Source organism: Melanostigma gelatinosum (assembly GCF_949748355.1).
Source record: "Melanostigma gelatinosum genome assembly, chromosome: 4".
In the NCBI taxonomy this organism is placed as follows: Eukaryota; Metazoa; Chordata; class Actinopteri; order Perciformes; family Zoarcidae; genus Melanostigma; species Melanostigma gelatinosum.
In genome coordinates, this window is record NC_136637.1 from 30007475 (window position 1) to 30079563 (window position 72089).

Consider the following 72089-nt stretch of genomic DNA (forward strand, 5'->3'; position numbering starts at 1 on the left):
GGTGAAGGGGGGGGGGGATGTGTGTCCATCTTGGCTTTTACTCTCCTTGTGAGGTCACAGAGCTGTCGGAGGCGTCGCTCTGTTCATTTTTGTTTCCTGACACGCTTCACGACACAAACGCAACATTTTTTACACCGTGACTCTGAGGGTCTCCTGTCTTCATCGCCGTGACTCTGAGGGTCTCCTGTCTTCATCACCATGACTCAGAGGGTCTCCTGTCTTCATCGCCGTGACTCAGAGGGTCTCCTGTCTTCATCACAGTGACTCAGAGGGTCTCCTGTCTTCATCACAGTGACTCAGAGGGTCTCCTGTCTTCATCACCATGACTCTGAGGGTCTCCTGTCTTCATCACAGTGACTCAGAGGGTCTCCTGTCTTCATCACCATGACTCATGTTTGTCAAACACACACCAGAGGATTGCTGGTTTTAGGCTAGTTTAAGGCTAACTCCACACTGCTACGTCTTCATTTTAAGATAAGATAAGATGATCCTTTATTAGTCCCTCAGTGGGGAAATTACAGGATTACAGCAGCGTTGCTCACAAGTAAATAAAATAAAAGATAAAAATCAAGTAATATCAAGTAATATAATAAACTAAAACAGTAGACAGTAAAACAGTAATAAAATAAGACAGTAAGAAGAATATTAAATAAATATCCAGTATATACAGAATATACAAACGGATCAGATAAATACTTAAACGTATTGGATATTGCACGGATTAGCTCTTGCACCAGGTGAATGAATTAAAGTTAAAGTGTTGAGAGTGTTCAGAGTGTTCGTGTTCAAAAGTGTTCAAGTGTTCGTAGTCTACCGCGCATTACAGCGCATATCTCACGCTACGTTTACGTCCAGTGTCGCGGTTTGAAACTTGTAGTCTGCACATGCTCAGTACAGACCCGGGATCTAGTGACCAGTGAATTAACTCTCAGAAACCTGATCCAGCATTTATCCAGATACTACTCCCGCGATCATTTTATTTTTATAATAAGATATATATTTCTTAAATATATTTATATTTTACATTAAAATATATTACATTTATATATATATATATTGAGACACCGTGTCCAACATTTTGGACAAACAATAGCCTGTTTCTATGAAAGACAACAACAGAACCCTGTGTGTATTTATTTACCTCAGACCCGTTAATCTGGTCGGCCCTAATCTCTCGTTAGGCGACACACTTCTGTCCCTGTGAAGTCGGGTGTCGCTGCCGGTGACCCGTTATCGAGGCAAAGACAAAGCATCTGTCCCCTTAATTAATATTCAATCACAAGCTCCGCCCCCAGAAACCAGCGAGAGTGACATCTGGTGTGTTGTGGGTCGAACTTATAATCGCATGTTTTATTCAAACATAAGCCGTTTGTACTTTGATTCATCTCAAAGACTCGACTGCACATTTATCTCTGAGCCGAGCAGCTTTCAGCAATCTTTCAAATCGGTGGACGAGCTGAGGGAAGGACTGTTTCAACACTTTGTGAAAGACATCCACTTGGTTTATTGTCGAGAGTTAGATGACGGGATTGTTAGCGTTCTCATGTCTACATCTTGTAGCCTTAGCTTAGCATAAAAACTATAAATGTCAAGCCTAGCTCTGTCCAAAGGTAACAAACTACCATGAAGAAAGGGAACATGTGCATCTAACAGCCTCCTCGACTGACACTAACAGAATGAAAACACATCGTTCGATTTAAACTGAAAACTCAAGTTCTTTGTTCTCAGTCACTTGCTGCACACCGTACAAAAGATGCAGTTTTCACATGAAAACAGTTCAAATGGTTATGAAAGGAAGCGTTTTGGTATTAAACATTTGCCTTGATTTGATCGGCTTCAGTAGTTCTGTTAACGTCACAAACAAATGTTAAAATCGATGAAACTGACAAAGAACCAGATGCACCTGAACGAGAGCTGCTCTTTTTTTATTACTTTTTCAATTTAATTGCAATAAACGGATAAAAATGATGCTGAAATGTCGACATAATGATGCTGATTTGTAAATAGTGTGAATTCATGTTTTGTTATTTCTCTCCGCAAGATGACAAACGAACAACTTTTAAAATACTTGTTTTCTGAATGTAGTTCTGTTCGATCGGTGCTATGCTAAGCTAACATTGTAGCAGCTCCATCAACACTCAAAATAACATCACCTTGGCGTAAAAACAGCAGAGTGGTTGTTTGTACCATGTGGTTTATACTCGTACATTTATACACATAGTTCCTGGTCTGACAGGAGAATCTCAGCGCCGATGGGCTTTAACGACACAGCGTCACACGAGCTACAATGTTAGCATAGCCTAGCTAGCACCGATCAACCCGACCTCCATTCAGACAACGAGCATTTTAACAGCTGTTTGCTTCTCGCCTTGAGGAGAGAACTGACAAAACATGAATTCAGACTTTTTCATAAATCGTTATGTCGTTGTTTCGTTATTTTGGCAGCATTTTTATCCGTTTATTGCAGTTTAATCACAGCAGAATTGTCTATTTTATGTTAATACAGCTGTCGTAAACCAACCGCCCGGCAGGAAACGTGCGTCTTCGCATTGACTTTGTATGTTATCGCATCGCACGAATAATCCGCTTTGTGTTCGCTGTGAACACGGCATCAAAGATACGTCTTTCGGAACGTCAAGCGTTGGTTTCTTCTTCAGTGACGTCCATCGTTTCTTGACCTGGCTTTGTGAAGATGCCAATTAAAAACCCCAAAAATCTCATTGTGTCTTCAAAGGAAGTTCATTTCTGCACGACTGGCTTGTGTTCGGCGTCTCTAAAAGCATTGTTGGCTCTCCCCTCGCATTCTTGCAGCTCTGACCACACAAGTAGGGAGGAGAGACGGAGGAGTCGTCAAATATTTGCTCGGTACATTTTTTCATGTTTGAGCGTGAATATCTGCAGCATCAGGAGGCAGATTAACGAAGGTCCGACGGTCTGTTCGGCTCTCTGAGTTTGATCAACAGTCACTGAATCGGTGAAGTTTGGAGCTCGTAGATGACGAAACCGACCGAGTCCGTCCACGTGATAGAAGCCCGTTTAATGAGAGGGGCTGCTGGTCACGCATAACTGAGTCTGGGGTCTCTCACAGGTGGAGAAAGGACATCTTTTACCCCTCCACCCATCACCCTCCCCCGTTTACACACACACATCTCTACCTTTTCTACTTGAGAAAGCAGCCATTGGTTTGGTAGATCCTTCTTCTTAAATCTCTCTTTGAACCAAGACTGCAGTTACAGATTAAATGGAAAATTCTGCCCACAAAAAAACCCAAAATTGGTTTAAAATTGACATGAAAATATGGTAGTTTCATAATGAAGCACACAGTTTGAATATTACACTTTAATTACCAATATAAGAGAGTGTAGTGAAGTCAGTGCTTCATGTCCTAAAGCTGCATTCTCTCTAGTGTCCACCAGGGGGCGACTCCTCTGGTTGTATAGAAGTCTATAGAAAATGACTCTACTTCTCTCTTGATATTTGCATCTCTGTAGTTTTGATGCGAGGAGTATTTTGCATTTGGTGATCAACACGTTGGCGACATTGAGTTTCGTGATCCATCCAGATGAGTTCAAACACTCGACGTTTAGCAGACGTCTGCAATCACACGGAGCTGGAGGGTCAAATTACAGCCGGCCGTTAAAATACATGGAAAATGAAGGAGGGCTGTAATTGTACCCAGATATACTTTACCTTTAGTTTAGTCTGTGTGTGTCCCTCTGTCTCTCTCTGTCTCTCTCTGTCTCTGTCTCTCTCTGTCTCTCGCTCTCTATCTCTCTGTCTCTCTCTATCTCTGTCTCTCTATCTCTGTCTCTCTCTCTCTCTCTGTCTCTCTCTCTCTATCTCTGTCTCTCTCTATTCTCTCTCTCTCTATCTCTGTCTCTCTCTATCTCTGTCTCTCTCTGTCTCTCGCTCTCTATCTCTCTCTCTCTCTATCTCTGTCTCTCTATCTCTGTCTCTCTGTCTCTCTCTCTCTATCTCTGTCTCTCTCTCTCTCTCTGTCTCTCTCTCTCTATCTCTGTCTCTCTATCTCTGTCTCTCTCTCTCTCTCTCTCTCTCTCTCCTCTCTCTCTCTCTCTCTCTCTCTCTCTCTCTCTCTCTCTCTCTCTCTCTCTCTCTCTCCTCTCTCTCTCTCTCTCTCTCTCTCTCTCTCTCTCTGTCCTCACTCACACAAGTTTCAGGGGATTTCATGAGTGAGCGGAGAGAAGGATTCTCCGGTTCAGGATCGTGTGATAATCCGGACCGGAGTCGGCAGTAGAGCTGCTTGTATTTTGTTACTGCCCTACTACTGCATACTACATACTACTGTATGTTTGCAAACAAGAAGAAAGAAGAAAATGATTCAGTTTGTTGTTCTTTGTTTTTGTGTTTGCGTCCTTCAGTTTGTGCAGAAAGAGACTGAAGAAGATGTTTATTTCAGTCATTATGATCCTGAAATGAGCAATTAGAGGAGGAGACAATGAAATCATCTTGCTTGGTTGGCTTCGGTATGGAGGTCGCAACCCCCCTAAAGACGCACACACACACACACACACACACCACACACACACACACACACACACACACACACACACACAGCAGAGGACGAGGATGACCACACACACACACACAGTGACAATGCAGAGCGACGCCATTGGCTAACAGACCACGCACTCCCGGCCAATAGCAGCACACAACTTTAAAATGTGCAGCCTCACTTTTTTTCCAATATAATCAACGTGGTTTTGTTTAACGAACCAAATCTAAGCATCCTCTCAGTGGAATGGGACTTTTAGTTTTTTCAAAATGCAAGAAATAGTCCGAATCAATCAGGGGCTTGTTATTGATCTCAGTGAGATCAGAGGAGGGTGTTTAAATCCTGTCATGTCAGTTTTACTTTCGGTTACATAACTTGAGAGAAGTCGGGGGAGGCGGGGGCGGGGGGGGGGGGGGCCCGCGGTGACCTCATCGTCTCTTGGCAGAGAGAGTCCACTTCTGAGGAACTTTCTGGGAAGTTGGATGTGTGTTTGAAACGTGAGAGCTTAGAGGAAATATCCTCATAACTAACGAGAAAAACCCTAAAAACGTTTCTTTAGTGTCGAGGAATTCTCCTGATCCTTAAAACATCCTTTATCTCCATGTTTTATCAATAAATACTCGACAGGTGAGTCACAACATGAACTGGTTGTAAAGGTCTTTAAATGCAGCTATTTTTATCATTGATTATTTGGTTATTAAGTTAAATGTACTGTGAGACATGGACAGTGTGTCGCCTGTGATCACAGAGGTCAATGGGGTTGAGCTCAGGTCTTTGTTCTCTTGGTCGGACACGGAGCTCTCTGGGTAAAAACAGAAACCATCTGGAGAAAGGTGAACACGCTTCGACCTGAACCAAAGCTGGAGGCTAAACTCTACTCAGCCCGTCTCACAGAGAGACCGGGACTTAGACTGGGATGCAACTCGTTGTTGGGCAACTCTTCATCTTTATTGGACAAATCAGTGAAGAGTGAAGATGTCGAACTCTGTTCAAATACAAGAATTAATGATCTAAAATCCCCATTTTATGTAAACTTTTATGGAGTGAAAACACGCTGAAAGGGTTAAAGTTGTGAGACGAAAACACGGCGTGGTAGAGACCTGTCAATCAGCGTGTAGCCCCGCCCTAAAGCATCCCCTGCTTTATGGTCTGTGTGACTCTAAATGGACCATAATGTACTAAATGAACATCATGCTGTATTGAAGAAGACTTGAAACTAGAGATTGAGACATAAACTCATGTTTACAATGTTTACTGAGGGAATAAATCAAGAGAGAAGTAGAGTCATTTTCTATAGACTTCTATACAACCAGAGGAGTCGCCCCCTGGTGGCCACTAGACAGAATGCAGCTTTAACACATGAAGCTTTGGCTTCACTCTGCAGACCCGGAGGTCGCTGCCTGGTTGTGACTCGGCTCCTCTCAGTGCCCTTTGGCCCTTTGGCTGCCATCGTACTGCAGGAATCTGCGGTCGGACTTGGCGCTGAGCTTTGCCGACTCTGCCCAGTCTGCGTTTAAATCCCGAGCCAAAGAATCCATTAACAACACAGTTTGTGTGTTTTTAACGAGAATTCAGCCGGCTCGTCAACAAGATGTGGTCCGGCGGAGAGATGTGACTTCACGAGTGGGTTAATGTGTGAACTGTACGCAGCGCAACGCGCTCACAAAGAGGTCAGACGAGTGTGACGGCTTTCTTTAAAGGGGGAAACAGATAATGCGGAGCAGAGCTTCAGAAGTTGGAGAAAGTAATGAAGAAATTCCTCTCCTCCCCCGCTGGTCCTCCCCTCCCCCTCCCCCGTTCTTCACCTCTTTGTAGATGCCCTCCTCCCCCTTTCTTGACTGGCCTCCTGTGCCTGGTTTGTCCTGATGTTATGGGGAGGGACGGGCAGTACTCCTGGGAGTCCCCCAAGCCTCAGCTTACGTGAAGGCGTGCTCTGACCGGAGTGTGATCTATATAAGGTAAAAGAACAGAGCCTCAGATCATAGAGGGGGGGGGGCATGCGGTTCATAAACAGGAGTCCACCTTTTGATGTGCACGTCCACTGATCCATGAAGAATCCTGCAGGAATCTCTCTCACACCCTGCTCCGCATACACAGCTACTCAAACTCGTCCACGTTTCATTCACACACACAATGTCCAGTGACATGTGGTCATCTCCATGGTGATGTGTGTTGGTCACGCTGTAGCGCTGTGATGTGTGGAACTAGCTGTAGCCAAATTTGCACATTATAAAAAAGAAAATCTGCCAAAAAGAGAATGCGAATAAGTGTTTGTGTCTATCCACGAAGGTTGTGTGAATATTAGGATCTGGTTCAGCGGAATAAGCATTAAGCATCAATTCTCCTGGAAATGTGTGTTAAAGCTGCATTCTCTCTAGTGGCCACCAGGGGGCGACTCCTCTGGTTGTATAGAAGTCTATAGAAAATGACTTTACTTCTCTCTTGATTTATTACCTCAGTAAACATTGTAAACATGAGTTTATGTCTCAATCTCTAGTTTCAAGTCTTCTTCAATACAGCATGATGTTCATTTAGTACATTATGGTCCATTTAGAGTCACACAGACCATAAAGCAGGGGATGCTTTAGGGCGGGGCTACATGCTGATTGACAGGTCTCTGCCAGAGAGTTGTCCGTCAGAACTTTAACTCTTTCAGTGTGTTTTATCATCATTTTGGCTCCACCCTCTTGTGTCACTTCTGATTTAAAAAAAAACAAGATGGCGACGGCCGAAATACCGAACTCAAGGCTTCTAAAGATCAGTGAACAAACCCAATTGTATTATTGTGGATTGACTATTGCAATTAACACGTGAGAACATATCATGAGCTGTTTATTTCTGGGCATATGCTACTCTCTGTGTTAGAGAAGCAACTGAGTCCAGCTGCACACACCTGGTTGTTACGAGACGCTCGTCATATTCGTTGACTAACCTTCAAATGTCTGACGAGGTCCGTGGTGTTGGCACGTTTTGTTGCGTTCCTCTTTGAGTATCGTCTTCTTCAGACACCCGGTAGAGCGACGCATTTAGAAATAGTCTTCGTGATCACCGATCAAACTATTTAGAGTGAATATTGTCGTGAACAACGAGCTGGTGGAGCCCCAAAACAGAGCTGAAAGAGGAGTCGGTGTATTCGGCCACATCCAGTCATCGGATGGATGCTAATGTTGCTCCATGTTTGCTTCATGTTGCCAACATGTTGGCAGCATCTACTCGACACGCTGATGATAATGTTGGTGTTTTTGTTATTTACTGCAGAGGTCGCGCTCACCGAATATTTTTCCATCTGAAGAGATATATTGGACTATAATCACACACTCTTTTCAATAGCATATGTCTTATTATGACGTTCATGATGGATTAAGACAGAGAAGGTCCAGCGCAGCCGGTCGTTCTGCTGCTGTGAAGCTTCTTTAAAGGTTTATCGTCTGAGCCTGACGGAGCGTGAGAAGAGACTTTCCACTGCAGACGAAGGGCTGCAGAACTCTTTCCCTTTCTTTCAGCGTGTTCCTCTAAACCTACATTTGATGAGCTGGAGCTCAGGAACATCTGACTCCAGATGAAACTCGACCCCGATGGGAATGTCCACCTCTGGAAACTCGATATGCTCGCTCTGTGAAGTACAATGCAGCTGCTGGGATCAGGCTCGCTGCCCCGCCGGGAGGCTTCTTGGTGACTTCTGATATTTAGGAAAGGCGAGGCAGCCGGGACGCCGGGGCCGCGGTCGGTTGTGTGAGGATTCAGTTTCCTCGAACACACCGGAGGCCTTAACGGATCCACATCCAGAGTCGCTGACTCAGCAGCTTCGTGGAAAACGTCCACAGCAGAAACACAGTGATCGCAGCCAAGAGTAACGAGAGCTTTCCTCTCCTGACGGGAGATTCAGTGACGGTCGGCCGTGTGTAGCGCGTTCAGCCGCTGGGACGCATGAGAAGTGTTTCCGTCACACGTTCCTCGAGGGGCCGACAGTCTTTACTTTCTCTTTCCTTCTTCTTTCTGAACAAGACAACTTAAAATACAATATCTGAACAAGTAAACCATGAAGGAACTGCTGGTTGTGTCTGTGTGTCACAGCCTGATGCCTCCTCTTCCTCTGAGCCATCGCGCTCCATCACAACACATCAGTGAGCCTCCCTGTTGTTCCCTGTTGTTTCCTTCATCACGTGAACACGCTCGAGTTCATTCTGACCCCCAATCGCACATACAAACACTCGCTGGAGCACCAAACGTGGACATTCAGACACGCTGTTGGTCCTTCGATTGAATCAAGTGATTTATATGAACATTCAACCTATTTCTGCACCGTCTGTAAACACTGACTCGCTTTTGGAGCCTCGAGTGGCTGTTTGAGGAACTGCAGTTTCTGGCGCTTTAGCGTCGGATTGGTTCTTCACGCTTTGGTTCTTCACGCTTTGGTTCCTCACGCTTTGGTTCTCACGCTTTGGTTCTTCACGCTTTGTCTGGTCCTCACGCTTTGGTTCCTCACGCTTTGGTTCCTCACGCTTTGGTTCCTCACGCTTTGGTTCCTCACGCTTTTGGTTCCTCACGCTTTGGTTCCTCACGCTTTGGTTCCTCACGCTTTGGTTCCTCACGCTTTGGTTCTTCACGCTTTGGTTCCTCACGCTTTGGTTCCTCACGCTTTGGTTCTTCACGCTTTGGTTCTTCACGCTTTGGTTCTTCACGCTTTGGTTCCTCACGCTTTGGTTCCTCACGCTTTGGTTCCTCACGCTTTGGTTCTTCACGCTTTGGTTCCTCACGCTTTGGTTCTTCACGCTTTGGTTCCTCACGCTTTGGTTCCTCACGCTTTGGTTCCTCACGCTTTGGTTCCTCACGCTTTGGTTCTTCACGCATTGGTTCTTCACGCTTTGGTTCCTCACGCTTTGGTTCCTCACGCTTTGGTTCCTCACGCTTTGGTTCTTCACGCTTTGGTTCCTCACGCTTTGGTTCTTCACGCTTTGGTTCCTCACGCTTTGGTTCCTCACGCTTTGGTTCCTCACGCTTTGGTTCCTCACGCTTTGGTTCCTCACGCTTTGGTTCCTCACGCTTTGGTTCCTCACGCTTTGGTTCCTCACGCTTTGGTTCCTCACAAAGTTCTCCTCCAGTTGGCTAGTTCAAGCGTTTCATACGTACAAGTACATGAACTTTGACCTCTGCATCAAACCCATAAATACAGAGATAAATCATCAAAACATATGAACCCGTCTATTGTTTTGATTTCTTCTTCTTTTTAATTTCCTGCAGACCAAGCCCAGGAAGTGCCGAGTCTGCATATATACAGTATATTTACATAGATATTTAATTTAATTGACAAAAGAGAATATAGTGTATTCTATCTGATAATAAAGTGTGCGTGTTATCAGTGCTTCTGGTATGTTGAAGTGCAGAAGATCAGGTTGAGGCTCACACACACACACACACACACACACACACACACACACACACACACACACCTATATGCTGCAGGAGGTTGTTTGTTCAGCTGCAGAGGAGCTCCTCCTCCTCCTCCTCCTCCTCCTCCTCAGATGTTGTATTTTATTTTAAATTTTCTCTCTTCGGGGGTCGAGACCTTGCCGAGCAGATGGAAGGACTCGTGTGTTTTTATGACTTGGCTGAAGCTCCACAGGTGCTTTTCAGGGAAGAGCCCAACAACTCGCCTGTTGTTGTCATCACGCCTCGACTCTTCCTGAAGAGCTTCCAGTGAGAGGACGAGCGACAGCACTCTGCTTCAGTCATCTCTGGATGCAGCGTGGCGCTCGCCGTTCCTGCTGATCTCACGTCGATATGAAAGTGAAGTTTTGAGGATTTGTAAAGTCGGCCTGCTGACTGCAATCTGCCGAGAGAAAACCAGATCCATGTGGTGGGGATTGGCCTCCATTAGGAACAGCTTGAGTCCCTCCACCGCCTCCGCTGCTCGCCGGTGGTCTGAAGTCTGCAGAGCTGAGAGCTGAGGGAGGGAAACGCTCCGCCATGCGTGTCTTCCATCATAAATACAGACGTGACCGTTTACGCTTCTCTCAGCTGTTCAACCCTCAGAGCAGCTTCGGGGCGTTTCTCTCTGTGGTTTTGATTTTCACTGTAATATAAACGTCCTGCGTCTCCATAGAAACAGAAGCATCATGTCTTTAATAACACAGTTATGATGTCATCAATCATTAAGAAAGAAAAAACACAAGTTGAATTTGAAATGAGAAAGTGAAGAATGAAATGTAGGTTAAAAATCACAATCTTAAGCTTCGTCTTTGTTTCTTTTTCTGATGGAAGTGTTTTGTCACACATGATGTGTTCAAAGACCGTCGTGTTTCACAGCTCCTGGCTGATAAACGATGTCGATTCCCGCCGGTGGGTTTTGGGGTTCAGAGGGTGAATGATTGGTGAACAACATGGTGCAGTGAATGACGGCGTCGGGCTCGTGAGGCAGTCCCGTCAGTGTTCTCGTGTTCTCCGGTGAGCAGGTCTGATGAAGTGCTGCAGCCTGGTTCCGGGTGGGTGCTTTGGTTTGAGTGGTCTGTTTTCCCACGTCACTCAAAGTGGACTTCCACACTGATCTGTAGCTGTTTTCACTTCCATCAGTCTGTCAGACGGAGTGCAGACTGACGTGTGTTTCCCTCCGTCAGACGAAGCCTCTGGAGGCCGAGGAGGCTTCTGGCCTGAGCGGCGTTAACGTCCCGTCTGAGTTCAGCGACGGCACGAATGAACAGAACGCCGCGTTTTTACTCGCTGCTCTTTGTTAACGCAGCTGAATAACAACTTCAGTTCACGTCCTGAACTGTCACTCACGTTTCCAACGCCGTCTTCCGGCAACACGTCACATGACACCACAAGGAACTGTCGCGTTCTTTCCATCATGTTGTCTCACACGTACAGTCAACAGGCAGCTCTATAGGGAACCTTCGTTGGCGGTGAGGATGTTTATCGTCAGTACTGGAGCACTTTGTCTCTGTCCGTCACTCAGACACAGAAACATGGACAATAGGCTCATAAATACAAGTTCTCTTTCTTCTGCATCGTGCTTTTAAAGGTGCTTGAATATGAAGGTGTGATGGAAACACAGGCTCAGTGAAGAGAGCCGGTCTGAGCCGGTGGAAGATGAATCTCTGACGCTGTTCTTTGTCTGCTTTTTCTTGGCTTTGTCAGCGTGGAAACGTTAAATTCTCTCTTCCTGTCTGGACACTTTTCTCTCACCTCCTTTTATGAAATCAGCCGTATTCCAGTAAACTCACGTGCTCCTCCTCCTCCTCCTCCTCCTCCTCCTCCTCCTCCTCCTGTTAACGCTTCCCTTCCTTTGAAACCAGGAGCTCTTTTTCCGTCTTTCTTTTTACCCGCCTTCTTTGAAGGCAAGACGAGAGCACAGAGCGAACAAAAGCAGGAGGTCAAAGGTCACACATTTTCATTTGTGAGACGAATAGGCCAGGTGTACCTGGAGGGTACGGAACCAGAGAGGGACACACCCCTTCGTGTGTGTGTGTGTGTGTGTGTGTGTGTGTGTGTGTGTGTGTGTGTGTGTGTGTGTGTGTGTGTGTGTGTGTGTGTGTGTGTGTGTGTGTGTGTGTGTGTGTGTGTGTGTGTGTGTGTGTGTGGAGAGAGCAGGGACTCGGGCCGGGCCCAGCAGGACTCTGTGAAATGAAGCCGCTGCTGATTTAAGGGGCAGAGGAATGTTCAGTGTTCTTAGGAGGATCAGCTGTTTCTCTTTCTTTTTTACAGTTATTTTGCCCAAAAGTCACCACAATGAGAAAAACCCAAATGACGTCGGGCGCTTTCTGGCTCTGAGTTTCGGTTTTTTTCAGCGTGATGCGTTCAGGGTGCTCCTGTAAAAAGAGCAGCTGGGGAGCTCCGTAGAGCTGAAGCATTCAGGGACGATTGAACGAGCGCGATGATGTCATACATTTGATTCGTCACAGATGTAGAGTAATAACCGTGAATGCAGCTTTAATGTGTTGTGGATCAGCAGACAGCTTCTTTCCTCCAGACGTTCCCGCGTCAAACTCTTTTAGTTTTACTGTGAACGTAAATCAGTTGTGCCTCGCTGCTCGTTGCTGAGCCATTAAACGCAGCACGCTGTTCATGCTCACAGCACATGTTTGTGAGCATGTCGCACGTTTAAACCGTCGCTGAACACAAACTCTGCTTCTATGGAACACGAGCCGCTCTGAAGTATTCAAAGCGTCAGACTGTGGAGCTGAATGTGAAACAGCTGATCTTCAGTGTCCCCCGTGGTTTCACATATTATCCCAAAATAATTAGTTTCGGAAGTGGATCGGAGGTTTTTGTTGCAGAATGTGTCACAAAGGGGAAGTTTAGAGGTTCGAGTCCTCCGTGAACCTGAACCTCTAAACCCGGCGGCGGGATTGAAAAGCATGTTTCCTTTAAACAACGTGCCGTCGTTCTGTCCTGTAACCAGAAGCTCATCTGTCCCACGGTCAGCAGCGCGTTGTGTTTATCGTCATAGCGATGGAAACGGTGACGTGTGTATATATGTGTGTGTGTGTGTGTGTGTGTGCGTGTGTGTGTGTGTGTGTATGTATGTATATATATGAATATATAAATATATATATCCTGAGAGAGCTCACATGAAAGGTGGATTCGTTAACGAATGAATGAAACGCTAATAATCAAGTTATTGTTTTGAGTCATTTTAAATGAAAGAAAAGTCAGATTCTAGCTTCTAACATGAGAATATTTCTGGATTTTCTTTCCTCCTCTGTGACCGTAAAGTGGATATCTGTGTGGATATGAATCATTTCACCATGACACTCTCTAGTTCGTCACACTTTCAGGACCAAAGCTTCACATTGTTCTTCCTCTGTTCTATAAAGAAGAACTTGACTTCTTAAATATTGAGGGCCGGAGCAGACGGAGTCCTCGTGGAGGTCACCTGCATTCCTCCCCCGCCGTGTGACCTCGTGACCTCGTGACCTCGTGACTCACATCTGCTGCCGTGTTCTCACAGACCGCCGGCAAAATTGCAGGTGTGAGAGCGAGAAGGCGGCTCGGCTCCTGTCTGGGCCGGAGCTCGGGCAAATTACAAGGCAGAGGGAGTCAGAGGGTGCAGCTTTCATCCTCCTCCTCCTCCTCCTCCTCCTCCTCCTCCTCCTCCTCCTCCTCCTCCTCCTCCTCCTCCTCCTAGAGGTTGATGAGTCGTGTCAGATATTATAATACTTGATCTCACCTTCTCGGGGAAGTTCACAGGGTGATTGTTGGTGGAATGAGAAAGAAGAATCTTTTTAGCATCGATCAGGTGACGTGTCGGACTCGTTCTACTTTATTCTCGTTTCTCTTCTCACCTGAGGCCGTGTGGCTCATTTGGTTCGGTGTCACTTGTGAAAGAAGCTGTTTTCTTTGGCTTTATTTGGGGTAACAGCTGACCGTGGATCCCCCTACGGGGCTTCTTCGCGCCTCATTACATGCATCAGCTGGAGTCAGACGTCGGCGTGACGCTGCGTCTTTAAAGCCAATCAGCGTTGAGATTCTCCTCCTGTCAGCTCTGAGGATAATATCAATCATTTAAAAAGATATAGTATCTGTCTGTGTTCACCAGAGCTCTATAATACCTCGTATTATACATTAATATGTGTATAAACCATGTGTATAACGATGACCCCGCTGCCGTATTTACGCCTCTGTGACGTGATGTTGCGTGTTGATGGAGCTGCTACAGTGTTAGCTTAGCATAGCACCGATGGAACAGAACTGCATTCAGAGAACAAGCATTTAAAAGCTGTTTGTTTGTCGTCTTGCGGAGAAAACTAACAAAACATGAATTCAGACTCTTTACAAATCAGCAGCGTCATGTAGACATTTCAGCATCATTTTTATTTCTTTATTGCATTTAAATCACAGCTAAATGTGTTTATTGTGGGTTGAAACAGCTGCAGTGAACACAGATCCTGGTGATGTCATGAACTCGGACACGCCGGCGTTTAGCTTCCTGTCTGAGGCTTCAACAACACCAACAAAGCAGCATGTTGCTTTGTTGTGAAGTCACAGATTCTATTGCTGCAGAAACAGCAGAAAGTGAAGTCTGGCTCACAGTGTGTGCGTGCGTGCGTGCGTGCGTGCGTGTGTGTGTGCGTGCGTGTGTGCGTGTGCGTGTGCGTGCGTGTGTGTGTGTGCGTGCGTGCCTGCGTGCGTGCGTGTGTTATTGCTGTCAGATGGGCTTCAGTGTGCTGCTGCTAACAGGAGGGCCAACAGTTCATCTCTCAGCAGGAGGACGAGCAGCAGCTCTGCTTCCTCACCGGGTCGGTGTTTACAGAGGACTGTGACTCACGGATCACAGGAAACACATGAAGAAGAGTTCAATCACTGAGTCGGCGCTGTCGCACACACTTCACTCATGAAAACAGTCAGTTAGTTTTTAGATGCGAGTAAATATTTATCAGCCAAATGAAATAGTTTATATTCAGCCTTAGTTTCTTCATACTGGACTTGTTTCTCTACAGGGTTTGTATGAAGGTGATGAAGTCGTTCATGAATGTGAGATATGAGTTTATAATTAATAACAGTCCCTCCTCTCTAGTGGAGGTTGTTTTATGGAGTTTGCAGGTTTCACTCGTCGTGTGAACAGGAAGCAGGTTGTCTGCTGGTCGGTTGTTTAGAGTATTGTTGTACTTCCTGTCATAAAAAGTGTTGTTTAATAATTAACATATTTTGTGTTTCCCACAAATCAAAGTTTGAACAGATTAAAACACGTCTTTCACTGTGACCCAAACAGGAAGTGAAGGTCTTTGTCTGCGTCATCGTTTTTAAACTCTGCTCGTCCAGACTGAAATGATATCATTATATCATTATATTGATATTTCAAAATAAAATGCCATCAGTGGAGTTTACTAACGTCTCCGTTTTAACGGTAGAGCGGACGACAGACGTATTTTAGCAAAAGTTACCCGTTTAAAACAAAACAAACTAAATAATGAAGTCTGACTTCATCATGTGACCGTGCTGTTATTCATTTATTCATTTATTCATCTAAAAGATCAAAGAGTGACGCTGTGAGCAGAGATTCTCATCTTAATGTTTTCACCTTTACTTCCAGTTAACTGTGTGTGTGTGTGTGTGTGTGTGTGTGTGTGTGTGTGTGTGTGTGTGTGTGTGTGTGTGTGTGTGTGTGTGTGTGTGTGTGTGTGTGTGTGTGTGTGTGTGTGTGTGTGTGTGTGTGAGGCAGAGACAAAGGAAGAGTTGTTTTTGTTGTTTCTGCGGAGGTGTTTAATGACTCAACGTACACGTGATAACTGATTCTCTGTGTTTATCTTATTTATTGATTTATTGCACATTCAGAGGATGAAACATCTGTTTTGATCCGATTCTTCCTCGAAACATAAACGTTTAGAATTAGATGTTCTGTTGCTTAACAACAATAATTGTCCAGAATACCCGACACTTCTTACAGTGTAATTATTCTTTTCTTGATCTGAAAAACATTTATGGAATTCACACTGAAGCCTACGAGTGTTTATGAGTCTCTGTGGACCTCTGAACTGATTCATGACTCATTAACTCCACCAAGTCCTTCTCAGTGTAACGTGAGCAGCTTCTCAGTAACCTGGGGGGGGGGGGGGGGTCCTGGTGGATGTTCAGAGGAACGTCTCGGCGTCGGGTTGCATTAATCCCTGTTGTCTGGCTGCAGGTGATAGCGCTGCTTCAGTAAACGGGCTATTGTCCTGCTAACAGCTGATCGCCCTGATTTTGGTTCTCAGGAATCTCCTTCGTCTCCACACGAGATCGTTTATCAGGAAAGACGTGGAAGACTCGCCTTCTGTCAGACGAGAGGAAATAAAACATTTATTTCATACTTTGTCTGTTTACGTCTGTAGATTTCTACTAAATTCACCAAACGTTACCATTACATAACGCCTCATTTACATATTTAAACATCACATTGCAGAAAACTTGTAACACAATAAATACTCCTCTTAATGTGAGTGATGAAGTGGTGAATATTCACCTGTAGAGTCTCTTAATGTGAGTGATGAAGTGGTGAATATTCACCTGTAGAGTCTTCTTGATGTGAGTGATGAAGTGGTGAATATTCACCTGTAGAGTCTCTTAATGTGAGTGATGAAGTGGTGAATATTCACCTGTAGAGTCTTCTTAATGTGAGTGATGAAGTGGTGAATATTCACCTGTAGAGTCTTCTTGATGTGAGTGATGAAGTGGTGAATATTCACCTGTAGTCTTCTTAATGTGAGTGATGAAGTGGTGAATATTCACCTGTAGAGTCTTCTTGATGTGAGTGATGAAGTGGTGAATATTCACCTGTAGAGTCTCTTAATGTGAGTGATGAAGTGGTGAATATTCACCTGTAGAGTCTCTTAATGTGAGTGATGAAGTGGTGAATATTCACCTGTAGTCTTCTTAATGTGAGTGATGAAGTGGTGAATATTCACCTGTAGAGTCTTCTTGATGTGAGTGATGAAGTGGTGAATATTCACCTGTAGAGTCTCTTAATGTGAGTGATGAAGTGGTGAATATTCACCTGTAGAGTCTCTAAATGTGAGTGATGAAGTGGTGAATATTCACCTGTAGAGTCTTCTTGATGTGAGTGATGAAGTGGTGAATATTCACCTGTAGAGTCTCTTAATGTGAGTGATGAAGTGGTGAATATTCACCTGTAGAGTCTTCTTAATGTGAGTGATGAAGTGGTGAATATTCACCTGTAGAGTCTCTAAATGTGAGTGATGAAGTGGTGAATATTCACCTGTAGAGTCTTCTTGATGTGAGTGATGAAGTGGTGAATATTCACCTGTAGAGTCTTCTTGATGTGAGTGATGAAGTGGTGAAGTTTCACCTGTAGAGTCTCTAAATGTGAGTGATGAAGTGGTGAATATTCACCTGTAGAGTCTTCTTGATGTGAGTGATGAAGTGGTGAATATTCACCTGTAGAGTCTTCTTGATGTGAGTGATGAAGTGGTGAATATTCACCTGTAGAGTCTTCTTAATGTGAGTGATGAAGTGGTGAATATTCACCTGTAGAGTCTTCTTAATGTGAGTGATGAAGTGGTGAATATTCACCTGTAGAGTCTCTTAATGTGAGATATCATGAATGTAAAAACCTTTGACTGTAATATGTCAACAACATGAAACAAGGATTATGAACCTGCTTTACATTTCTTCACATTTATGTTCTGGAAATGGATGAAAATGATCACACATGTAATAGAAACGCCCCCCCCCCCCCCCCCCCCCCCTCACAGCGGTGTCTAACCTGGACGTGGAGAGTAAGCTGACGACACACTTCCGATCCCCGTGGCTCCAGCAGAGGAACATCTTACGACCCTCCACTCGACCAGCATGTGTCGTAGACCTCCACAGGCAGGCCAGCCTCAGCCTGTGGGCCCCGCACCGAGGTGAGAACACACACACACACACACACACACACAACAATGATTGTGTTTTTTTACTTTCCTTTAAAATAAACGGACACCTCTGGGATCCTTGCTTTCCACCATGAAGGTCTGTTATTGTGGTGAAGTTGTGACCTCTAGTGGAGAAGTGATGCTACTGCACCGAGCAGAGACAGAACCAGATGACATCATCTAAACATGCTTCTTTATCCAAAACAGCTGCAGGCAGTCCTATTGTTGTGAAGCTTTGTGCTTTGTGTTGATTTAATTTAAAGGAATTGAATTGGTCAAATGATCAGAAACACATTAAAGAGACAGTCCTGGTGTTCTGTAGTGTGTGTGTGAGGTTCTCCTCCACAGTCAGGGTTCTCCTGCAGTAGATGAGTTGATAGAACAGACAGCAGAACCAGCACGGGAGCAAAGTGATGTTCTGCTGTGGACGTATGTTCACTCCTCACAGAATGTCTCTCAGTTGAAGTGAAGCTGTATTCAGAATGTCTTCAGCTCTTCAGCTTGCTGTCACACAGACCTTTCTGAGGGAATGAAGCTGTTATCTATGATCTACAAACACACCAGACTCATTCACTCACACTGATTCTACCTCTCAGGACAGGAGCTGCTGCTCTGCTGCTGAGCTTGTGTTGTTGAGACGTTCGTGTTTTCGTTCAGAATCACTGCTGTAGTGATGGAGTCTGGTGTCTTTGAAGAACACACACTGTGTTGTGTTGTCTGTGTTCATCTCTTCACTCCTGCTCTGGGTTCCTCCGCTCTGCGTTGAAAGAGGTTCTCTGTGTGGATGTTCTCTGGAGACGGACGGTCCTTTAAGTGGACGTAGGAGGCCTTTTGTTTGTGACATGGTTCTTGTTTCAGATCACCAGAGGAGAGGATCGGGCAGCAGAGAGCGGAGAGTAACCATCTCCACCTCAGCGGAGCCCCCGATGCCCGAGTACCCCCCCACACCCACCGGCCAGCAACCGAGAGGAACCAATCAGACGGTGAGACGACTCGCGTGGTGTTGAATCTGTTAAGAAGTCAGGGAACCAATCAATACCTGGAAATGGTCGACAGGTCCCTTTGAACTGTCCGTTCGTTATTATATCAATATTTCCCAAACATGTTATTGAATTTACATTTTATTTATTACTTTTATTAATTATTTTTTTGGTTTGAGTGGATATTCACTCGTTTTTTTCCTCCTTAATTTTTACCATTTTTTGTCCTTTATTTGGGATCAAAACAAATACATATAAATATATGAAATAATATATTAAATATTATTGCATATATTTATATGCAATAATATTGTAGATATATTATATTTGAGATAAGTGAACATAAAATAAACTAATTTAAACGAATGAATGCCGTTGCAGTGGAATATAAATGTTCCTCACGAGTTTCCTCAAATTTAATTTCATATTTGAAAGACTTCCTGAATGACGTCATAGCTCTGGATATGACGTCATAGCTCTGGATATGACGTCATATCCAGAGCTATGACGTCATATCCAGAGCTATGACGTCAGGCTATGACAACCTATAGGTTGTCTGACACTTTTGATGCATAGAGTCAGAGTGGCCCCGGGACACTTTGTACTTGAAAAGTTGGGCCCGAGGTCAAAAAGGTTAAGAACCCCTGCTTTATATCGTCTCAAATATTCGTTTTTCAAGTTTTTTTGTGTGATTTATTGTCAATGCAAACATTACATTACAGTCTTTGTCTTTTTCAAATGTCATTTTGAAGTAAAATTGCAGATTTTTGTGTCCTCCAAGCAGCCGGAGAGGCTTGTTAGCGATGCATCGACACAGTTAGCACAAACACAGGTAACGTGCTTCTGTGTCCAGCCCCCAATTTACCTTCATGTTTCATCACCGCCACAGTAAATGTTGCATAAATCATCTGCGATAAGTTCACCCCGGTGGTGTTGTCCCTTCTCTTCTGTCCATGTGTCTGTTTATGTTAAATATCTCCGCGTTCATTCGGTTTTTGTTGTTTTGTTTATTCCCTGGACCTCAGTTTGAATCCACCCGCTCCTCCTCCACTACCGAATGTTGCCGCTTCTCTCCCTGGAGCAGAAAGGTAGTGGTCCCTCCTCCCTCCTCCCTCCTCCCTCTCACACTTTATGAACCCCTCCTTCTTTGTTTGACTCCTCACTAATGTGCATAAACAGGTCTCCTTTGAAATGCATGCTCCTCTCAGAACGGGAGCTTCACGTGAAACTGAATCACGTTACGTCACGTGAAGCTCCGGGAGTGTGTGTGTGTGTGCGTGTGCGTGTGTGTGCGCGTGCGCATGTGCGTGTGTGTGTGTGTGTGTGAGGGCCACAGCAGCCAAGAGGTCTAATGATCGGGGATCGACTCCCGTTATTACCCATGATCCCTCTGCGGTTTCCTTGCTTGCACCGTTCTCTTAAGAGATCTCAGTTTTTTGGTGATGCCCGCTGTGAAGGCGATCACTGCCACTCGTTTCCTTTCCTTCATCCTTCCTCCGTCTTTCTGCTCTTGAAACAAGTCAGCTGTAAGTGTTTCCTTTTTCTTTCGCTGTTTGGGAGAAGTTTCCAGGGAAACCAGTTTCTTTTGTGGCCTTTAGTTTTGGTGTCAGGGTCTCATTGGTCTGCTGGGAACAGAGAGCACAAAAGGCTGCAGAGCTGGGTTTTACATGTGGGGGGGGGAGAGGTGGTGGGAACCAGTTCAGCCTGAGAATCACTCCCAGTTTCACATGTGCCTCTCTGTAGGAACCTCAAGGTAAGAGCTGCAGCACAGACTTCATGGAGGCTTTAGGTCTGATGGAGGATCAGAGGAAGTGTCTTTCATGTCGCTTCAGGTGTCACAGGTTTTCAGCTCCTCGTCCTCAGAGCAGCATGTTGTGACTGGAAATGTTTGTCTCGTTGTCTCTCTTTCCTCACAGTGAGTATTGATCACAACACGCGCGGGAAAACTTTCTTTATTTGGTCTGAAGCTCGGATGCAGCCGGCGATGGGAACTTTTTGTTTTTGCATTCTTTGAATGTGCTTTTCCATTTTCCATCTCTCTCTAAACTTTGGCATGCTTTTTATCTTTTTATTTGCAATACCTCCAAAGTGAAACTCAGCTTCTTGAGGAGCTTGTGTATTGATTTGCCTCCTCAGCAGATTAATAAAACATAATTAAAAACACAGATCTTCTCTCTGAAGCTGAGTTCCCTCACGTAGCGCCGCCTCACCCGCTAACAAGCTAACCGTGCTAAACATCCATCTGTTGCAGGGCGCGCCCTCTGACCCCGACACCGACGAGGTGGCTCTGGGTCACCGGCCCAAGTTCCCCGTCCCTAACACCCCCACCACCCTGGACAAGCAGACTAACTGGTCCAGAGCGCTGCCGCTGCCCACCCCAGAGGAACGAATGAAAACCAGTTCCCAAGTCATCAACTCCTGCGTCATCCCCATTAATGTGACCGGTAAATCCAAAGCACTGTTTTATTCAATCTGTTGACTGCGACGCCTCCGTGAGCTCTTCTGAACGGCGAGTCACGGTTGAAGTGTTGCTCCAGAGCTCGTTGACATAGTTGTGTTGTTCAACAGCACTAAGAACTGGTGATTTTATTTATGCTAAGCTAAGTTTAGCCGATCGGTTCCTGGCTTTAGTGGTGAGTCGTGGTGTGAATCTTGTCATCGAACTGTTGGCAGGAAAAGAAATAACCACGTTTTCCCAAAATGTCTAACTTTCCCTTTTTAAAATGATGATTCTGATTTGAACTGGCTCCGCCCAATGACCCGAGATCAACATGTAACATGTTCATGAATGAGCTTTAGAGGTGCTGGTCAGAGCCAGGCTAGCTGTTTCCCTCTGTTTCCAGCATTTATGCTAAGCTAAGCTAACCGTCATCTTGCCATTGCTCCATATTAAGAGAGAGGTATCGATCTAACAAGCTAACTCTTAGCAAGAACGCTAACGAGCTTGTTTCCCAAAAAATGTCAAACCATTCTTTTAACATTTCTCCCTTAAAATGAGCGTCTGTGTATCAGTTACTGTCCACGTTCATTAGAATCGAATGTCAGGAGGCGCAATATTTGTTTCAAGACATAAATGTGAATTAAATGAATGAAATCAAATATTGTGGCGCTGCAGAGACGTCCTGGTCTGCAGACTGAAGATTCAAATCCCTGCAAAAACCACACAAACTCCATCTAAACGTGCCCTGATTTACAAGAATTATTTTTTAAATTCTGCTTCTACTCATAATAACCTTCAAGATCATCAACGTCGCCAAGTCATGCTTTGTGCCCGTTAACTTTCTCCCCCTCGTGCTCCAGCGCTTTGTGCCGCTGACGCTGCGACACGAATGCCAATTAGTTCTGTCCGAACTCGTGAAAAGGGCGACGCTGTAACTTACTGTCGCTGAGTCAAAAGAAGAGCTGTCCGTCTCCACGGCGGGCGGGTCAGACACGGGGGGCAAAGTGCAGAATGGGGCTGAAAAGGCCTGACTTGCTGTCACATGGTCGTCATAACGGAGGGTGAGGGAGGAGGAAGCACAAAAAGTTGCATTTTATTTGATGTTCTCATAGTTCAGACGTAACGTCGAGGAGTTGAAAGACTCCGGCGTCCTCCACTCCCGGCTGCTGTCTCTGCAGAACGTCGTCTACTTCAGAGTTACAGCGGAGAGTTAAAAGAAGGAGTCGCAGCTCATCACAGATTCCTCAGCCGTCCCGTCTCTGTGTGCAGGCGTCGGCTTCGACAGAGACGCCAGTGTGCGCTGCTCGCTCGTCCACTCGCAGTCTGTGCTTCAGAGGAGGAGGAAGCTGAGGAGGAGGAGGACCGTCGCCGGCGTTCCACGACAGGTGCAGCGATGTCTGGGTATGTAGCTCCTCACGGGAACAAAGATGTTTCACAAGTTTGAATTCACAGCTGCTGCTGTTAACAGAAAACATATCAAAGTATGTTATTGATGTGTTAAAGTTGAACTGAAACAAAAAGCTTCTAAATCACACGTCGTCGTTGTAGAGATAATTATGATGATTTTAAAACAAAGAGCTTCATTGCTGGCTTTTATTTTGTGTTCCTCTGCTGTAGAAGACGAGCAGAATGATGGTTCTTTAATGTACGTCTACATGAATATGAGAGACGAGTGAGGCATCTCGTCAGCGTTATTTTTGGGGCATTTCATGCTTTTATTAGCCAAACGACAGAAGAGAGAGATGACAGGACATGAGAGGAGGGAGAGATGAGGAAGGACATCAAACAAAAGTTCTCTCTTTATCTGGCAATGTGGTCGACACTTAAATACAGAAATACAAGTTATGGAACTCTGGATGAGATGAGATGAGAGAGAACTTTCTTAATTCTTATTCAAGAGTTTGATCAAAGATCACAATAGAAGAATAACAAAAAAGAATAAAAATGCAAACATTTAACAATAGAGTAGTAAATATAACCCTAACACCAGTGCAAAATAGAATAGCAATAAGAGGAGATATAGCAATAAAAAAACAAGATTTAAACTAATGTCAATAACATGAAATAAATGAACACTAAATGAATTTTGCACATCTGTCTCCTCCCAGACTCGGATGACTCTCCTGGTTCCAGAGAGCGGACGGTGATCGTTCACATCACTCCTTCCACCGAGGAGCTGGACGCCCACCTCGGCACCAGAGACTCCGGCTGCCAGACCGAAGACTTTCTGATCTCAGGAGCTCCGTCTCGGAGAAGGATCCGGTCCCAGAGAGGCCAGGCCGTCTCCCTCTCCCTCTCCCACTCTGCGGGCAACATCCTGTTCCTGTCGGACGACGGCGACGCCATGTTCTCCGCCTCTGTCGACGCACGCCTGCGCTCCCGGAGTCTGCCCAGAGACGGGAGCCGGATAATGGACGACGGGCACAGCGACGACGACGAGGAGCTCTCCCCCTTCGACGCTGAGGACTTCCTTCCCCGACCCGGGGAGCTGATCTTGAAGGACGGAGAGGAGAGCGTGGATGACCGCGTCGCGTCCGACCGCCAGATGGGCCTGAAGTACAAGCAGCTCTCGGAGAGTCCGGAGCGCAGCTGGATGGAGAGGACCAGGTCCCGGCTGCCCAGGAAGGCTGACATGGGCAGCTGCGAGATCTCGTCCAGCTCGGACACCTTCAGCAGCCCCGTCCATTCCGTCTCCGCCGCGGGAGTCCAGCTGGACCACAAGGAGGACCACCAGTCCTCGAGCGGGAACTGGAGCGGGAGCAGCTCCACCTGCCCCTCGCAGACCTCGGAGACGATCCCCCCGGCGGCCTCCCCGCCGCTGACGGGCTCCTCGCACTGCGACTCCGAGCTCTCGCTGAACGCCGGCGCTCACAGCCAAGACGACCACGCCGGCTTCCTGCTGGACCACTACCACGGTCTCAGGACCCAGCGGGCGGGCTCCTTCTCCTCCACGGCTATGGACATATTAGAGGAGGCCGGGGTCAGCGCTCCCATGGAGGTGGAGTGGAGTTACCCCGACGCGGAGACTCTGCGCCCTCGGGACTTCAGCCCCGACCCCAGCCGCGAGGTGGAGAGCAGCCTGGGCTGCCCCAGCTTCACCAGCATGGCCACCTGCGAGAGCAGCCTCTCCGACAAGCCGCCGTCGGAGAAGGCGGACGCCGTGTCGCACTACTCTGTGGACACAGAGGGTTACTACACCTCAATGCACTTTGACTGCGGCATCAACGGAAGCAGGAGCTTTTCTTACGGCTGCGCGGCACCCGGCTCCGAGTCGGACTTCGACGGTCACGTGACTCCGGGGAGGCGCTGCCTCTCTTTGAGAAAACCAAAGGCGAAGCCGAGTCCGCCGAAGAGGAGCTCGTCCCTGAGAAAGATATGCAGCGAGGGACACATCCCTGACAACAAAGAACCAAAGATGTCTTCCAAGGAGAGGAAACTTCAGCTGGTTTTGTCCAATTCCTCGCTCGTCGGGGAGCCTCTGGTGGTCTGGGGTTTCGAGGGCTCGGCCAACCTGCCTGACTTAGGGGTCTTCAGCGCCACGGATTCGCACTCGTTTAAGGACGAGGGCGTCGTGCAGTCAGACTACGCCGATCTGTGGCTCCTGAACGATTTAAAATCCAGCGATCCTTACCGGTCTCTGTCGAACTCCAGCACGGCAACGGGCACAACCGTCATCGAGTGCGCCAAGTCGCAGGAGAGCTCCGAGTCTCAGACGTCGCAGCCCGGCTCCAGAGCCACCACCCCTTCCCTCCCGTCGCCGGAGGGAGACTTCAAGCTGACGTCTCCGGAGAAGCTGGCGGGCCTGACCAGCCCGTCCAGTGGATACTCCAGCCAGTCGGAGACCCCGACCTCGTCGTTCCCCTCCGCCGCCTTCTTCCCAGGACCGCTGTCGCCGTCCAGCGGCAAGAGGAAGCCCAAAGTCCCCGAGAGGAAGTCGTCTCTTACGACGCAGTCGCTGCAGTCGCTCCCCTCCTCGCGGAGGGACCTGGAGCTGCCCATGATCCCTCCCTCCCACCTCGACTTAAGTGCCCTTCATGGCGTCGAAGACAAGTCCTCGGCCTACAGGACCCAGATTCAAATCCTTCACCAAAACAAACACAAACCCGCCCATCCCATGTTCATCACACCCACAGCGCTGAACTCAGTCCAGCTCCGATCCATCGGTACGGAAGTCAAAGGACGCCACGAGGACGAAACCACGTCCACATGTCCCGCTGAGAACTCAACCAACACACTTCTCTGCAGTACGTCCGCGGAGCTCAGAGGCCCCTCGCGTCTACATCGCCCGCCCTCCGAGGGCTCGTGTGAATCCTTGTTCACCTCAAACGAAGAGCTCGCGGAGAAAGAGTGTCGGAGTGAGACGAGGAGCGTGATGGACCGAGAGGAGGAGGCGTTCAGACCGCCGCCGGTGGACGGATATGAAGGAGAGACATGCAGAGAGTCGGCAGAAACACCTGAGGCTTTACAGCTGTATCGACGTGAAGAAGAAGAAGAAGCAGCAGAAGAAGAAGCAGAAGAAGAAGAAGCAGCTCTCTCTGTGCTGCACAGTTCAGCCAACGTTCCTGATGAAGTGCCCGCTGCCGACGGCCAATCGGAGGCGTCGGAAGGGAGTCCAATCGGCGATGAAGGTGGAGGAGAGGAGGAGTTTGAGTCGCCAGGTGCTTCAGACCAAAGTGCCTCTCAGGACGGCCAGGAGGAGTCTGAGGATCGCTTCAGTAGAGGTACGTTATCTATCACTCACGATGTTATTGATACTACTTACCCATTCAGTTGCTTATTGATGCACCTATTGGTTCTTTTTGATCATTTTGTGAGGAAAAGAAGACAATTAATTAAGAAAAGAATCCACATTTCTTTATTATTCTTGTATGTAACCAAATAGTCTTTCTTGAAATAGCTACATAAGAAGTTCTAAAATCTTTAAAACACATTCTCAGCTGAACAATGATCTCAGTGATTATCTTTATGTTGATGATCCTGTTCTTCTGATCAAACTCCGTATGACATCACTTCCGTATGACATCACTACCGTTACCTGACGCTGCTCCACAGACGGACTGATGTTCTGCTTGTTGGTCACATGTTGCGATGAACTTACTTTTGAGAGTTTTATTGTGTTTGAGACGACCAGAGTTCTCAGCATCTACTGGAGTCTAATGTAGCCTCACTTTGGATCTTTTTCAAATATAATCAACGTGGTTTTGTTTAAAGAACCAAATCAAAACCACTTTCCTCTCAGTGAATCGGCTTGTTATTGATTTTGTAAGTTGCGTAGATCAACCTGGTGTCTGCTGCCTCCTAACAGGGGTCTCCAGTGAAAACACAGCGTCTTCTCTGATTGACGAGTCCCGGCCCGAGGACGTCGCTGTGTTTCTGTCCCCCACCAAGGCTCGGACTACCGAGGATCTGTTCGCTATGATTCACAGGTAGGTTCGTTTGGTTATCGGTCTCTTTTGTCCCAACAGTCTACAGAGAGTCTTATTTTGGATTTCTCTTTTGTTTTCAGGTCCAAAAGGAAAGTGTTGGGCAGGAAGGATTCCACGGAGCTGAACGCGAGGAACTGCCTCGGTGCTGCCTCGGGGAACTCGCCGCCTGGCTGCACTGGCAGCTCCCCAGTCTCGCTGGTGTCGCCATCCTCCTCCGCCGTGACCCCGCCAGGCCTGCACAGAGTCTCTGGACCCATCTACAGGAGCGCCAAGAAGTCCAGCACCTCCAACGAGGAGTTCAAACTGCTGCTGCTTAAGAAGGGCAGCCGCTCCGAGTCGAGCTACCGCATGTCAGCGACGGAGATCCTCAAAAGTCCCGTTGCTCCTAAATCCGCATCAGACTCCCTGATAGAGTCGCCCAGACGGACCGAAGAGCCCGACTCTCCCTTACAGCAGCAGTCAGGACCAGAACGTCTCTCCAGCCCGTACCCCAAAGCCAACGCAGAGGGCTTCTCACTGAAATCCTTCCCCACACCCGCTGCCTCCAGGCAGGGCCGCCCCAGAATCCCGCCGCCCGCCAACAGCAGCCGATACGGCGCCCGCGGCAGACTGTACTCGGTGCCCATGCAGGCGATCTCCGAGGGCGAGGCGGAGAACTCTGATGGGAGTCCTCACGACGACCGCTCGTCTCAGGGCTCCACGTAGAAAAACAAGCGAGTCCAGAGGTATGACATTTTGTTAGTTTACAGCAAAAACAACAACAACAAATGGACCAGAATGACTTCTAATATATATTTAAATAAGTTTGTTTAAAAAATTATAATAATTTGACTAATTGTGGCTGAGTTTTTATAGGTGTTTCCTTTTTGGTTATTCTGTGGAATACTTTAAAACTATTTTATACACCGTTTGTCTGAAGGTTACCCTCATGATATGAACACTTGGCATTAAGGTAACTTGGATTAATTTGCAGCTACTTTCTGTAGAAAAAACATGATTGATGAATACGAATGATGAGCAAAACATTATTCTGCACAACAAAAAACACGCTTACGTCAAAGTCCTGCATGGGTCTAACAATTTAATAATACATGCTAGGCAGCACGTTTTAATCATTTTGAGCCATTTCATACATGTGATTCTCAGATGATATATTTTACAAAGAAGGTCATTTCAGAAATACAATTTGAAATACGATTTAAATTAATATTTTTTCATGAAATTGAGCAGCAAATGTTCACATCTTTAGGCAGCCATTAAATAATGGATGAAGCATTAATTCAAATATTTACTCATTCAGCGGCTGGCTACTTATGTAGCTAGCTTGCTAATTCCACCATGATGTCATGCTACAGCTAGAGAACATAAAAATGAACTGCTGAGTTTGGTCTACGTTACTTTAAAATGTAGCTGGAAGTAATTTTATTTAACTTACCGTTCATGGTAGCCGGTAGCCTTTCAATTAGCTAGTGCTAATGCTAATCACTAGCATGCAGACTATTGCTGTAAAGGGTCTGTTATTGTGACAAAACACAGTATAAACTCTTATTAACATTTGTGAATTTGAGTTTACATGCAAGGCAGGAACGTATATGTGTATACTAGCAGCTAGCACTAGTACTAGCTATGTGTTTGCTAGCAGCTAGCACTAGTACTAGCTATGTATATGCTAGCACTAGTACTAGCTATGTGTTTGCTAGCAGCTAGCACTAGTACTAGCTATGTGTTTGCTAGCAGCTAGCACTAGTACTAGCTATGTATAGGCTAGCACTAGTACTAGCTATGTGTTTGCTAGCAGCTAGCACTAGTACTAGCTATGTGTTTGCTAGCAGCTAGCACTAGTACTAGCTATGTGTATGCTAGCAGCTAGCACTAGTACTAGCTATGTGTTTGCTAGATATTAGCACTAGTACTAGCTATGTGTTTGCTAGCTATTAGCACTAGTACTAGCTATGTGTTTGCTAGCTATTAGCACTAGTACTAGCTATGTGTTTGCTAGCTATTAGCACTAGTACTAGCTATGTGTTTGCTAGCTATTAGCACTAGTACTAGCTATGTGTTTGCTAGCTATTAGCACTAGTACTAGCTATGTGTATGCGACCCGATGCAGGACTCTGGCTTACATGGTTCTAAAAAACTATTAGTTTAAACAGTTAGTTGATGGCACATTAGCTCGAGCCTTCCTTCAGTCCTGCTACAGTAATGTTCAATCTGCTGTCACAGTCTGAGAGTTTTTATCTTGTACAACTAGAAGAAATATATTGGATGTATACTTGTATGTATTCTGTGAATACCTATGCAATTAGACACACACAATTTTACAAATCATTTTGATGTCCCCCCCCAACTCGTCAGGAAAAACAGTGTGAGAGACAGCAGTGGAAAAATAAATGTGAAAGCCTCAATGCATCTGTTCATATGGATGTATTTGTGTATTTTACTTTTTTTAAAGCGCATTGTAAATGAAATCGAAGATAACTCACGATTACGAAACTTTTAAATAATTCTCATGCAATAAGACGAGTAATTAAAGGTGACACAGGAAGCACTAACTTGACAATCTTAGGAGACGACAAGGTGTTAACATGGGAGATGAAAACGTGATTAAAAAGTCAGAGGTTGTGAAACATGAGAGCTGTAGAAGAACAAGGAGGTCATGTGTGTTTATTTCAATGGTCATTTCTGGGTGGCAGACTCGGTGTGTTCATGAATTGTTGAAAAGAGGCGAGTGGAAAGTGTTCAGGAGGATCAAATATGCCTTATTTTACTCTCAGCAAGAGAAGGTAAGTGACGAAGCAGCTCGGGGCCTCAAGCAAGTGTTTTCGTGAGATATTTCGGGGGTTTTATAGAGGATGTCGGTTTAAATATGGAACCAGGTTTTCATCTGTGATGAAACAGAAGGAAGTTCTGGATTTAGAGACGTGGCATTTGTTTCTTTAATCGTACCAAAATGCTCGTCTGTTTTTATTCCCCTTCAAAAATACAACCGGCCCTGGTTTCTGTGTCGCAACAATCTAAATATATCTATTTATATAACTGACACAGAAAATCCCCTGTTTTTGTTGGATAAACTTAAATCTTTAGATGCAATGAAATGCTGGTATTATTAATAAAGTATTTTATTCAGATAGTTATTTTGTTTATAAGAGACACACTTTAAATCAGACACTGGTTGCAGAGACAAATGGGAGTTATACGGATGCCAAGAACGGTTCTGCTAGCTATTTTTCTTTAAATTTTTAAAACTTTTATTTTAATTTTTTAGATCACAATTTAATTTGACCGTTCTCAAGAAAACAAACTTTGTTAAAACAAAAGGTTGCCAATCGCATAGATGACTGAGGTCAATCAGCTGACTCTAAAAAGTACATTATAAAAAGATTTTATGTATTAAATATAAAGTCTATATACAGCCGACTGTATGGAGCTGACAGCTAGCTACACACTTAGGAAAGTTAACGAAAGGATACATGTGACTACTCCAGGTTTTCAAAATATGCTGTTCACAAAGGATACAAACAAAATACATATATGGAAATGATATCAGAGATGAAAGTGACGACTTGACCGCATTAATTTATACATGCTAGCATTGCATTATCAGTTATAAGAGGAAACAACATGACTAACTTCTGACAACAACTAGCACCGCACTTCTCGGCTTCCGTATAAAGCTGCTCATTAATGTCATTAAAAGATGGAATTAACAGTCATAAGCTACAAGTGAGGTTTTAGTTGTTAACCTGACACTCTTTATTTTGTCCCACACATTCACAGTAATATTATAAGTATGATGTTTATTGCAGTGATGGTACTCAATCATTATGCAGACGATGACAGAGTCTATGTAGCCATATTGCCTTATAGGCACACTGTAAATATGAACTTAATTTTGGCCTTAATGACACTCCATACTAATGCCATAATAACCGGGTGCACAAGATGTCTGTGAACCTTCATTCCAACCCAACCATTTATTTTTTTTGCACTGATAAAGTGATGTTTGTGAAGATGCATCTGTCTCCTGCTGTACCTGCAGATATTTATAGACGTTTTACACAAAGCTGTTTTAATAATATCCACACAATGAGAACGCTTCAGTGTCGTAAGGTGAGAACGTGCACACGTACAGCGGAATCAAACTGTTCGTCTCCTCTCGTTTACTTGACTGATACAAAACCAACACTCGAGAACAATCACTTCTGGTACTCGATGCATTTCATTTCTGATTTCTGATCAACTGACTGACTTCACATCTGTTTGGTATCAGCTTTGTATTTTATTTTTTGTACAAACTTACAATAACTTTTGGAATTGTCACAAAGGTTGAGTTGTTTCTTCTGAAAAGAAAAGAAAGATGATTAGAAATCCTATCGAAGCCAACAGCCAGCAGAGGTTAGCAAATGTGTATAAGAAGATGAATAAATGTGACTGCCTTGAAAATTACTCTTTGCCTCAGTTCTTATTTAAAAGGTGTTTTTAGTAAGTACGTGAGGATGAAATGTCATGATTTACTGCAACAGAAGATATTTGGCTGAAAGAATCTAAATACTTGACTTAGTGTATCATTTCATGTCATTTTATACTGTATTTATTTGGAGTTACTGGTTTGCATGTTAAGATTTTACATAAAAATCTATATTATAACTGTATATAATAGGATGTAATGTTATTGATCAAACTACCCAGCAGAATATAAACAATGACCTCCATCTCAGCCAGCTTCAACAGTAAAATGTGACCAACACCTTGATGCATAATAATCTAATATTATAAAATATTATACAACATTATAACGGGGCATTTGTCTACAGTGAGATACTTTCACTTGTTGTACTCTAAGTACATTTAGAAGATAATACTTGCATCCTTAAAGAACATTTTTACTGCTGCTCTTTTCCTTGTATTCAATTATGTTTACAGTGTAGTGTTGCTACCTTTACTTAAAGGGACAGTGTGTAGCATTTAGAGGGACCTTGAGCAAAAAATGGAAAATAATATTAATAGGTAAGGTTTTCTGTGGTGTATAATCACCAGAAACGAAGAATCGTTATGTTTTTATCAGCTTAGAATGAGCCGTTTAGATCTACATCCGGAGAGGGTCATCTTCACGCAATCCGCCATGTTCTACGGAAGCCCAGAACGGACAAAAAAAACAAACACTGGCTCTAGATAAGGACATTCACGTTTTTTGAATTTTCGTGTTTGTGTGTTTTCCCGTCGGCCACCATAGTTCTCCTACGCGCTTGGCACACAGGAGAAGTTTCAGTCGGTTGCAACTTCACCACTAGATGTCGCCAGATTCTACACACTGGCCCTTTAAGTGAGTAAAGTATCTGAATAGTTCATCAACCTGTGTATGGTTCTCTTAAATTAAATGCAGACGTCAAATGGTTTGTCATCCTGTTACGATACAAACTGTCTTCACGTGAGGTTTTTTTAACATGTTCATGAAATACATGATTTGTTATGTGTGACAGTGCTTTCTGATTTAGTGACACAAAGAGATATCATGAACTCTCTTTGTAAAAACCTTTGACTCTAATATGTCAACAAAATAAAACAAGAATGTTGAACCTGGCTTTATCCAATGTCAACATTTATGTTCTGGAAATACATGAATATATTTCATAAGAGAATGCCTCATTTGCATATTTAAACATACATTTTTAGAAGTCTTTACACAAAACATGATAGTCTTGATCTAATTAATTAACTAAGGAAGTTTAGTGTTGATATCTTAGTTATTCACATGTAGTATCTCAATGTATCCAGATTGGAGCAACAAATGAATACCTTCAGGTTTTTTTTATCACAGACGGTCACAGATTTAAGATGAGCGGTGGATCCACAGGAGGATGCTGGGTAATTTAATGCAAATTGGCTGTAAATTAAAATCAGGCCTCTTTGTGTGGCCTGAGATCTGAACCTGTTTCCTCTTTTCTACACAACAGACTCCAGGCTCAGCCGTTATTAACACTCATTTCCAGCTCCGCAGTGAATTCTCTTTGTTGCTCTGGCGAATGTCAAACGGACAAAAAAGCGCCTTGTTCTGAGTCGCTGCGTGTCGACTGAGCTGACAGAGAAGAAGGTAAACAAAGCCGTGGACTGTTTGGAAGAGGGCACCCAGAGAGGGGCAACGGGGACCCTGAACCCCGACCTCAGACAGGAAGGTTTGAACATGAGTGGTGCAGAAGTATTCCTGATCTCAAGAGAATGAAATGGTCTGTAAACATGATGGATTGTCCTGCAAGCTTTGATGATCAGTGTAAACATGAGTTTATGTCTCAATCTCTAGTTTCAAGTCTTCTTCAATACAGCATGATGTTCATTTAGTACATTATGGTCCATTTAGAGTCACACAGACCATAAAGCAGGGGATGCTTTAGGGCGGGGCTACACGTCTCTACGTCACTCCTGAATGCAACCAGAGGAGTTTGCGTGGTGACTTTATATTGATAACAATGGGGAGGGTGTTGTTTTTTTATATCAATGAAATGGGAGGTTCAGCCCCCACCCCTGTAATTGTCATGCTGTCTCTCAATGCAAAGAGCAATTTAAGCCCCTGCTGAGGGTTGAATTATGCAGGAGTCCTTGTAATTACAGCAGTATGTGCCTGCTGCGTCCGATCCTTATGAAGGGACGAGCGAGTAACGTTACAGCTCAGCCTCTGTTTCTGGATTCCTTATGTCGACTACACAACATAAAAGGCACTATAAATAGGTATTTATACAAATTATTCATTTTATTTGCACACACATAAGACTTCCAGATGATGAAACAAGTAAGAAAGGTAACAGGAGAGGAGAAGAAGTCACAAGAAGTAACTCTGGCGCATTTACAGCAATGTTTTTATTAATGTGCACCGTCCCTTATCAAATAAACAAGACATAAATTAATGTAAACAGATATTATTTTCATTATTGTGTGATTGTTTTGTCTTTTAAACATATTTAACAAAAAACAAGAAAATATGTGAAATTTTTTTTTATATATGTATGTATATATATATATATGTAAATATATGTATTGATTAATATATTACTATAATCAAATGTATAAATAATATAAATATAACTGCTCAATAAAAGAATATTTGTCAAAAAAGGATATATATATATATGCATATTTTTAACAAAAACTATATCAATATATGTATATATATTTACATCTATGTATCTATAAATAGGTATACAAATCTTTCATGCAGTTCTTTTCTGTGTCAGACGTTCTTTGTGTATACGCTTGTAACACGTCCTGTTGCATGTCTGTGCACCACGATGTCTGAGGAAGCGAGCCTCTGTGTTATGTAGACGATATACGACCTCAGTAAAGCTGTAGAACTGCCTGATATTGCTGGTTGTTGGTTCAAAGCCATTCGGTTGTGATCTGAGCTGCATCTCCACATGCGAGTAACACAGTGAGTGCAGACAGGGTGGGGGGAGGAGCACCGAGAGGAGGGACCACACCAAGGTCTCCACCAGGCCGCCAGGGTGCATTGTGAGGCTCATTACGGAGCATTAAACTGCCTCCCTGCGGAAACAATGAGAGGCCCCCGAGGGCCCCCGAGGCAGAGCCCCGGGCTGGCTGGGACTGATATGGAGACCCAGGGGGATCCTGCTCACCCGGGCCTGTCACTACCAGACTTCCATCCACAGCTGCCCGACTCCATTCTCCTCTTCCTCCGTCATCAGCAGGATTATTCTGCTGAATGCACCCAATAAAGAAACCACTGTTAGTGCTCCTTATTGTACCTACCAGACCCTACTTATGAATTATTGTTATCTCTGTTTATTCAAACAACCTTATCTTCATTACAATATGTTAGGTTTTATTATGGGAAACTTTATTCTCCACATATTGCAGGTTGATCACATTTCTCAGCTTGAAATTCACAAAACAAGAATGAAAAAGATTTAAGGAAAGCCAGAAACAATGAGGCGCAGTATGATGTGTTTTATTTCCTGCGTTCATATCCTGTTAATAATCTCACAATCCCTTGAGACTTAACCTCTGACCCCTAGTGGGGGTCCCGGCCCTCAGGTTGGGAACCACTGCCCAGGATGCACTAAATGGATTTAAATACCTTTAAGAAGCACCAAATGACATACTTTCTTTCAGGGAACTGTGTGAATATTTCTTTTTAAATGCAGACCTGTAAAATAAAGTGTTGCCTCTGCTGGCTTATGTTCACACTGACATGATGCCAGCACACATGTATTTACAAGCATGTGTCATTTATTTGTTTTCAAATACAAACATGTTTATGCCACAAACATAAAAATAATAATATTAAACTACATATGTATATAGTTGTATTTATATTTATATATACATTGTATATACAGTATATATATATATATAATTGTATTTGTATGTATATACATATAGTTGTATTTGTGTATAAATAGTTATTTTTATATTTATATATATAAATAAAAGGAAATTTGTTTTTTTTAAATGAGTATATGATTTTGGAAAAACAGAAGGATACCCATTATACTAATAGCAGTAGTGTATTATAATACTACTATAAGTATAATAATGACAATAATAATACACTTTATTCATATAGCCCTTTTCTTAATAATGTTACAAAGTGCTTCACAACAAGAACAAATACATTCAAACAAAGTACGTAGATGATAATAAAGTAATAAATAATTGTGTTGTTGGCTAAATAAAGGAGCAAATAATGTCTTTAAAAATGAACGTTGGGGATGATTTTTGAATTATTTGTACCGTTTCTTAATCTTGTGAGACATACCCATGTTTGTTAATATCATGTATCTACCTTTAATTATTATTATTTATTGTGTGCAGAGGAGGAGGACCCGCTGACGGAGCTGCGCGCGCAGCTTCAGTCTGGAGTCGCTCGCGACGTCGAGACCGCAATGAGGAGATAAATAGAAGCCTTATCTTTTAATTTTATTCATTTTAAAGTATTACGGCTCTCCGTCGGTGATCGGTGAAGAGGGCCGTCTCTCCCGGGACGCTGCTGCCGCTCTCGTGCGCTCTCGGTCGGTGAGTAAACGTGGACGTTTGTGCCAAAAACGGTCATTTGACGGCAGAATTAAAGGGCAGCAGATGAGACGGGAGAGCCGAGGCTCCTTTCTTCTTCTTCTTCTTCTTCTTCTTCTTCTTGTTCTTGTTCTTCTTGTTCTTCTTCTTCCTCTTGTTCTTGTTCTTGTTCTTCTTCTTCTTCTTCTTCTTCTTCTTCTTCTTCTTCTTCTTCTTCTTCTTCTTCTTCTCATAGTGAACGTTACGTCACTTTCACGTTGAAACATTTCATTATTTGTAACATCAGCACGTGCATTAACTGGGAATTGTTCATCTAGGGGCACGAGCTCGGTTTTTAAAAACGCATTAAAGCCTTTATTCTTTTATCAGATTTGGAGGTGATTTGCGCAGATATCTGTCAGCGCGAGCTCGCTCCTTCTTCTTTCTTTTCATTCTTTTCTTTTTTTAAATAATAAGCACAGTTTATAAAAACAAAAAAGCATGTTATGATTTAGCACGAGGACCATATTATCGTCTTTAATGGCAGCGGTGCGTCACGCGCCCCAATGCCCTTCATGTCGCCGCCGCGCGCACCAGAGCCTCCGTTGATTTTAATGGCGAACGGGGGGGGCAGACTCATCAGAGACCGGGCTCATAACACTCATAATACTAGTACTAGTACACAATAGGAGTAGTGCATCTGTGTGGGGTACAACAGTGTTTCTGGAGAGGAAACGAGCCAAATATATCCTCACGTGAACCCGTGTAGTGTCACATTCAGGGCCCTTTAACACAGTCTGTGATTATTGCTTTTATTGATGTCCCATCACCAGAACGGCTGTGAGACAATAGGACGTGTTACCCCCCAAACTTCTGCAGAAACACACCAGCGCATTACATTACAGCAGGAAGACGTCATAACAACTACTTCTTAATGTATTTATAGATCCAGCCACCTATTTACTAATGAGTGCATCACAAAGTGTAAATTCAGTGTTTTAATGTGGTTAAATGGCATCGTGTCACTATTTAAACAGGATTTCTAACGATCAGCTGGTTAAACAGTGACGTGTTGTTACTCAGTGATCACCATGACGACTAGTCCAGTAGATTGATGCTCTATTGATCCAGAGAAGCATGTCGGCGTCCATTAGCTTATAGGACACATAAAGCACACTCACACCACAGACTGTTTATAGGAAGTGGAAGTATTCGTCATGAAGCCTTGAGTTCAGCGTTCTGGCCGTCGCCATCTTGTTTTGTTTTGCAACCAGTGAACAGGAAGTGACCATATCTGGACTGAGGAGGAGTGACGTAGAGACGTCTCTGGTGTCGACCTGTCAATCAGCGTGTAGCCCCGCCCTAAAGCATCCCCTGCTTTATGGTCTGTGTGACTCTAAATGGACCATAATGTACTAAATGAACATCATGCTGTATTGAAGAAGACTTGAAACTAGAGATTGAGACATAAACTCATGTTTACAATGTTTACTGAGGTAATAAATCAAGAGAGAAGTAGAGTCATTTTCTATAGACTTCTATACAACCAGAGGAGTCGCCCCCTGGTGGACACTAGAGAGAATGCAGCTTTAACACATGAAGCACCGACTTCACTTTAAGAGGTTGCTGCCTGACTACTTCACCATAATATGTGCTGATGTGATTAAAGAGTAATACAAAAGATAAATATATGAACAAATGCAGATTGTGCGGAATGCTAACATGTTCATCAGCTGCAGCCTGCATCAGTCTGAGGATGTGAGGCTCATGATGAGGCTCCATGTCTCTGTAATGAGATGTAATTGGCTATTGGAGCGGAGGGTGTATTTTGGGGGGGGGGGTGACCTTTATTTCATCAGCTCCACCCGTCTCTGCTGTTCCACTCGGCGTTGCTGTTCTCTCCCTGCTGCTGTCTTATACAGCGTACATCCCATCGATGAGGAGGAGAAGTGGAATGATTACAGTAGGGGGGGGGGGGGGGGTCATTTCTCTGTTACGTCTCCTCTTTACTCAATTAGCCGTCACTGGCTGGTGAACACAAACCTGCTGACGATGTGGGAGTCGTATCGTTCTCTCTCTTATTTAATGAAACTTCAGAGCGTTGCTGGTGTCACACAGTCGACCGACTGTTCACTCTGTTAACGCGCTGGATTTAGGAACATCACCACAGTGAAGACTTTTATGGAAACTAATGTTTAATTTCCTGACAAATATCAGACCTCCACAGGGAGGGTTTAACTTCTGGTAAAACGCTGCGTCAGTGTTTACCGAGCTGTCCAATCACAGTGGAGGAGGGGCGGGACAAATACCACAAAGACCAACCGACATGAAGGCTGCAAGTGACATTGTTACACTGACTGTAAAATACTTTTATTTATTCTTTTAATACCCAAAGAAATGTTATGCAATACTTTATACATATTCATACCTAGAAACTATCATCTTTGTCGTTTAAAACTAAACAATATACCTCATATTAACGCTTATATAGCACTTAAAGGAGGATAAATGAAGCCTTATATTTCTACCTGATTACAGCTTCACTCTTGTGTCATCAGGTGTTCAATTCATCTCGAGTTCATCTTTATTCTACGTTACGTTGAACTTTAAGTTCTCTTGGTTCTGTTGGTCCCTGTGGACTAAAGTGGTCGTGTCTCTGATGACCAGAGTCTCTTTAGAACACCTCTCATGTTACTGCAGCAGGTCTGACAGTCTGCTCCTCTCAGTCCTGGTTCTGGTTCTCCCGTGCCTCCCTTCCTGCTGCCCACCGTGGACCGGTCTCTGCTGGAGGATCTGGGTCTGTCCAGGGTGGACCGGTCTCTGCTGGAGGATCTGGGTCTGTCCACGGTGGACCGGTCTCTGCTGGAGTCTGAGCTGAAGGAGGTTCTGGTGAACCTGCATGAGTTCATCTGGTTTCACCAGAATCCGACCCGGTGGCTCCGATGATGAGCATCAAGAACAACTCTATAGAAACAGAACATCTTCTCTCTGATGGTCTCTGTACTGATGGAGGTCTGTAGAGGATCAGGACTAGACTGAGACTGGTTCATATAGAGGATCAGGACTACACTGAGACTGGTTCATATAGAGGATCAGGACTACACTGAGACTGGTTTATATAGAGGATCAGGACTACACTGAGACTGGTTCATATAGAGGATCACGACTACACTGAGACTGGTTCATATAGAGGATCAGGACTAGACTGAGACTGGTTCATATAGAGGATCAGGACTAGACTGAGACTGGTTCATATAGAGGATCAGGACTACACTGAGACTGGTTCATATAGAGGATCAGGACTAGACTGAGACTGGTTCATATAGAGGATCAGGACTACACTGAGACTGGTTCATATAGAGGATCAGGACTAGACTGAGACTGGTTCATATAGAGGATCAGGACTACACTGAGACTGGTTCATATAGAGGATCAGGACTACACTGAGACTGGTTCATATAGAGGATCAGGACTAGACTGAGACTGGTTCATATAGAGGATCAGGACTACACTGAGACTGGTTCATAGAGGACCAGGACTACACTGAGACTGGTTCATATAGAGGATCAGGACTACACTGAGACTGGTTCATATAGAGGACCAGGACTACACTGAGACTGGTTCATATAGAGGATCAGGACTAGACTGAGACTGGTTCATATAGAGGATCAGGACTACATTGAGACTGGTTCATATAGAGGATCAGGACTAGACTGAGACTGGTTCATATAGAGGATCAGGACTACACTGAGACTGGTTCATAGAGGACCAGGACTAGACTGAGACTGGTTCATAGAGGACCAGGACTACACTGAGACTGGTTCATATAGAGGATCAGGACTACACTGAGACTGGTTCATATAGAGGACCAGGACTACACTGAGACTGGTTCATATAGAGGATCAGGACTACACTGAGACTGGTTCATAGAGGACCAGGACTAGACTGAGACTGGTTCATAGAGGACCAGGACTACACTGAGACTGGTTCATATAGAGGATCAGGACTACACTGAGACTGGTTCATATAGAGGATCAGGACTACACTGAGACTGGTTCATAGAGGACCAGGACTACACTGAGACTTGTTCAGGAGCAGTTAAAAGCTCCTCACTGTGACTTTAAGTGGACTTTCTCTGAGGGAGTGAACTAAAGACAGGTTTTGCTGACTCGTGGAATCAAAGAGTTGTTTATTGATGTCTGACCTCTCTCTTTGACTTTCCCTCTCTGATAACGAGACAATGTGAAGTCACATGGTGTAACCGGGGAAAGACAAACAAAGATGGACGTGAGTCTCTGTGTACTTTGGCTCACTACGCTGATCACATGGAGGCTCAGAGAGACGCTCACTCACACTGATTTTAATCCGTCTCATAAAACAGAGAAAGTTATTTTACTCCGTCTGCTAAACTACCACTTTGTGCACAATCGGGCCGAACCATTAGAGCCTGAGACGGGAGGGGAGCTTCAGATAAGAAAGACTTCTTTCATGTCGGCCAGCGAGGCTGAATCGAGTCACGGACCTTGTGACCGTGCTATCAAACAGGAAATGTCTCGTCTCAAACTTCCTGGAAAGCAACTGAGTCCGTGGCAGCAGAATAGTGGAGAGAAAAGAAAGAGTAGATGTCTTCACTTCATAGTCAGGTTTTTAACTTCTTTCCTCACCATTTATTTTCATATTTTATTCTCGTAGAAAGAGTAATAAAGAAGCAATGTGTGAGACAGATCCTTTTAGTCTGACTCACGACTGTCAGAACGAGTCTTCCCTGTGAGGTCAGAGCAGCAGGTGTGCTTCATAAGTATATATGAATAGACAATGACCTGCGGCTCCATCATCCAGGGAACCGGCCTCTTCCTCTTTGAACCCTTAAAGGGCCAGTGTGCAGAAAATCATTCATGTTTAATCACCAGAAAATAAAGAACCATTTAATTATTAACCGTGTTTTCATTCGCTTAGAATGAGTCCTTCATATCTACTTATGGAGCAGGAGGCGGAGTCCGCCATGCTGCCCCTCCATGTTTCTACAGGAGCCCAGAACAGACAAACACAACACCGGCTCCGCAGAGACTTTCACCTTAAAGGCCGCCGTGGTTCTCATGACTGTGGTCTTCTGACTGACGTTGCTGCTGAAGCGTTGTTATTATGGGATGGACGGCCTCTGAGCGCTGCAGGTTTTTGCATTTAGCTGCTCGCGTTACCGCAGTCTTGAAAAGCCAGTCGGTGTATTACCTACAGAGGATGAGAAACAGATCTATGCTCTCTACAAAGACACCAGACTGGTTCGTGACGCCGTGTAATCCATCACATACAAAGTCTCATCTACGCTACGATATAGGACCAGCCTGGGGGGGAGAGCGCTCGGTGAGGCGCCCCGGCTCCACGTGGAGGCTGTGCAGGAAGAGGGGAGAAGAACTACATGTGGCACACTGTGTTGGTGCATTCTGGGTGGTGTTGGAGACCTGTGTGTGTCCTCCTCGGTGCTCCATCAGTGTGAATAATTGACCTCGCTGACATCGGACGCATTGCATCTCCACCCGAGGGAGGTCTCATCACCGAGGATGGATGAGGGCTGACAGGCGGAGCAGACGGACACGTGTTGTTGCGTGTTGTTGCGCGTTGGTGTGCGTTGTTGTGTTGTGGTGTGGTGTGTTGTGGTGTGTTGTTGTGGTGTGGTGTGTTGTTGTGGTGTGTTGGTGTGTGTTGGTTGCGCGTTGGTGTGCGTTGTTGTGTTGTGGTGTGTGTGGAGGTGAAGAGGAAACACAGACGGATTATTAAAAGCAGGCTGAGAGTGATGGATGGAGACAGAGATGGATGAATTTTATTCTATGAAACCTTTCCTCCGTGTCTTCTGTCCCTTCAGCTGCGTATGGATCATTAGATTATAACATTATATGTGTTATCTTATCTAGTCCTCTAGTATCAATACTAGTCCTCTTAGTGATGCTCTTACTGGTTCTTTTTGATTATTTTGTGAAGAAAAGAATCGAAGACAGAACCGACAGCAGAACCGATAACTCCGGACCGCATCAACACTGCTGGTCTTTGCTCATGTAGAACCTGGTTTCAGGGGGCGTCCCTCGTCTTTGTACTTGTGGACTGGGGTCATTGTCATCATTCCTGATGAGAGTTAGTGTGTTAAATTAAACACAAATTATTAAAAATGCAAAAAAATATGATTCTTTTAATATTGAGGGAACAAAAATCGGAACTTTTGGCTCCTCGAGGCTTTTTGAAATCTATTTCATGGCTGAAACTAAAGATTATTTTCATCGTTGATTAATCTGTCAGTTATTTTCTTGATTAATTGAATTATTTCTTTGGTCTGTAAAATGCCCAAGATGACCTCAAACCTCTTGTTTGTCTCCACAACTTTAAAGATCTTAAGTTCATCGTCGCAGAGGAAATAAACCAAAAGATCCAAAAATCACTCACTTTTAATGATCATTTATGTTATTGATGTATTATCTGGTCATTTTAAAGCGCCATCAAAAGGTTTGAGTGGCCTTCAAGCGTTTTATTTCGGTGTTCGAGTTGTTCGCCATCTCCATTGTCATTTCTGCCATTTTTGGGTTCTGTAATGGAATAATTCCTGTCCTGAGATAAGATTCTGCGTTCATGGACCAGAGACAGTTTCCACATTATAAATTAAAAACCATGAAACATCGTGTTTCCTGTGTTTCAGGGCTTCCTGGGAGAACAATGGATGAGACCCGTCAGTAGCCCTTGATGAAGATTTCGACCGACTCCTCAATCTGAACGATGGAGGGAAGTGACGACGCGTCCGCCACCGTGACCCAGTCTGACGGGGGCAGCGCCGTGGTGGGAGGAGGAGGAGGAGACGCCCCCGGTAAAGTGGAGGAAGGAGTAAACCCGCTTCCTCCTGCTGCTTCCTGCGGCAGCAAAGGTGGTGCGGAGCCTCCGGCACCGGCAGCGGCGAGTCCCGGCGCCGAATCTCCGGGAGGCGTGGCGCTGAAAGTCGCCACGACCGTTCTGCACCCGGTGTGCCTGGGAGACGGCCCGCTGATGCTGCCCATCCACCTCCAGATGGCCGGAGCAGCCGGGTCTCAGCTCGGCCAGATGGGGGCGGCGCCGTACCTGATAGCGAGCCAGAGCCCCGTTTCGCTCCCGTTGGTCCTGGACCAGCAGGTCCTCCAGCACATGAGCCCATCCGTGATCCCTCAGACCGCCGGCTGCCCTCAGCTCCAGAGCAGCGTCCTGTGTCAGAACCCGTTCGACCAGAAGTCGGCGGGACAGACGCAGGACGCCAACCTGCTGTCCCTCCTGCAGAATCCTGCGTTTGCGGCCATCTTGCAGGATCTCTTCCCCTCCCAGGCCGGTGCTTCGACCTGCCAGTCGCCAGGCTCCGCCTTCTTCCCGCTTCCTCCCCTCTCGGCCCCCTACGCATCCCCCCTGGCCCCGTTAGTCCCCCCCGCCACGCTTCTAGTTCCCTACCCCGTCATCATCCCCCTGCCCGTCCCGCTGCCCGTCCCCCTGCCCGTCCCCATTCCCGCCCCCCAGGCCGAGGACTCAAAGGGGAACATGCCTAAACCGGTTTGCACTGCGAGTAAAAGCACTCAGACGTCTCCGAAAGATACGACCTCTCCTCCTCCTCCTCCGCCGCCGCCGCCGTCGTCACGCAGGTGCGCGTCTTCATTACTGCCGCCACACGCGTCCCCGTCCTCTCTTCTTGCAGATGAAGGACAAGCTTTGGACCTTTCTGTCCGAGCGTGCCCGGTAGAACTGAAACAGGAATACCCGAGTCCTCAGCAGGACGACGTGCTCGACCTGTCGGTGCCGGCGGCCGCGAGGACAAAGTGCGTCCAGTCGACCAGAGAAGCGTCTTTCCGTTCTGGTCAAGATGGCGGCGGCACGTCTTTGTCTCTGGACTCCAGACTCCTGGGCAGTCTGGCGTCGCTGGAGTTCAGCCGGCAGCACAAGTGGGTGGTCGACAGCGCAGCCGGCGGGTCCGGCTCTCTGGGTCAACAGAGCGGCGCCGGAAACCCGGAGCTGGTCGGCGCCTCGCAGGCGGCCCAGGTCATCGTCGCGGTGAAGGACGCCATCCCCGCCATCCTCTGCGGGAAGATCAAAGGCCTCTCGGCCGTCTCCACAAGGAACTTTTCTATCAAACGGGACGGCAGCCAGGCGGCGTCGCTGCAGCAGCTCTACGGGGACCAGCACGACCCCAACAGCCCGCATAAGAAGCCCCCCAAGAACAGCGCCATCAAACTGAAGAAGGTCAGCTCGCAGGAGATCCACTTCCTCCCCATGAAGAAGCAGAGACTGGCAGCGCTGCTTCCCAGAAAGTGAAGGCGAGAGATGAGGGGGGGGGGTAACATAAACACATGCGGGGACATTCTGTCATCAAACACTTACTCGTCCAATCAGAGTCAATCTGAGGCTCATGAATGTCTGACGGTGAACACAGAAGTTCCAGAGATGGTCTCTGACTTCCTGTCTTGTTGTCTTTTGTAACACTACTCTACACCGATATACTGAAGCACATGTTTCTGTTGTCTGCCAGCTTAAAGAGACAGTCCTGGTGTTCTGTAGTGTGTGTGTGTGTGTGAGGTTCTCCTCCACAGTCAGGGTTCTCCTGCAGTAGATGAGTTGATAGAACAGACAGGAGAACCAGCACGGGAGCAAAGTGATGTTCTGCTGTGGACGTATGTTCACTCCTCACAGAATGTCTCTCAGTTGAAGTGAAGCTGTATTCAGAATGTCTTCAGCTCTTCAGCTTGCTGTCACACAGACCTTTCTGAGGGAATGAAGCTGTTCTCTATGATCTACAAACACACCAGACTCATTCACTCACACTGATTCTACCTCTCAGGACAGGAGCTGCTGCTCTGCTGCTGAGCTTGTTGTTGGACTTTAGTGAATCTGAACCTTTAAAACACTAAAGTCTCACAATGTCACTAACGAACTACTACTGTAGTAATAGTACACTGACTGTGTAGAAGTACCTCATACATCACAACTACCTCTTTAATGGGCTCTCCGTGGCGTTGGAAGATTGTCTTCATAAATCAGACTCTTGGGTTCCAGTTTTCCATTTTCATGACGGTGGTTTGTTTCCTCGTGTCATTTCTATTTCAGACCTCAAAGAACCACCTGATGGTTGAAGTTCTCACTGAGCAGCAGACTGTTCAGACATGTCCCATTCTCATCAATGGAGGGATTCCCTCTCTTCTGATTGGTCGGGGGTGTCAGCATGACGGGCTCACAGGGACACGCCCACAATTCCCTTAAATACATTGTTGGTTCGTTTAAACAACAGGAACAGAAAGGGAACAGTCCTCGCGTTTAAATAGAACTTTCTACGGGCCGAAAGAAATATGTGAGGAAACACGGAGAGCATGAAAAACACCAGAGCTGCTGTTTCCTGTCACGGAGAGCAGGTTTCAATAAAGATTTCACGCATTCAATTTAAAGATGACGATCAAAGAAGAGAGTAACGAGAGAGAGAAGCTCTCTGTTTGGTGATGTTTGTGAAGTGTTATTAGTCTGTTTGTTAGGATCAGAATCTTTACGGCGCACTGGCTCCGGTGGTTCCGGTGGTTCCGGTGGTTCCGGTGGTTTGGTGGTTCCGGTGGCTCCGGTGGTTCCGGTGGCTCCGGTGGTTCCGGTGGTTCCGGTGGCTCCGGTGGTTCCGGTGGTTCCGGTGGCTCCGGTGGCTCCGGTGGTTCCGGTGGCGCCGGTGGCTCCGGTGGCTCCGGTGGTTCCGGTGGTTCCGGTGGCTCCGGTGGTTCCGGTGGCTCCGGTGGCTCCTGTGGCTCCGGTGGCTCCGGTGGCTCCGGTGGTTCCGGTGGCTCCGGTGGCTCCGGTGGTTCCGGTGGTGTCCGTGTTCCATGATGAGATGTGAATGTTGTTGATCCCGTTGAGTGCACTTTGTCATAGTTTAGTTCTCAAAGCGTTGCAGGGTGCTGGACCTGTTTCTGAAGTCTGTGAATGAGGCGGAGGGATGGATCTTCTTTTTATTATTTATACTCATGAACTTTGACCCCCTGTTGGTTGAACAGGGTTCCTCCCCAATGTGTTCACTGTGCGCCTGTTATTTATACGACCTGTATCTGCTGAGGAGACTCCTGAAGATCTTTTTCTCTTCAGAATTCTGCTGTTTTAAATGAGACGTCGGCTAAATGTTTGCTTTCTGTACAGTTTGTGTGCTTTTTATATGGAAGTTAATTTAAATATCTCAGAGGTCTGAATTTGTGTCTCTGACTTTTCATTCAACGACTTTAAAAAACAATCTCAAACATGTTTGTTTGTGTTTGATGGAACCGGTTTCAAATCAGAGAAAAATGTTCTCATGTCAGAGTTTACTCATCAAATGAGTCTGAAAGAGGCGTTCTGATAAAAACCACAAATGTTTCATCAATCATCCAGAATTCTAACGATTATTCATCGTCAGGTGATTCTCCATTAATCGACGAGTTCTTTGGTTTAAGAAATGTCAGAAAATGGTGAAAATGTTGATCAGTGTTTCCCAAAGCCAAAGATATATATATATATATATATATTTTTTTTTAAATATACATATATATTATATATATATTTTAAAATATATATATATTATATATATTTTTTTTAAATATATATATATTTTTTAAATATATATATATTATATATATTTTTTTAAAATATATATATATCCATTTTTTTTTAAATATATCTATATATTTTTTTTTAAATATATATATATATATATATATATATATATTTTTTTTAAATATATATATATATATATATATATATATATATATACACTTTTTTAAAAATATATCTATATATTATACATATCGGCTGTCAGGCTGGGGGCGGGACCTACCTGCTTGCAAAGCCATATGTTCTAAAGGGGGCGTGTCTTAGTGGCTGATTGGAACAGGTGGGAGACCTGAGGTTTGGAGATGAAACGTAGATCCACAGAGAAGAGAAGAGGAGAGTCTAGTTTCTCTGTTAATCCTCTGAACTTTACTTTTTAGTTTCTGTCCACGTGTTTAATGCTTACAAATAAGCTGCGTTGACCGCAGAGCGCGAGCTGACCGAGCAGCGTGTCATCAATGCGCGGAAGATCAGGTGAGTCCGCGCACACTCACTTGTAGTCCTGGGTGCTTCTCAAGTCTCTTAATTGTCGTTTCCTCGATCCTCGCTCGAACCGGAAGTTGTTCTGCGCCGCCGACTGAGTTTAACACCAGAGTTAAGACAGATCACAGAATAAACTTAAGCTTTACATTTGATTAGGTTTCTGATTCAACATCTGGTTTAAATAAATGTTGATTATAGTCTGAACAACAAAACGACCACAAACAACTTTCTACATTTATTAGAAAGATTTGTGTTTTCATGATCTGATGTTTCCCTCAATAACTTTTATTATGAACACAATTAAAGTCAGAGAGAGCTGAGAGACGAAACACTCGGAGAGTCAATGGAGCAGAGCGGACAAAACACCAGTTTGTACCTCAAGTCATCAATTTAGGATCGTGAGGCCACGCTCTCACGGTCTGTATTCATACAGAAATAATATGAAGAAAACAACATGACTATTAAATCAATAAGCATTATTTATACAAAAATGTAAAAGGTTTAAATTCTTAAAATGAATGAATATTTGGTAATTATTAGACTTATGTTAAGTTAATTTTAAATTATTATTATGAAAATGCATCAACCCCCCCCCCCCCCCCCCCCCCTAGCATTTAATATACTGGAAATAATTCTGACCAACTGGTAAATATTAATATATCGTATTTTTATATGAATTCTAGGAAGGGGACGTATTGATATATAATGAAACCAATGAGTGGCTGTTTTAATCTGACTGCACAATAAAACCATCAAAACCAATTTTGCTGATCATGCACATCTACAAGACTGTGAAAAAATTCAAATATGATTTATATATCATTTAATATACAGAACATGTAAACATATTTGGTTGTTATGATCAGAACTGATGTTGGTGAAAATGGAAAAAAATAAATCAAATCTTTAATATTTATGTATGAAGACTGTGAAGAATAAATCGCCTCCTATCATTTATTATACACAAAATAAAACTAATTAAATTACAAAAATCTGAAAATGAATAGTTAAAAGATGTAACGTAGAGAATAATAATAATGTATAACCTTATTTCAGTTTAAACATTAAACCTTCATTGTTCAACTTTATAAATGAGGAACTTTAGACAGAAGAGACGTTAATAAAAGCTTCAGTGAATGACGTCGTTTCACTTCCTGGTTCAATGTTTGTGTTTCCTGTTTACAGAATCGTTTTCTTTTATTTCATGTCGGAAACAAACGGAAGCAAGAAAACAACGTATTTTCTTCTTCCACTTGAGACGTAACATTTTAGTTTAATGAAGGAAAGCTTTGATCTTTGTCCATCACTGGTTCCCAACCTGAGGGTCCCGACCCCCCCGAGGGCCCTCAGAGCTTCCCAGCGGTCTCGAGGTCTTCTTCAATCTTTATTTTTATTTTTTAAACATATAGTTGGCCTCTCAGCATTTCATTCATTTCTCGGTGGAAAAACTACATGAAATAGTTACTTATTAAAGTTCAGATTGTTATTTGAAATACATTTAAAATAAATAAACACAATAAAGACAGAGAGTTGTTTCAAAAATTCAGAAAAAAAGAAGAAATAATTGCTGAAAATATCTCCGAATGGCTCGTTCTAAACAAACTTCCTGCAGTTATGGTGTTAAATATCAGTTCTCTTGTTTTTGTTATGTTACATTTAATATAAATATGCATTGAATATTTGACTCAAAGATAGAAAACGAGTCCCCAAATCTCTCATTTCCATCACTTCCATGTTTTTGTAACTTGGTCTTAAATCATTTCCTGTCGGTCAGTAAAAACACATCCTGTAGTTTTTGGTAGGTTTATAAAAAGCAAAGCAAATACACAACGTCGTGAACACACATTGTTTATCTGCTGTGACAGAAATGGACTCGTGACACTGGTTTCAAGTAGTTTGAAGAATAAAGAAAGAGAAGAACGCACCGCTCTCAGCGCTCCGTGTTCAATGTCATTTGGCACAAAAAGTGTTTGTTTGAATCCAGGAGGAACGGGAACATTCTGCCGAGTGTTTTCATTATAAAGAGTTTGCTACAAAAGCTCGTCCGAACAAAGACCGCGCAGACCTGAGAAACGTCGTCCGTGAAGAAAGGCAGCGTCTAAACGTTACTGAGCAGCCGAACTAAAAGAGATTAAAAATATGTAAATCTGCCATTTCTAACTCGTGTAGATGATCTCCTTAAAAATATTAGGTTTCTACAAAATGTACATTCTGTCGCTGATATTCATGGTTAAACCCATAAAAACTGTACACATCTGTCTTCATCCAACAGTGATTGTAACGCTTCAGAAGAGCCCACGAGATTCATGAGGAAATGTTCAAATGTTAAAAAAGATCCATGAAGCATCGTCGACTCGAGTCAGGAGGGCGTGATGGTGATGATGATGATGATGGTGATGATGATGACGGCAGGAAACTCGTGGAAAACGTGAGGTTCGATCAGAACTGTCGGATTTAATAAACCGTGACGACATTGAAGCAGAAGAAGACGTCCGTCTCCGGCCGCGGTTACATTCGTCTTTTCATACGGACGCGTTAGTCTCTCCGTCATCTTCCTCTCACGAGGAGAAGAGAAGAGAAGAGAGGAAGAAGAGAAGAGAGGAAGAAAACCTGGAGAGCTGCTGTCTGAGTTAAGTTAGTGCGGAAGATTTCCCTCAACATGAAACCTTTAAATAACAAGAGAAGAAGAGAAGAAGAGGGAAATGTGTTGATCATTGAGTTAGCGTAGCTTTGTTAGCGGCTACTCTCCCGGTAAAACAATTTTTCACCATTTTCTGACATTTTATTGTCATAAAACTAATCGATTAATCGAGAAAATGATTGACCGATCAGTTGGCAATGAAGATAATGTTTAGTCGCAGCCCTATTGTGCAGTTAATAGTAAAATGTGCTCGTCACTATATTAGTGGAGCTTTTTTAAACAAGTCCACTAATACAGCAGAGATAACGGGGACTTTTATTGTGAAGAGTTAATAGGAAATGAGAAGACGAGTGTAACCGCGGCGATCAATGAGTCGATCAGAACGCGTCGACCAGCGTTCTGCAGGAGGAAAGAGTCTCCTCTCGAAGGGAAGAACTTCTGAGGAGTTATTTCGTTTCCTCAGTAAAAACCGACCCGTCCTTCATTCAACAGGAATAAAAACCATTATTATAAGAAGAACCAGTCTCCATCTTTGGGGGGGGGGGGTCCCCTCCGCGTGGTCCTTTGGGATTCCTTAAAAGTCAAAACTGATGAGGGGGGTGAGGTGGTGTGTCAAACACCTGGTCCACGCTGGGGGGGTCTGGAGGTCTGGATGAAGTCCTGATACGAGTTCAGACCATCCACATGCCCCCCCCCCCCCACGAGTCCCGGTCCAGACGCGGCTCCTTCAGGTCTCCCTTGCTTCAGCCGCTCTATGTGGTGACACAGCTTGAGAGCCGGACCGAGCTTCAGACCCATGTACTTCATGATCATGTCGCTCCGCAGCAGCATCAGAGCTTTTCCATCGATCTCCTGTTTCAACAAGAGGACGAGACAGAATGATCTTTAACAACATGGATTCATGGATTCATGGTTTAATATACATGTACAGTAAACAGCTTGTGGTCAGCAGTGAGCGCTGCAAACTCATCTTCTTTCAGACTAATCAAAACTACGTCTGGTCCACGGTCCACAGAGAGATCAGCCTCTGATCCGGGCTTCTGTCCCTTTGAGTCGGCGAGCGGAGCGTCACAGCTGAAGTCGTGCAGTGTGAACTCTCATCGGTCTGAGAATGTAAAAGTGAACTCACGTGTTTCCTGAACAGCTCGGCGTGCGGCGCTAACGCCGTGGGGTCGGCGTCTTTCACAAACTGCATCACCTCCTCGATGGACCAGGACGACGGGTTTCTACCGGGCGGCTCCGAGCCCAGAGCCTCGGGGCCGGTGGTGGAGCTGGCTGCTACCGGAAGCACAACGTACACACTGAGCACCGGGGCGTTTACAATCGCACACGTCTACGTACGTCCGGTCTCACCGTACCTTCTACTCGTCTGAGCTGCTGCTTGGAGCTCAGCTCCGCCGGGTTGGAGGACAGGCGCCGCACGGCTGCGCCCTGGCGATACCGGGCGTGAGGGTGGTACTCCGAGGAGCTGCGCACCGTCAGGGGCCGAGGGGTCATGGAGTTGGAGGCCGAGTCCATGTAGCGCTGCTCCTTTAAGAGGCCGTTCTCTTCATGAGGCAGAGTCTCTGCTGGAGAGACAACCGCACATCCAACATTCAAGTTCAGCAACAAAAACCTTTCACAACCAGTGAACAGGAAGTGACCATATCTGGACTGAGGAGTGACGTAGAGACGCCGTACGTCTCTGGTGTCGACCTGTCAATCAGCGTGTAGCCCCGCCCTAAAGCATCCCCTGCTTTATGGTCTGTGTGACTCTAAATGGACCATAATGTACTAAATGAACATCATGCTGTATTGAAGAAGACTTGAAACTAGAGATTGAGACATAAACTCATGTTTACAATGTTTACTGAGGGAATAAATCAAGAGAGAAGTAGAGTCATTTTCTATAGACTTCTATACAACCAGAGGAGTCGCCCCCTGGTGGACACTAGAGAGAATGCAGCTTTAACACACGAAGCTCTGGCTTCTCCTGCTAGAACCGGAGGTGCTTGAGCAGCACTCGTGAACAATGTGGTAGTGAACACATGAATCAGAGTGCAGCGCCTCTAACGCGCCTCTAAGCTCGTTTACCAACTGCCAATAACAATAAATAAGATGTTTTCCCGACAGCGTTCACACGTTTTTCAAATCTCAAATGTTGCCGTATTGACAGAAGAACTCTGCACGTCTCATCTGGTCACCCCAGCAATAGTGAGCGGTACCTTCTGAAGGATGAGCTTCGGTGCGTAAATGTTTCGGCGACAAAGGAGCTGCGTACGGCGGCGAGACTCCGGAGAGACTCCGTTTACTCCCCCGAGCCAGAGCCGGAGCGTCCAGCGCCTCTTCCTTCACTGAAACACAGGAAGGAGGAACGGGAGGTTTTAAAGTGACCTCTCACCTCCTGCTTTTCAGTTTTAGTGAGAACTGGTGAATGCAGGGCGTCACCTGACTTGGTCCTGTCGTAGTGGCTGAACGGCTGGCTGCTGAACAGGTTGTCGCACTGCAGGTGACGACACATCGTCTCCAGGAAGCGCAGCACGAAGGAGGCGCTGGAGGCCGACGGCAGTTTGACCACACGGACGCCCCCGTCGGTTCTCACTGCGGAGGAAGGAGCACATGATACGTGATGTTTGAGTTACAAAAAGACAATAACATGAATTAACTAGAGAGAGAGAGAGAGAGAGAGAGAGAGAGAGAGAGAGAGAGATTAAAAGGTGAGTCTACCTCTGACCACCTCTCCTCCTCCCGAGTGAGTCTGCAGGGCGCTGAGCAGGACCTTGGGCTGGTACGCACAGTCTATGGAGGACTGGACCACCAGCTGGAGCACAGCGTTCACCGGACCCGGACCGAAGTGGTCCGGGAGACGCTGCATCTGCTTCCGGTCCAGGTGGGGGCCGCAGTTCCCTTGTTTGTTCACGTACACGCACACTGGAACAACACGCAGAGGACACGCTGAGCTGGTGAGATACGCTGATGCTTTTAAAGAAAGAGAGAGAAACGGCGGATCACCTGTTGAGACCACGGAGTTGAGGCTGCCGGGGCTTTCCTGAGGAACCTGGATGCTCGGCAGATGTCCGGGGCTTTGGAGAATCTTGGACTTCCTCTGGAAAGAAAAACAGATGCATTTGCACCGTGGCAGTAGAAGAGAAAGTGCTGACGTCGGGGTTTGTGTTTGTGCGCCTCACCTTGCTGCCAGGCTTCGGCCCTCTCTTCTTGTGGGGTCGGGGAACCAGCTGCGTGCTTTCGGGCGCGGCTCCGTTTTGCCTGGCGACCGCTGCCGCCGCCGCCGCTTCCACCGCGGCTTTGAGCAGAGCGATGGTCTCGCTCTTGGGCCGGCGGCCTCGGACCCCCTTCCTGACGGGCAGAGCGGGCAGAGGGTTGGGGAGGCGGTAGGGGGACTGGATGGAGCGCCTGCTGGGCTTGGAGGGCGACGCCGGGAGGATCGGCACGCTCTTTGGCAGAGTGACTGGAGGAGCAGCAGGAATAAAGAGTCAAAGTTAACAAGACCAGAAGCTCATGAGAAACTACAACTCTGAACTGTGTTGTTATGAAGAAAGAAAACACGATGGACCACGACAACAACGTGAAACATAACACTTCGTAGTTTTGATGGTTTAATGACTTCAGAGCGTTGAAATGATTTCGTGGATCCTTGTAGAGCAGCTGATCAAACATCTGTATCTGTTGCCATGGATCATCAGCGATCGGCCATGAGAGAATGTGACTCACTGCTGTTGCCGGGCGGCTGGAGGCCGTGCTTGGTGAGCGAGCACCAGCCCACGGGGAAGACGTCCCGGGACTCGTACTTGCACCAGTAGTCGAAGGCGCCTCGCCAGCCGTCGAACATGACGAAGACCTCGTCGCCCTTCACTTCTCCGATGGTGGCCGGACAGATGAGGTACGGGTTCTTCTTGTCCACGGCCTCCAGCTTCATGCCCGACTTAAAGTTGTTCTGGGGGGGCCCCGGAGGCTCCTAGGGGGGGAACACCCAGTGCAGAGTCCTCGTTACGACTTTTAAACGCTGTACTGTGTTTGTGTTCGTTCATGAAGCAGCACGAACCTTTTTAAAGGCGATCACTGGAGCCATCTCAGCTCCGTTTAAGGTTCTCAGCAGGAACATGGGCCACGAGGAGGCGTTCATCCGGAAGCCTGGGGGGATATTGTAACAACATTAAAACCACAAGTGAGATTAACTTATTCAGGATATTATTTAACGATTCGCTTTGCAATCAAAAGGTTGACTTCTTGTCTGGAAACTCTTGTACAGAGACACGGCCGTCTTTCCTGCTCCTGACTCCTGTTGTTCCTTGTTTCCATTTTATTTATTCATATTTCCTGTTTTATTTTGAAACTCGCCGCCTCTCTAGTTGCAGACTGCTTCACTTCCTGTCTCTTGTGTGCCTCGCCCTGATTGGTTTCTGTCCGTCGGGTCAGACTTGCTGTCACCTGTCTCTGATTGTTGTATGTTGTCTTTGTTGCCCTCTTTGTCTGTGACCAGTTCCTCGTGGTTCCTGTCTGGGCTACTTCCTGTCTACTGAACCGGTTTTTGGATCCAGCTCCCTTCTCTGAAGTCGTGCCTTTGAGTTCTGTTCTTTGTGGTTTCACATGATGCCAATGAACCAAACAAAGCCCGCAGAACGCTCCCCAGCAATGATTCTAGGTGGCGTCAGTATACGGGGCACGACGATACAATAGTTTTGTTTACATGTGTGCAACTTAATTATGTTCCGATTCTAATTATTCAAGCTGTGGTACAACAATCCAACTAATAATTATCATCATAATTCTTCTTCTTCCACTGAAGACGCAAAGCAAAATGTTCTACCGCATAGAAGTCAGTTTGTATCAGTCTACCAGGTCTTCTCTTCATTCATTCATTCATATCTAGCAGGGACGGACACATGAAGCCTTCTTACCCAGCGGTGGCTGCAGCATGTCCCCGTTCTTCTCACAGTTGCCGATGGGCTGGATGTCCGAGGAGTCCACGAGTCTCCAGAAGTCGTTGCTGTTGTCGCTCCCGTCCAGACGGAGACGCAGGCGGACCCCTGTCAGACCCATCACCGTGGCGATGCAGACGGAGGTGGAGTTGCGCGGGTCGTGGGCCTCGAGCTTCATTCCCACCTTAAAGTCGTTGGAGGGCGGGACTCTGGCCTGCGGATGTCACGCATACTGTGAGCGCCAATCGAACACACTGCACGACAAATCATTATTTAATCCGGGACGAGGTCGGGAGGGCAGCGCTGCATCCACAGTCATGAATAGAGAACTTTGGAGTGATGCATAAAACCGGGAGCAACGCACAGAAGCACTGGTGCCCCAGTTATAGAAAGTGTATATATATATATATATGTATGTGTGTATATATATATATATATATATATATATATATATGTGTGTATATATATATATACACATGTGTGTATATATATATATATATATATATATATATACACATGTGTGTATATATATATATATATATATATATATACACATACGTATGTGTGTATATATATATATATATATATATATATACACATACGTATATATATATATATATATATATATATAGATATATATATATATATATATATATATATGTATGTGTGTATATATAGATATATATATATCTATATATATATATATATATATATATATATATATATATATATATATATATATATATATATATATATATATATATATACACACATATATATATATATATATATATATATATATATATATATATATATATATACACACATATATATATATATATATATATATATATATATATATATATATATATATATATATATATATATATATATATATATATATATATATATATATATATATATATATATATATATGTATATATATATATATATATATATATGTATATATATATATATATATATATATATATATATATATATATATGTATATATATATATATATATATATGTATATATATATATATATATGTATGTATATATATATATATGTGTGTATATATACACACATATATATATATATATATATACACACATATATATATATATATGGTGACTTGCTGTCACCTGTCTCTGATTGTTGTATGTTGTCTTTGTTGCCCTCTTTGTCTGTGACCAGTTCCTCGTGGTTCCTGTCTGGGCTACTTCCTGTCTACTGAACCGGTTTTTGGACCAAATGTCCACAAGTGTTACCAATACTGGGGGAGAGAATGGAGGCTCCACATATATATATATATATATATATATATATATATATATATGTATATATATATATATATATATATATATATGTATATATATATATATATATATATATATATATGTATATATATATATATATATATATATATATATGTATGTGTATATATATATATATATATATATGTGGAGCCTCCATTCTCTCCCCCAGTATTGGTAACACTTGTGGACATTTGGTAAAAATGTTGGCGATAAAGATTTCAGTGTTTTCTAATTTACTTGCAGTGACCTTAAAGCTTTTCTGATTGGTTACCTGAACCAGATTCAGTTTGGACAGTGAATGTTAAAACAGATGTGCACTATTTCATCCAAGACTACAGTTCTGCTAATTCTTACTCAATTACTTGAAATAGACATTTAAGTTCAGAAATCCAGGAAGACAAACCTGACGGAAGCAGCCGGGTGGAGCCGGGAGAGAAGACGTCTCTTTTAGATATTCCTCCCAGCTGAAAGCATCTAAAGGAAAATATCAGTGCAGAGTGTCAGTGAACAGATATAAAGCAGTCGTGTGTTCACGTGAACGGAGCGTGGTAGAAGCATTTAACGGTGAAGTCATGGCGAGCGGAGGAACTTAAGTCTCAAGTTTTGGAGCATTTTGTCTTCCCCGTAACCTCTAATGACGATGAGGGCGGTGGACGAAACCGTTACGGTATGTAGGCGTTTTAAAGAGAAAGACACGACAACGACAAAACATCGGCATGTCCACACATGTGAAGAGCCACCATCGGGGGCCAAGGCACCACAACAACAACAACAACAAGGTATCATCGCAGCATTTAAGAAAGCGTTTGTGGCAGAATCGGACCGGGCTGAAGCTATTACAGCATCTATTGGCGTCTTTATTGCTGCAGACATGAGACCATTCTCCTTTGTGGAAAACAAAGGATTTTAAAACCTGGTTGAAGTGTTTGAGCCACGCTACGAAATCCCCTCAGCACCACTTCAGTGTGACGGTCGTTGCTCTGTGAGAAGGAACAGACTGAGACCGCTCACTTCATCACGGAGGAGATTTAAAGTCCGCTGCTGTAGACACGCCCCCTCTGAGAGTCACACGACCCTTCCCCCACTCAATGTATCCTCATCTTTCTGAGAATACATATCTTAAATGTTGTGGTTTTCATGTAAGACTACAACCCAAAGCTATTTGCTTTCAGTGTTCTTGAAATTATTTTAATGAATGAATGTAAAGCAAAGTTATATTTGGCTCCTCCCCTTTTCTTTGCTGATTCGAAAAACAATCCGAACCGTGAGGTTTGTGATCCGTTGCACCACTAATATACATGTTATAATATACATATATATACACACACACTATAGTGTATATCACAATACACTAAAATACTCTACACAATAAGATTGTTTCATGACTTAAGTATGGAGATAAATTCTCATAAATAATGGAAAGCTAAATGTATTTCTAAGAAAGCCTAATTTCACATCATGCCAATATGGATAAAAAACAAAAAAGTTAATATTTTGCTTATAAATTACATAAAATCCAGTAAATATTTGAGCACAATGTCACCTGCTAACTGCAACATGAATTTGAGGTGAAGTACCGAGAGAATAGATTCTCTCATAGACGACAATCTGTGACAAAGTCTGTAGCTGTGCTAATGCTAATGCTAATGGTATGTAGAGTAAACACGTTGCATTAATGTAACAGCGTGAGGTGACTACTGATGATAACACTCAACACAGCTCCTCTTGAGTTTAACTAAAGTATTCTAAAGTAGTTCACACATCAAGTCAAACACATCACTAAATATCACATAATAACAAGAAGAAGAAGTGTCACCTTTAGCTGTTGCAGGACTCGAACCCGTTAGTGGAACCATTCTTCCTGGTTTCTCTTTTTTGCCGTCTTTGTGATCTAAAAATGATTTTCAAAAATATATAAATATTATACATGTATGAAAATGCAAAAGTTGTTTGAACAAATCTTCACAATAAAAGTCAAATACAGCCTTAATGGATTTATTGAGCTCCTTATTTCCAATCATCTCGTCATTTCTGGCAGATCAAGCCCCTATTTTTTATTTTGAACATTTTTCATATGTGAAAATTATTTATTTTATATAATTTGCTAACTTTAACGAGAAAAAAAAGTTTGAAAACAGGCACAGTATAATGTGGTCTCCTTGCCTTTTAGTGGCGTTTTTCCCATGGTAACTGAAGACCAATGGTGACGCTTCTGGGATGGCGACCAATGGCGACGCTTCTTAGACGACCAATGGCGAAGCTTCAAAGATGACGACCATCTGTCCGATTCTGCCGATTCTGGTTGTTTTCTAAAAAAATTAAATATCAAAAGGTGAAATTATTTAAATTGCAGCACAAACGAGTCCAAAGAGATTCATTGGTTCATTCATATCAGGCAGAGTTAAAGTTACAATGTCGTGAGGCTCACAGTATTAAATACTTTTTATACTGAATTGTGTAGAAAATAGAAATCAACACTGTTTGTATGTGAATACAGATGTTTGTGGTGAAACGTGCACACTAGCTGGTCACCTTTTAAAGTAGTCAATGTACATGTGTTATAACGTTGGGAATCAAAATACTGAGCTACATTTGAAGCAGTTATCGTAAATATTATCAATTAATTGCTCAATTATCATCAATTGGAAGCAAAAAGAGAGGAGGAATGTAACAAAGTACTTTTACTCATGTACTCGAGTATTTCTATTTCACGCTTTACTTTATCCTCAAGTGTTGTCCTTTTTACTCCACTACATTTATTTGACAACTTTAGTTACTTGCAGATTTAGATTACTAACAGAAAATATAAGTCAACTAATAAATGATAATATTATTATTATAGTTTAGGCTACCTAACAATGTATAAATTATGTTATTATATATAATAATTATATAATATATATATTATTATTTATTTGATTAACCTTAATGAACTAACGTTGCGTCAGTTAGCCAGTGTGTTGTTGTTTTGTTGTTTTGTCACGTGACTTTTAAAGACTATTTGTCAAATAGTCTTTAAAAGTCTTTATTTGAAGGCTGAAGAGGTGATATAACATATTATATATCTATAAATATATGTTATATCACCTCTTCAGCCTTCAAATGGTAACTTAGCTAACGTTAGCTGAAAGCCAACATAGGTATAATAACGCTACTTTACTTACTGTACAAGAAAAACACAAACAAAAAAAATGTTATTATCTTGTATGTGTAACAGCAACGCAACAAGGTTCCAGGTAATAGCCTGGGCCCAATGTTGACAACTAGCTCCCGGTGCTGGCTAATAACTAGGTTTGGCTAACCTTAGCGTTAACCCTCTAATAGCTAGTTTTATTCCCTATTCTCAGGCAGAATTGCACGGAGCTTCAACTAACAGTCTCCCGGAACTCTTCATCGTTAAGGCTGAAGAAAAGAAAACTTACAAGCGACGTCTTTCTTCTTTTTTCTTCTTCGATACACACACTTCTTCTCTTAATCGTCAGCTGCCATTTTTTTTCTCTCCACGAATGTAGTTATATGCTTACGCGCATTTATGTCAAAGATGAGTGTATCTGTACGACAAGCACAGACAGCGAGAAGGTAACGCTGTGTGCAAAAGCTGTAGACCAATCAAATCTCACGATACTCACACGTACAGCCAATCGGGCAACGGTTTGCTCGTTTTTAGCCAATCAGCGTCTGTTCTACTCGGTCTGTAGTTTAGGATTCCGGAGAGTAAAGGGAGTGATCCATCTTAAGTTTCTTTACGCTTTGAAAGACCTTTCTGATGCAGGGGCTAAAAACTGATAAAAAAACAAGCTGATAACTAAATTCCTTAGAAATAGAGAAACGTTAACATAAGAAAACAATCTTATAGTTTCTTTAAAAAATTAAAAAATACCAGAATACAATTTAGAGTATGACCACAATGTTTATATTTTATTTTTTTATCTTTAATTTTTTGTTTTCGTTTGTATATCTATTTTAGTACTTTTTTCTTTTTCCTGGGTTTATTTTTATCCCCCATCAGAATCAGAAGAAGTGTTATTACCACGATTTTGTCTTTGTTTGGTGCATACAATAAACATGTTAAGAGGAAAGAAAATTGGGAATTTGTTATTTATATTTACAAAGGAAAAATAATAACATTGTTTACAAATAACATATATATTTACTGAATTACAAAACAACCACTGACGCTGTCTTGATCTAACAAAGACAAAAGGCTGCTATTCTTAAATGAATGTGAAGGAAAAATAAAATTTAACAAGTTAACAAAGTGAATTGAACAGAACAGCTGTTTTCATTCAATAAAGACGAGATCATACAATACCATCTTTAAATCATAAAGTAGAATAATACAAAAGAGATGATGTGGATATTAAATCTCAAAACTGATGTTTATATGCATGGAATAAATTAAAACCAGAAAAACTCTAAATTAAAACATTCCATCTCTATGAAAGTTTTTTGACCTTTCTAACAAAAACGTTGACAACAACTCCCTCGAAGTTACGTCATCACATTCGTCAAATAGCAGAACATGACTCAGAACAACTCTCTCATATCAGTTTAAGACTCGTGTGCTTTCCCCCGCCTACGAATTTCCTCCACAGTCGAGATTATTCGAACCGGAACAAACGTCGTCAGTCCAAATATTCAAGCAGCCTTCAGCACAAGTGGAAAGTGCCAAAGTAGTACTATTATACACTGCAGCTACGTTCAACAAACGTGACCAAAGAAGGAAAACTTCATATCCGGGTTTTATTTTGAAATGATTGTATTTTGCTGGATGGTTTCACTCACATTCATCCAAATAGTTTGACAGTGGCGTCAACATTTATCTGGCAGAGATGTTCAGATTCTGATCCATCTGATTATGTCATAAAATATAAGACATTTTCAATATTATAAATATAATAATATAAATGTAACTCATTGTCCTGCATTCTGCACTTTTCACTGCTATTTGACCTGTTGTTATCATAGTGCAGCTTTAATAGGAACACATTGGCTCTTTGACATTCTGCGAATTTTAAAGCACTTTCTCACAATTACAATTATTCCGGATAATCATGCATTTTTAACTCTCCAATACAATTTGAATTATTCTGTTATTCATATTTTTATTGACGAAAAGTGGTGTTACATTAAACAAAACACGTGCCTTTAGATGTAATCAATCAAGAGAACATTAATGAGAGAGAGAGAGAGAGAGAGAGAGAGAGAGAGAGAGAGAGAGAGAGAGAGAGAGAGAGAGAGAGAGAGAGAGAGAGAGAGAGAGAGAGAGAGAGAGAGAGAGAGAGAGAGAGAGAGAGAGAGAGAGAGAGAGAGAGAGAGAGAGAGATTTTAAAAGGTGAGTCTACCTCTGACCACCTCTCCTCCTCCCGAGTGAGTCTGCACAGCGTTCACCGGAACAAGCTGCAGAGATCCTTCAGTGCACTCAGAATTCTACTCATGATGATGAGGAACAGATATAACCAAAAACAAATGTATCATCACAGCCCTTCACACGTTTCAAATGACAGACATCTGAATAAAGACAACGGCAAAACGATGAGTGAAAGAAGAAACAGAAAAGCTTTTGTAACAGTTCATAATTATAAACGACTTCATCTGAGAGGGTGCATGACCCGATAACGTGATCAAGGTCCCTCTAGGTGTCCTTCCAGTGGAGAAAACGGGACGCAGTGTAATAATGGTTCCTTTAAAATGGGGAGAAGGTGATGAAGTGCCCTGCAGCGCCCAGTGGAGACAACACGATGCAGCGTCATACAGGCTGCACTGTATACACGCAGCTGCATCACCACATGCAGCTGGTGGTTCAGTGAGGGGTGAATAGCGACATGCTACCCTTGAGCAAGGCAGATTTAAAATTTGTCTCTGAATCTACATTGTCCTTTATGTGCAGTGCAGTCCGTCGACAAGTATGTTCTCGTGCTGAAGCGGTGTGATCTTGTGGATTATGTAATTGGGAAATTAGAACAATAATATCCCACCTCATACAAACACCCTCAGACCGCAACACAGTTTTCTCCCCCCCCCCCCCTTGTTGCTGCCGTTCTGCTCTCTGATTGGTCCAAACGAAGCGGGCGTTCGCAAAAGCAAGTGTTTAACCCGTTTTCATTGGCCGTCGTCACGCCACTCAATCTGTTGCTGGTGATCTGCTCGCTTGCAGCTCGTCAACCGCACGATCCGGTTACTGGCGCTGCCTGCTGCAATGGAAATACCTCCGTTGGTGGGTGGATATAAACGGGCCCGGTTCCATCATTTTCTCCCCAAACAGTGACCGAGTGAGTAGTTCATATTCCATATCGCCAGATAGATAAGAACCTATGTTGATATCTTCAGTTCAGGCTCTCGAGACATGCGGCTTGGAGGTTTGTTTTTAACCGAATTTGCGTTTTAATATGTTTTGTGAATCAGGCAGCTGACGTTTCATTATAACGGATCTAACCAGAGTCCATGCTGGAATAACAAAGTCAGGACATTCCTAGCAAGTTGTGCTGAGTGTCGCCATATATGTCTGACTTGTTGGATTTTTTTTTATTGCTGCTGCTCTGCATTGAAACATGTTGGAGCTGCATTCATTCTGTTGGGGAAGTCGTAGTTAAAACACACACACACACACACACACACACACACACACACACACACACACACACACACACACACCTGCTTAAACGCAACGTTACAGTACAGCCAGAGTCCATGTTAAAACACAATCATTTTAAAGCCACATTTGTGTGTTTGCTGTTGCTGTTGAGGATGTGAGAGATTTATATCAATAAGCAATAATGTATGACGGACATTTACATAAACAGGACTTATTATTTTAAATCACAATGTAACATTTTACCTTTCATGTCAATGTTTTCTGGCTCTTTTTTTTATTTTTTTGTTGCTCAGCAAAACGTGTTGTCAAAGTGCCTCAAATAGCAGTGACATAAGCCTTGTTTCTGCAAAAAAAATAAAAAAACCTTACCACTATAATTTTACTGATCATAAAACCCAGTTCAGGTAAAGATAATACTGCTATTGATCACAAGCGGTGGCTTTCAAAGTCCTGCATTTTTGAATTCCTCAGACTCAGTCCATTACCACGCATGAGTCATTCTGTTGATAGAGACAAAATATATGATCCACACAGCAGTGCCCAGTGCATTCCTGCTCATATTAGCCTTCTAGGGTCTGGGGCCTGGAGAGTATTTGGCTAAAATCTGCTCTGGAAAAAACAGGCTGCATGCCGCTGTGTGTAGGTTGTGAAATGAGGAGAAGGAGGAAACACGTTAACGACCAAAAAGGCTTTCTTTCCCCCTCCTCTGCAGCCATTGTCTTGCATCATCATCCGCCTCAAGTTCACCTACAGTTTGCTGTCAGTTCACTGGTGTTGATGGCGTTCGGCTGACTGACATAAGGGAGTAATAGACCACACGGCGGAGACGAGAGTTTATTTTGGTTTGTGCATGCTGATGAGCAGCTTTTCTGTGCCCACAGCACCGTAGGCAGGCAGACCGGGAGGTGTGTGTGAGCAAGTCCTCCAGCTTCTCCAGCAAGGAGAAGATGAAATGGAGAAAGTGGCGTCGAGAGTCTTGTCTGATTCAATAAGAGTGAAGAGCGAGTGGATACCGGAGAAGATGCTTTGATCACATTAACAGATTGTTTGGTGCTGATTCACCCTCCAAAAAAATACAAAAAGGTAGGAATAACAGGGAGGAACTTGGTATCTTTTCCCGTTGTTTTCATCATTTGTAGTGAATTATATATATTTAATCTATCTATCTTTAATATGTACTTAATTCAAATTAAAGGGGGCGCGTTACTGTTTGTACTCATGAATGTCAGTTTACTCAGCAGTGATAGTAGTCTGTTTTATAATCATATCTTCCGGGGCTCTGGAAGGAGATTACTGAAATCTGACAATCATCAGGGTTATCTCGAGTTAGACATGAGACTTTAAATATCTGAAAAACAAAAACCTGTGTGATCTGCTCGGTGGAATGAACTTTGACAGACGAGGGCCTAATTTCTATTTGAGTGAAAACAATGGAATTGTGCTAAAGGTTTAGCCATAGAAATAGAGCATGAGTAGAATGGAGATTGCATTGTTTTCTCTGGTCGTTAGACGAGTACAAGTGGCGATTGTTGTTAATTGTAATGGCGACAGCACACGTCGGTGGCAGAGGAACCGTCAGACCAAGGGCCACTGTACGGCTAATTTTCTGGAATCAGTATAGCATTAAAGCAAGCAAGCTAACTAGCCCACTGTGCACTAGTTAGCTAGCTAGCTAGCTAGCTAGCTTGTTAATTCCACCATGCTTTAATGCTACACTGGTTTCAGAAAATTAGCCGAACAAAGTTGTCACTCATCCATTGATAGCAATTTTCTTTTGTGTGGATGAAGCATTCAGTAAAGTTTTACTCATGTAAAGCTCCCCGCGCTTCATAACGTTACTACTAACGTTACTACTCCACTGCTCGTTTTAGTCGTGACTAGAAAACCTCATCTCAGTGAGTTTATACGGAAGTTAACCTGCTACAACGATCAATGGCAACGGTACACATAAAGATGGCCGTTGCTCTGACCATCCTGCTACGTTGGTTTGAATGGGATTGTCCATGCTAATCCTATTTTATTTCTATGGGCTACGGGGTTAGCCATAGAAGTATATTAGGAGTAAAACGGACATTTAACCGTTTCCGTGATCATTTGACTCATGTAAAATAAAATGGCCATTGGTGTTAGTTGTTGGCTAGTTAGCTTGCTGTCTTTCCCCAGAGTGGCGAGGAGTGAGGCTGAGGAACCAGTGTAGCATTAAAGCATGGCGGAATTAGCAGGCTAGCTAACTAGCCAGCTGTCCACTAGTTAGCTAGTTAGCTTGTCCTTCTCCAGAGCGACGGGGAGTAAGGTGGACGGATCGTTGAACCCAGCACTGCCGCTAGGCACTCGCTCGCTGTTGGGCTAATTTCCATTGTAGCAGATAAGCGTGCTGGAATTAGCAAGCTAGTTAACTAGCTAGGTGTCCACTAGTTAGCTAGCTTGCTACTTCAACCATGCTTTAATGCTACACTTCTTACAGAAAAAGAGCTGAAGAAAGTTGTCACTCATCTGTTGATGCTATTTTCTTTCCTATGCTGTGAAAAGAGTGTGTGGATGAAGCATTAAGTTGTCAAGTTTTACAAATTTCCTCTCGTTTTCTACGCTTCGTAACGTTACCACTCCACTGGTCGTTGTAGTCGTTACTGGAAAACCTCACCTCAGTGAATCTACAACTTGATGTAAGTTTAGTTTTTTAATGGAAGCTAACCTGCTACAATGGTCACAATGGCACCGGTACACATAAAAATGGCCGCCGCTCTGATCATCCTGCTACGTTGATTTAAATACTAATGTCCTTTCTAATCCTATTTTATTTCTCCAGGTTTGGCCGTCTGGAGTCTTACTGTTGAAACATGATTTTTAAGTTGTCAGAATTGTGTTCATAGTTCATTTTGTTGTGTCTACAAAGCAGAAAAACTGATGCCGCATTTTTGTAGTCAAACTTCAAGAGCTGGAATGGATATTAGTGAAAATGGGGCTGATCTATTCAACTCAATTCTATGTTTGTATACTATAGACGTATACTGGAATTTTTATTCCTGAGTTTTAACTTGAATTGTAATTCCTGTTAATTTCTTCTTTTTTTTTACCAAATTGCTGGTTTACAATTTAAGAATACAATAATGATTACAATTCATTTCAAACAATAATTAATAACAACAAAGTGCATGTCTTTGTATTTATTTGTTATATTTAGTTTTACAAAGTTAGGAAAGCAATGTTTAAGTCAAGCCTGATGTTGCCTTGGACATAAAAGAATGATCTCATCACTGAGTGAGTCATACAGCTTATTGATTACACACCGACATGTCATAAACACAAAGTTTCATATATATATATATATATATATATATATATATATATATATATATATATATATATATACACATCGTATATCGTATGAAAAATACCTTTTGATCTGTGAGTGTTAAGTATTCCCTTCTCTGTTGCTGGAAGGTCTTTAGTGACCACTTTCCCAATTTAAAGGGACCCACAGCATAATATCATTTGTGCAATGGCTGAGTTAATGGTGATCAAAGAGGAGGAAGAGATGCAGACTGGACACTATGATATATATATATATATATATAGCAATATGTAATTTTTGCAATGCTTAAATCAGTGAGTGGGCCACGGGCTCATTTACCATTTTCTTACCTCCTTCCGTGATACTGACCTAACAGACATTTATTGAAATGAAAATCTTCCACTCAGGATATCTCAGCCTCTTGCAGCTCAACATGCAATACCGAGTCAGTGGAGAGCCCCTTTAACTCAAGGCCGTGGAGCTGTAGAGTGACAGCTTTGTGCCACTGAAGAACAACTCTGCAAAACCTGCATTGAAAACATCACTTTCTTGAGCTTCTTTTTGTTTTAAAATGGCAAAATATATCCAGTTGTGTCTGTTAACTGATGCTCTCTGAAAGCTAACTGGAGAACATGTGTATTGATGTGCATATATGTATATCATTTGGTACGTTTTTCTGCAGGTAACTACTGAAGAAGGCATGTGGCGGATACTGTGGCTCACAGCCGGCACGCGCCCCTCCGGAGCCGACAGTTGGCCGCCGCACGCCGTCCTGTAGCCGGCCGAGCTCCGTGCACCTCGCGCTGCCCACCTTTTGACTTCATGAAGATCCCTGACATCGGTGATGTGATGAATAAATTTGAAGTCCTTGGGATTGTGGGTGAAGGTGAGAGTTCTCATTTGATGCCACGGCAAAATGTAACGAGGTGAAATATCAAAAAAACAAATCTTTCATGCTGGTCCAGTCTTCAGCCACAGAGGCGGTGCACTCGCACATTGTGCTGTCGGGCTTTTCAGTCGGCAATCATTTGATGGTTTTCATTCAATTTGCCAGCAGAACAAACTGTGTTAAAAGCCTGCTCTGCTGTTCATGATACAACTCAATGAGGTGAAGGAGATGTTAAACCATGGACACAGTGAAGATGCTGTGACCTGAGTTCTCTTTGAGTTGGAAAAAGGAAGAGGTGGATCGTGGGATTCAGTTTTATTGTTGTAAATACCAATCAGACATGCTGATTGGATCGTTTGTTCCCCCCAAAATGCTTCTCATTGCTCTTCTTTTTCCTCGAGCCACTTGCTTGATATAAAGTGGCAGAGGCCTGAGGTTGTCCCACTTTATACTCCCACATCCTAGAAGTTTTATAAAGTGTGTGTGTGTAACCTGTCGCTAGAAGACAGAGGGAAACTTTGAGCTGGATTTTGAAGGCCGACTGTCCATTCAAAGAGGAGTCTGTCTGGAATTACGTCGGCTCTTTTGGTGCCACATTAAAGTGTAACGTTTCTTTGGGTCCAGCTCTACTGGCGGGCTGTGCACTAATGGTTCTGTGCGCTCCACTTCATCCAGCATCATAGATCTCATCTCACTGATCTGGAGGTCAGTCGATTTTGTTCATCATTTAGGACCGAGAGAGCAGCACGCAGAGATGTTCTGATGCCAATTAGTCCTGCCCGATACCGTGTAGCCTACCCATCATATAACCCATCATATAACCCATCATATAACCCATCATATAACCCATCATATAACCCATCATATAACCCATCATATAACCCATCATATAACCCTCTGAACCCCAAAACCCGCTGGCAGGATGGAAAAGCATGTTTTCTTTAAACAATCGCCAAAAACGAGACAGTTTGTCTCAGCCAGAAGCTGGAAAAACTGTCATAATCGTCAGATTTTCATCTTTCCGACGGTTGTTGAACACATCATCGCCTCTGTCAGAAAAATCAACCGAAAACAAAAATCATATTTCATCAAAAACATTTTATTCTTCATGTTCTCGTTACAAATCTCTCCTCTAATAAAGACATTAAAATGTGAAACTATGAAGTCATGATTGATTCATCTGAGACCAACAGTCATGTGACAACAAGGAGGAGAAACTTTGACTGAACTTCAGGAAGTGAACACAGAGGAGAGGGGAGAGGAGGAGGAGAGAGGAGAGAGGAGAGAGGAGGAGGAGGAGGAGGAGGAGGAGGAGGAGGAGGAGGAGGAGGAGGAGAGGCTGGAAACGTGAATAGTTTCATATTTATAACCCGTAGAGTCTACATTTTATTCTCCAGCATTGGTAACACTTGTGGACACACAACATGTTTGATTTATAGATTCCGTTCTTTGCCAACTTTTGTAAAATACATTATCCAATAAATTCAACTCGCGTTTTTTATATATAAATAAAAATGTTCAGTCTGCTCGATAATTGTTAGCATTGTTAGCATTGTTAGCCAACTAATAAATAAATGGAGTTAGGGTTTGGTCATTCATGCTGGATCACAAATCAACATTTTAAAACTGAATTTATTATCGTGTCATGTGGGTCTGATTGAAAGAAAAAATAAGAGTTTGAAATACTTTGAATATTGATGAAGATATTGGCTGTGGTGAATCTCATTTTAACGTACCGTTTCCTTCTTTTTTAAGGTGCCTATGGTGTTGTTTTGAAGTGCCGACACAAGGTAAGATCTTATAGATTTTCATGTAATCACCTTGTTACTAATTCGTACAATCATCAGTTGTTTTCCTTATTGTGTTTATTTAGAGCATCCCCTGCTTTATGGTCTGTGTGACTCTAAATGGACCATAATGTACTAAATGAACATCATGCTGTATTGAAGAAGACTTGAAACTAGAGATTGAGACATAAACTCATGTTTACAATGTTTACTGAGGTAATAAATCAAGAGAGAAGTAGAGTCATTTTCTATAGACTTCTATACAACCAGAGGAGTCGCCCCCTGGTGGACACTAGAGAGAATGCAGGATTAAGAGACTTCACTCGGCAGAACCGGAGGTTGCCTCCTGCCACAAACCAATGAGTGACGTCACGATGTCCACTTCTTAGATTCAGACCAGCTGTATATATTTGTCTCTCTGCTCTTATTTGTCAGTGAAAAAGATCTGCTTTGAATGGCAACAGTCAAATGAAATTCTTCCCCCGAATCTGCCGCTTAATGTTTTTCTCCGTGTAAAAGGAGCTCTGATAGTTTGTCTTGAATCAATTGATTCTTTAGCACAAGAGCAAGGAGACAAAATAAGAAGGAAACTGTGAAAAGCAGCCGACCTGCTCTGCAGTAATACTCCTCGTCATCTCAGTCCATCTAAGGAGGCGGAGCCAGGAAACAGACTCCTCCTCCTGACGGGAGAGTCTTCCTCGTCAAGATCCTCGATGGGTTTCACGACGTTGGATTACGTCCATCACCTTACCCAGTGTTTCCGTTCGCCAGGTTTCCATTAGGCTGACTGTAGAAGTGAGGACAAAAGACGGAATCACAGCCTGTAATGAACGAGCTTTATTCTTCAGACTGGCTGCAAATGCCAAATGTCTCCATCTCCTACAACAGAATCCTCAGACACAGCAGACGGAGGCTGTTGCTCTGTCTGTAACACACTTTACTGTGTTTATTTGTGCCAAAATACATCATCATCATCATCACTTTGATCAGAAATATGTAGCACTGTGATTGTCTGCAGGGTTTATCAGAACAGGCAGCTTTAAAGCCAGACAGCTGGAGAGTAAAATAATGATTTTTCTATCACAGTTCTTGTGTATTGATTTTGATCTTCTGACTCAATAACCAGTTGTGTCTTGAGGCTGTGGTTGAAATAGTTTCATTACGTTCTTTATATTTCCGTATTGACTTTGTACAGCTGATCCATCGGACGGTTTGTTTGTTGATCTGTTGCTTTAAGTTATTACGGTTTCAGTTGATGAACTCATCTTAATATATAATATATGATATTATTAAAGCTTCCTGTAAACGAGTATGTAGGAAATACAACTAATGCAGGTTTAAAGTGCAGGTCAATGATATATTTTATATTAATAATGGTTTCAATTACTATGTGTAATGTGATGAACCCACGAAAAACAAAAATATATCCAGTATAACCGACTTTTGCAGTTAATCAGTTTGTTTTGCAGGTTTTCTGCGTCGGTTGAGTTTTATTGACTCTGTGCTGAACGCTTCAGTACGGAAGCCCTGAGTGGCCAATGAGGAGGACAGAAATGATCTGGTGATCCGTCTGTTTTTAATGTTTTCTCTGTTTTGACTAAGAACAGGTGAAATCTTTCATCTTTCTAAAATTCTTATTTCTTTTGATGAAGTGTTTGTTGTTGTGATACTTGTTTCGGCCACAAGAGGCTGAAGTGCATGTTCTGAGTTTCTTATTTACTCTCGCTAACAGAGAACACGTGAAGCTTGTGTTTAGCGTGAATGCAGAAATGAAAACTCACCTGAAGAAATACGGATGCTCTTCGTTCTGTTGGGAACATGTGGTCGTGGTGAACGTCTGCCTTCTGTGGATGGAATGAGTATTACAACAACAAACATCAACAAGATAAATAAATAAATCACCTGCTCTTAAGTCACAAACACAGGAAAAGAGAAAACTATTTAAATCAGACGTAGAAAATGAATCACCATCATTTATTTCCCTCACTGCCTCTCAGGGCTTCCGTAGGTTGTCAGCTGGCACTTAACCGCTAAAGAGCCAGAAATAATTGGGGTTCACTTGTAAACTAGGCGTCATTCCTGACCTCAGAAGATTCTAACATCTAAATGTTCATTAGTTTGAGAGGAATAAGGAGCTTCCCTCCTCAACAGCTGTGCTGATGACTTACTGTGAGTGCTCTAGTTTAAAAACACTAAACATTGAAAGAGATCATTGGCTGGCTTTGTTGTCATCACTCGATTTGACATTAGTGTATAAAGGTTCATTTGTCTTTTTAATGAGCTCATTACACTTTATTATCTCTCTGGCACGCAACAAAAGAACAGCAATCCCTGAGAAGTGTGACATTCTAACGCTCTTCTTTTGGCCTCGTGGTGTGTGCGTGTGCGTGCGTGCGTGTGTGTGTGTGCGCGTGTGCGCGCGTGTGTGTGTGTGTGTGTAAAAAATGGATTGTTTGACGAGTGGAAAAAGCTCAGCAGGATGAGCTGCGGGCTGCAGATCAATATGGACCAGTTCCATCTGGAAAGTATCGTATTGTTGGCGTGAATGAACAAAGGTTCTAACTCGCAGATCTATGCTGCGTAATTATGTGTGTGTGTGTGTATATATATATGTGTATATATATATATATATATATATATATTTGGTGTTGCTGTGCATACGAGCTGGCTGCAGGCAAACGGATGTATTTGTGCAACAACTCGCAGCTGCTGGTGTTCACTGAACGTCACTTACTTCACCACCGACACGCCCCTGACATTGGGCTGGTACAGTACGTGTATTTAACAGGAATAATTAGACGCGAGAAGGGACGAGGGGGGACAGATGTAGAAAAGGAAGGAAGCAGGAGTGCGCCGTTCATCAGCGTCCACATAATGTGAATCTATTTCAGAGGCGGCTGCGCTGCGTCCGCCTCCTCATTCTCTCAAACTCCACAACATGTGAGAGCTGAGGAGTCGGGAGGAGAAGGTGCAGTCTATTGTGGCGTCTGTCATTAAATATCTAAAGCAAAGAGCTGCTGATGCATCATGGGTATGTGGTGCATGCAGGCAGAGTTTATATGCAAATATAAAAACAGCAATCATGGCTCAAATAAATATGCATAGGCTCACCCAGGTGCATGCTGGTCCTAAACCTGCCTACCTACGTATATTTTCACGATTCAGATTTTGTTTTTAAATACACAAACATAAGAGAGATAAATCATCAGTGCAGGAAGAGGCAGAAAACACACATGGCTTATTTGATTTATTATGCAGAACACAAAATGAATAAACATAAGATATGACTCTGAAATAATGATGATAAAGTATTTTAAGAACATATGATTTATAATAACACATTTTCAACACAAACTAAACGCTAAGTGAGCAAACACAACATGTACTAAACAGGAATGAAACTAAACAAAATAAAACTGTTTAAATCAATCACAAATGTAATTATTGAACAATCAATCAAACAATAGTACTTATTATGAGTAAAACTAAACAAATTACAGAACAACAAAATATATATCACAAGAAAATAATGAAACCCAACAGACAGCAAAAGAAGAATTTATCAAAATGTAAAGACAAACATCTAGAATAATCAATCAAACATTAATTCTTATTATGAGTAAAACTACAGATAAAGAGCCAGAGTACTCTGTTCATACACTGATACTGCTGAGAGTATCACAGTATATTACTGTGTCTTTGTAAGACGACTTCAACGAGACTGTGCTTCCTCTCCATCATAATCACACACATTTGATTAAAAGGTGTGTTCAAGACTTCTCTTTATTATTTATTTACCTTTTATTTTAGAACAGGTTCTCAGTTACAATGACGGCCTGAACACAGATACAAT

General features: G+C 43.5%; 4 protein-coding genes across 8 annotated transcripts in view; 3 read left to right on the forward strand and 1 right to left on the reverse strand.

Moving 5' to 3' along the window:
• Window positions 1-10836: 10836 nt before the first annotated feature.
• Window positions 10837-28234, forward strand: nhsa (Nance-Horan syndrome a (congenital cataracts and dental anomalies); the record flags this gene model as incomplete). Its single annotated transcript, XM_079267293.1, has 11 exons — window positions 10837-10852; window positions 10966-10995; window positions 11084-11197; window positions 17701-17853; window positions 18721-18845; window positions 19868-19930; window positions 21094-21286; window positions 22552-22683; window positions 23391-26003; window positions 26588-26708; window positions 26789-28234. 11 exons carry the CDS (start codon window positions 10837-10839, stop codon window positions 27411-27413), a joined length of 4185 nt encoding a protein of 1394 aa, XP_079123419.1. The 3' UTR covers window positions 27414-28234.
• Window positions 28235-35616: 7382 nt separating this feature from the next.
• Window positions 35617-44015, forward strand: rai2 (retinoic acid induced 2; the record flags this gene model as incomplete). Its single annotated transcript, XM_079267903.1, has 2 exons — window positions 35617-35732; window positions 42391-44015. Exon 2 carries the CDS (start codon window positions 42468-42470, stop codon window positions 44013-44015), a length of 1548 nt encoding a protein of 515 aa, XP_079124029.1. The 5' UTR covers window positions 35617-35732; window positions 42391-42467.
• Window positions 44016-48240: 4225 nt separating this feature from the next.
• LOC306777025 (sex comb on midleg-like protein 2) lies at window positions 48241-59178 on the reverse strand. 5 transcript variants are annotated; one of them, XM_079267968.1, is made up of 15 exons: window positions 59096-59178; window positions 57837-57982; window positions 57490-57564; window positions 56077-56147; window positions 54333-54567; window positions 53477-53565; window positions 53146-53389; window positions 52602-52882; window positions 52426-52519; window positions 52141-52344; window positions 51862-52014; window positions 51639-51767; window positions 50793-50999; window positions 50564-50712; window positions 48241-50286 (listed from the first exon to the last, which is right to left on the reverse strand). In XM_079267968.1, exons 2-15 carry the CDS (start codon window positions 57856-57858, stop codon window positions 50047-50049), a joined length of 2193 nt encoding a protein of 730 aa, XP_079124094.1. In that variant the 5' UTR covers window positions 57859-57982; window positions 59096-59178; the 3' UTR covers window positions 48241-50046. The 5 variants fall into 5 exon arrangements, with proteins under 5 accessions (XP_079124094.1, XP_079124093.1, XP_079124092.1 ...); XM_079267967.1 differs by having other exon boundaries at window positions 50564-50709; window positions 50793-51002; XM_079267966.1 differs by having other exon boundaries at window positions 50793-51002.
• Window positions 59179-66382: 7204 nt separating this feature from the next.
• Window positions 66383-72089, forward strand: part of LOC306776582 (cyclin-dependent kinase-like 5) — a gene marked incomplete at both ends in the record, with an annotated part of 28928 nt that continues 23221 nt past the window's right edge. The window contains 2 exons of the mRNA XM_079267294.1: window positions 66383-66446; window positions 68205-68239. Coding sequence (XP_079123420.1) covers window positions 66383-66446; window positions 68205-68239 — 99 coding nt within the window. The remainder of the gene's footprint in view (window positions 66447-68204; window positions 68240-72089) is intronic.

Excerpts from the sequence above, each read along its gene's own strand:
- LOC306777025 (XM_079267964.1), bottom strand. The coding sequence starts at position 57,858 with ATGGGAAAAACGCCACTAAAAG. Across the intron at positions 52,883-53,145 it reads CCAGCCGCCCGGCAACAGCA|TCACTCTGCCAAAGAGCGTG; the intron begins GTGAGTCACATT and ends CTGCTCCTCCAG. Across the intron at positions 51,003-51,638 it reads CGAAGCTCATCCTTCAGAAG|CAGAGACTCTGCCTCATGAA; the intron begins GTACCGCTCACT and ends TTGTCTCTCCAG.